Raw genomic sequence first — 71,665 nt, 5'->3', positions numbered from 1 at the left:
CAAATAATATAATTCATATGATCTTTCTAAAATATTCTTGGTCCTGATGAATTTGATCCTTGACCAAGTTGATTTAAGGAAATGAGTTATGTCTATGTTTCTTATTTATAAACCTAAGCAATGTGTGCTCTTTCTCGTCTTCTTTGGGTGTTGTAGCTACAAATTGTTCATGATTTGTGAAAAAATTGTAAATAAAAAAATTTATGTGAAGTTGAAGTGATGTTAAATTGAATGGTGTTACATTAATATTGAATTTTCAGCACTCTTCACAGTTATAGTGTTTCCAACTCACTATCAAGAGGCTAAACTCAAATATATAAGTCAAAATCTTCTGCTATCATTGCCTTATTTTTCACTTTCATCACTATCTAAAAGCATTACGCTTCCTCTTCTTTTTGTTGAAACTTGCTAACGGAGGAAGAAAATAGTGATCACCAAATTAAAGCCTGAATATGATCGAACAAGTGAATCGAAAGCTTTTGATGAAACAAAAACTGGTGTTAAAGGACTTGTTGATGCTGGAGTTAAAGAGGTTCCTTGGATATTCCACCACCTTCCAGACCAGTTTGAGAAGAACTCAGTTTCAGGTGGCATCCAGGTTAGTATTCTTGTTATAGACCTTGAGGGAGTGAAGAAAGATCCAGGTGCTCGTCAGAAGATTGTTAAGAAAGTTCGGAATGCATCAAGGTCATGGGAATTCTTCCAAGTTGTGAATCATGGAATTCCTCTGAATGTCCTGGAGGAGATGAAGGATGGTGTACGAAGGTTTTTTGAGCAAGATTTGGAGATGAAAAAGGAGTTCTACACTCGGGATTATACCAAAAGGGTGGCCTACAATTGCAATTTTGATCTGTACAGTTCACCAGCAGCCAACTGGAGAGATACACTTTTCAGCTTAATGGCTCCCGATACTCCCATGCCAGAAGAGTTACCGGACGTATCCAGGTATACATGTACCATGTTCTGTATAATTCACAAGAGATAGCACTGTTAACTGTTAAGGTGAAAATATGCCCAAAAACAAGATAAAGAAAGAGTAATTAAAGGAGTGCCAGAATGTGTGTAGAAAAAAGTGTCCACATCTGTCTTGCTGAGGTGTTGATTTGTAGCCACTGGTCGTGCTAGGCTTTCATTCCATTGGTCTGTCGCACTCTGATTTACACAGCCACAATTCTTAGTTAAATTAGAGCCACATTCCTAATTTACCAACTTTACCAACTTAAATTGGAAAATATTATGATATCTTGATGTTTAGTCGACAATCATGTGTTCTGATGATAAAATGCTGAACTCTTAGTTTCAATGACCAGAGTTTCACTGGTGACAACGTCAAATACCAAAAGAAAAAAAAATTTTGATGTTTAATCTGCAGCAGTTGTAGTTACTGCACATTACAATTAACCACCTCAAATCACCATGATTTACTACTCTGCAGTTAAACAAATGTAAGGACCAAGGGATGAATGTACCATGAAAAAAGAATAAGGGATGAGATTAGGAGGTAGAATTGCTTTCCTAACCATAAGTACTCATCTCATTTCTTTATTTTCAATCACAAATCTGTAACCGAAATGTACTTGCTGTCTGCCTGTGTGGTTCATTGATTCGATATCTAAATTGATGTATTCAAAATGACCACTTATGTGCTTAAGTTATTTGTATTGTAGAGATATAAAGATGGAGTACTCAAAGCAAGTAATGCATTTGGGTTATTTGTTGTTTGAGTTACTGTCTGAGGCTCTATGGTTGCAGCCTGATTATTTGAAAGACATGGATTGTGCTAAAGGGCTGGTTATGCTGTCACATTATTACGCCGCATGTCCACAGCCAGAACTCACTCTGGGTACAACCAAGCACGCTGACAATGACTTCCTCACGGTGCTTCTACAAGACCATATTGGTGGCCTCCAAGTTCTTCATGACAACCAATGGGTTGATATACCCCCAACTCCTGGAGCTCTGGTGATTAACATCGGAGATCTTCTACAGGTAAGCCTTTATTCTTTGTTGTTGTTAGTTATATTTAGATATGACAATTCATCATGTAAAACATTGACAATTCTTGTATTCATTTCGTGTATGTTTTACACAAAATTTTTTGTCACAATTGATGTTGATATAAAAAAATATAAAATGCATTTTTTATACTTTTTTAAATATATATAATTTTTATTAAAATTTTAATCATATCATCTTCAAATCGTATCTGTTTGACCGGCATAATAATATTACTAGGAATCCATACTTGGGCATCTTTTGCTGTTATTGTTTTCTAACTTTGTGATGCTCTGTGACAATTCTGTCAGAATTACCACGTTTTGCAGCTAATTTGTAATTACTTTACTGCTTTTAGCTTATATCAAACGATGCTTTTACAAGTGTGGAGCGTTGAGTACTGGCAAATTCTGTAGCACCAAGAATATCGGTGGCATGCTTTTTCAGCCCTTCTCTTCTGCCAGATTTAAGACCTTATGGACCAATTAATGAGTTGTTATTAGAAGAAAATCCTCCAAAATACAGGGAAACCACTGTGAGAGAATATGTTGGTTACTTCAATGCAAAAGGCCTTGATGGTACTTCTGCCCTGCTGCATTTCAAGCTCTAAACTTGGCCATGGAGATACATCAGCAGCAGGATATGATATTAATAGTATAATTTGGATTTTTTTTTTATGCAAAAGTTGGTCGTGATAACTTTGATTCTTGACCAATTAGAAGGAAGTAATGTTTATTTATAGAACTGATGAACCTTTATTGTTAAAATCTGTGCTCTTTCTAGTATTTTTTGAGTGTTAAAGCTATACTTCCTCATAAATTCAAGTCTATATAGATTGCAAGAAATGAAACATTTTAAGTTAGACGCTACTAATTTGCTAATAATACTAACTTAATTACACTTATTGAAGTAATCGAATTGAATTAAACTAAAAAAAGGTTGAAGAAATTTTATGGCAAAAGGCGGTTTAAGCTTTGCTTTCCTTTCCTGCATATGTTGAAAGTTGTCATTTTATTGTATCTCTCACTGTGTTTTTATTTTTGTTTTGTTATTAACCAAAACTTAGGATATTATTTTTTTTTCTTTACTTATAATAAAGTTAAAATGGAAACATTCATGGATTGAGCTGCCCATTAAGCTCGTGAACCAAGCCGAGGTAGAGCTAGGAATATGAATTTTTAAATTTCATTTTAATTTGATTTGATATGTATCATTATTTTATTACTAAAAATTAAATTTTATTTATATTTAAAAATATTAAAATATTAGCATATTTTGACTTAAATGGATAAATCAAATCGACTTTGGGTGAACCTTTAAAATCGATATTTGAATTTAGTTAATCTTATTTATGAACACCTCTAAGCTAAAATGAATAAATTAGTAAAAACAAAAAAAAGAAAAATAAGTAGGTAATTATGTACATACTTGGGGAGAAAGTGTAGGATATGGGGGATTTGATAATTACCCAAATAAATAAAAACACTACAAAGGACAAAGAGAGGGAGAAGAGTTTTCTTTGCTCGGGAAAGCAAGCACATACATTAATTTTAATTCAAAGTGAATATATATATGCATTACAAATATAAGGTTTCCTAAGTAATTTCCTACTCCAATAACTACAAAGTACAATTTATCTCCACTAAATTTCTTAACAACATGAACAACCCGTAAATCAATTAAAGTAACAAACATCATGATTTAAAACAAAAAAGTCATAATGAGATCTCACAAAATTCATGGATGCGATTTATTAGCAGCATGGCTGCAAATTCATCCCTCTTGGATGAGTTACATGCATATATTCTTTGCATGGATCCATGTATGATCAGATTGATAATTTAGGTAGACATAAGGATTTTTTTGGTTAATAATGACTACTTTGACTAGTCAAGGTAAGGAAAATGTGGTTGTGGACTTTGTGGAACGGTTTTTGCCTTCTTATCTACTGGTAATATAGAGAGTTCATTATGATTTAAAGCAGATTAGCAATTTCACACAGACAAGCACAACAAAAATTATGGGCACAAAAACTGGAGAAGTTTAGGGAGATTCTAACCCTGATTATGACCGCCAAAGTGAAGTGAAGGCTTTTGATGGTACAACAGCCGGAGTCAAGGGAATAGTAGATTCCGGGATGACCAAAATTCATCGTATGTTCATTGATCAGAACTTTATCCTCGAGAACAACTCGAGTTGTGTCATTTCTCATCCGTTCAGTGTCCCAATCATAAATCTCCAAGGTATCAGGGAGGACATAATTCTTCGTGCTGAGGTAATTGAGCAAGTTCAGATTGCTTGTGAGAAGTGGGGTTTCTTTCAGGTGGTTAGCCATGAAATTCCTGGAAGTGTTTTGGATGAGATGATTGATGGGATACGTAGATTTCATGAACAAGACACGGAGGTGAAGAAAGAGTTCTATACCCGTGACACAACTCACAGAAAGGTGTTGTATCTAAGCAACTATGATCTATACAAGTCAAAAGCTGCTAACTGGAGGGACAGTTTGGGTTGTTTGATGGCTTCTAATCCACCTGACCCTTCAGAATTGCCTGCAGTTTGCAGGTAAGTGTTAGTCATTTATCATATGAGAAAGGTTTCACTACATCTCTGTGCTAGTGTCAAGGTCCTAGAGAAGAATCATAAATCTCATATTGGTTGTGTAGTAGAGTTAGATTTTGGGATATAAGGGTTGACACATTTCTCTCTGAGACACTTTTTGTGGAATAAAATCGTAAGATCAGAGAGGTCAAAACAGATAATATCTTACAAAAATATGAACTGTGATAGGTGGGTTGAGTTTATACCCGAGTCTTAGAACTGTACGAGCTTGGAGGTTGAGTCTCAGCTTGTGACAAGTGATATCAGAACTAGCTTTAGGAGTACAAGCAATATACCACCGAGACCGATGGATCTCCATTGGAGTGGGGGAAGATATAACAATCCTAAAGAGGAGCCATGAATTTCACATCGGTTATATGATCTTGGGATATAAGGGTTTACACATTCCCCTCCTTGTGAGACAACTTTTGTGGGATAAAACCATGAGTCCAGAAAGCGGACAATACTTCACAAAAGTGTGAACCTTGATAAGTAAGTTGATTTGGGACATCAAATAAATGTATGCTCGGATCTTAAAACCACACGAGCCTAGAGGTTGAGTTTCGACTTGTGACACTAACTCTTGCTAGAATTTTCTTTTACAAATCACCTTGCAGAGACATAGTGATGGATTACTCAAAGCGAGTGATGGGATTGGGGTTTACACTGTTTGAACTGCTATTGAGGCTCTTGGGCTCAATCCTATCTGCCTCAAAGATCTGGATTGTGCTAATATACTACTTTTCATGGGCCATTATTATCCTAACTGCCTTGAACCGGAATTAACATTGGGAACCAGCAATAACAAAAATAGTTGCCTCATCACCATACTTCTGCAGGATCAAATGGGCGGCCTACAAATTCTTCATGAGAGTCAGTGGGTGGATGTTCCATGCATTCCTGGAGCTTTGGTAGTAAATATTGGAGATTTTCTACAGGCAGGTCTATCTCCAGAATCTTGAATATTGTATATGATGATGTGCCTTACCATTGTGAACATAATTAGAGTAAAGAATCTGATATTTGTTTAGTTTCTGTGTTAATTATTGGAATTGAGCCAATGCAGATGGAATGTATCAGAAAATATAAACAGATTTATTTCTTGTTTGAATGCAGCTTCTTTTTAATGACAAGTTCAAAAGCATTAATCACAAGGTCATGGCGAAAAATGAAGGCCCAAGAATATCGATGGCATGCTTTTTGACAATAGAAGATACTCTTGGAAAGGCATCAAGACTTTGTGGACCAATCAAGGATTTGATATCAGAAGAAAAACTCCCAATCTATAGAGATATCTTTGTTAAGGACTATCTGTCAAACTACTACCCAAAAAGGCTTAATGGTAACTCTTCATTATCACCTTTCAAACTGTAAAATTAATCTACTGAAGATAGTTGGGGGCCAAACTTGAGGCTTGCAGAATAAACAATGGTTTCTTTCTTTCTTTTAAACCTTTAGTCATCGTGGACTCGTTTTCATCAAATAAATTTCTAACTTCAACTGTGTTTTATCAATGATAAGGTGATCAATTCATGCATATGTATTTTGTGGACTGTTGTTCATGCTAAAGCTAAAGTCTGGACTTTTTGATACCTGACTCTTAGAATTTTTTTTTCCAGTATTTTAGTTTTTATGGGTTTTCAATACTATATTAATTTTTGGATTAATGTCACTGATAACATTTAAACTATAATGAAATGTTTAATGCATTATTTGAACTTTAATAATTTATAAAGTGATATATGAATTATAAATTTTTTAACTAACTAATGGTTTGGAACTGTGCTTTGATTGCCACGTCAAGATCCTTCTCAGTCATTATGCTGATAAAAGGAATCCTTTGTATCCTGAAAATATCACAATAGCTTCCATGGAATGAATAATGGATCCAGATCCTGAAAACAACAATACTTTTGAATAAGTACGAGTAGTCAAATGAAATAAACAAGCTAGATAAACCTCATACCTATTGCTAACATCATATAACGTAGTTGGGACATTGTAGAATAAGCTAAATCCCTCTTAATGTCTTTTTGAGCAAGCGCTAAAGTAGCACCTAATAATTTTGTTCTTATACCTATCATAGATATTAGATTTATTGCATAAATATAATACAGTTAGTCGATTATGATTCAATATTATGTAAGATTTATAAAAAAAAAAAAAAATTATGTGCAATCTACATTTGTAAGTGATGAATAATTTTTTATTATAATTGATTAATTATAGTATTGTAATAAGAGAATTTTAAGTGATATGCTTCTGTTCTAAAGCTCAGCATATTCAATTGATTCAATTTTTTTACATTTTTTTAAGAAAGAAAAAGGTATCTCTTAAAGAATTTCAAGTTTGAATTTTTAATTAATATAAATATTTTATTTGAATAAGATGCTTTAATTTTGTACTAAAGTTGTATTTAATATAATATTATAAGAGAGATTAAAAATAAAAAAATAATTGTGGAATCAATTCAAAACATGCAAAGTGGTAAAAAAAAACCACATGGCATTTTAAAATTAGAAAAATAATTCACATCAACAAAATTAATGTTATGTCATCAAATTAATATCCAAGTCAGTTGGCTTGACAGAAAAAATTAGACACCATTAATGATTGAACCAAAATTTCAAATCTCAAAAAGTATAAATAATGCCAATATTAAAATCATTATAAAAAGATTAAATCTACATTTTTATTCTAAGTGGATGACTAATAATATAATTTGACCAAATAAATAAAATGAGAGGAAAATGAGAAGAAAAATATATCAAATGAAGAGTCTCCATTGTCTAACAAGACAAAAGTTGATATTACAATTATTATGTACAAAGTCTGTTAATAATGTATTGAACTCTTAATTTTTTTTTTATAATCTTGAATATTAAAAAACGTTTAGGTTACAAACATGAGAAAATTTGCTACTAGGTCTTTAGTTTGTTATCATCTAAAACTATAATGTCATTTTATTCTGTGAAAAGACCAAGGATTGAGGGAAAAAAAATCATCTATTGTCGCAACTTGAGTGAAGCAACTTCTCGATGAAAAATTTTTTAAATTTTTTTTTCAGAGAAAAATATAATAATTACTTTTTGGCTTATTCTATTTGTAGATACCCATTTTGTCGGATATCTATTAATCTAAATATTATTATTATTATTATTATTATTATTATTACTACTATTACTACTACTACTACTTTTCTTTCTTTCTTTCTTTTTTGTCTTTTTTTTTGTCTTTTCTGCTAGCCACTGACAGCCACCCTAACAACCATCAACAACCACCTTAACAATCGGCCTAGTTTTAGGCAACCAAATTTCAACAAAAATCTTAGATTTTCTAAGATTTTGATCTTGTTTGACTTTATAAATAGAGCATCTAAAACCAACCCATAGAAAGGGGGATCAATGAAAACAACCTTGCTGAAAATTAATAAAAAAAAAAAACCTAGATCCAAAAACAAAAAGGTCCTGACAAATTAAAAAAATTTCGTAAAAAAAAATCAAAACCTAAAACAGACTAAAGAAACACAAACTAAAAAAAAATCACAATCCCTAGAACAGGAACCAATAGCTCCAAATAGAAAATAAAACCAAAAAAAAAATCTTTTTGGCTGAATCTTCTAGGCTTGATTTACATTGTTTTGAGCCATTTCTCCTAAAAATAAGCTCAGATATGTGTTGAGGGGCTTGAGGTGAAGATCTTATAGTTTTTTAAAAATTTTTTGACAACAGCAACATGGTGCACTAGTGCCAAATTCTAGGAACAAAAGAGGTTGATTAGGCTAGAGAAAGAAAGAGAGTTTGGGAAAGAAAGAAAGGTAGAGAGAGAGGGAGAAAAAAATGAAATTAAATAAAGGGTTTTTCTAGCTATTGCAGCCAAAAAAAATATTTTTTGCCAAATGACGTTGTTTAGGACCTAAAAGATTTGTGCTTGGATCGGGATCCAATATGGGATCCATGCACCTAAGTTGACTTGTTGCTAACTTTGACCGATTCACTTGAACCAGTGTTGGACCGTTGAATTGCTAAAGAACCACTAAATCGATTGACCGAACCATTTGACCACCTCTTTGACCAACGTTAACCAAAGGCATTTTAGGTATTTTCGTCATAACTTTTTATTTTTTTATTTTTTTCTCAATTTTTTAATATATTTTTATTATTTAATTTATGATTTTGTATTATTTTTATTTTATTTTTGTATAAACTTTTGATAGAAAAATAAAATAAATGGTATAAAGTATAAAATATTTTTATTGAAATTAATTTAAAATAATTCCTAAAAAATAAACTTAGGAAATTTTGAAATTTTTAATTTTCTCTTAAATAATTTATAAAAATAAAATGAAATAATAATAATAAAAATTTTAATGAACAAGAATAAAGAAAATATAAAAAAGACAAAAAAAACCAATAATAATAGATTATTAATAAAAAAATAAAATCGTAAGTGGTGATTTTTCATACAAAGAAAATTTTCTAAACTATTCCAAAAGTATTGGAAATATTTTTAGAATTTTTCATAAAAATAATAATAAGCATATTCACTATAAACAAATAGAAAAAATTTAATAAACGTATATAAAAAATAATAATAACAATAGTAATAAAATCGCATGATGTGATTTTTAAAAAAAGTATTTTTAAAAAAATTTTACCAAAAGTGTTGGTAAGATTATTGAAAATCTTTTCAATAAAAATTAATAAAATATAAAAAATACTTAGATTGTCAAGGTAAATAAAATTTTAAAAGAACAGAAGTCACAAGTAGTGACTTTATCAAAATTTCTTAAGCAAGTAATTTTCTCAAAATATGCTAAAAGTGTTAGAAATATTTTGGAAATTTAACCAATAAATTTTTTTCTTTAATAATAAAATAAAAAATATATTAATATTAAAAAATAAATTAAAATTTTTGTTGATGATGAAATCAAAAGGAATTTGCAAGTAATGACTTTCCTCCAAAATTTTACCGTAAGTGTTTGTATAGGAGAATTATGATCTATTTTATTTCAAATAAAATATTAAAATAAATCCGACAACAGAGCTCCTTTAAGGAAATAAGTGATTGATTTGAATACGTTTGAGGTGAAGAGATTTCTTAAGTTATACCGAAAGTGTCGGGAATAACTTAGAAAATTTTTAATAATAATAATAAGTAAAAGACTAGTTAAATGAGACCAATTTATGATCATATAAGATTAATTGGTACCATTTTCGGGCGGGCATTATGATAGTGTTATAACCTTCTCCATATGTAACTGTACTCCTGAACACAACCTCAAATTTGTAGACCAAAAATAGGATTAGTGGCCAATTGCACTTTATTAAAAAGATTGATGGCAACTCTTTGACTTTTCACATTTAGCGATTGAGTTCTCAGACTGTTATGTTATGACACTATTGATTTTTTTCTAGAAAATGCTACTCATAGCTACCACAGGCTATCTAAAGGAGACACATTAGGACTCTAGTCATTGATTTGTGCTTTAGTTGGATGATTGGTAAAAAAAACTCCTTCATTTTGTCATTGAACCCTTAGGCTTCCCAAAAATATTTAAAAAAAAAAACCTAAAATGTTACCTGTAAAAGTTGAATTCCAATTTCAAAGCATAAATAATTTATTTATCTCTTGAAGATTCCATAGATAATTAAATGGCAAAGAGGTTGATACAAAGATAATGCTAATAGTGCCACCAATCTTACCTAACTCAACTATTGGCTCAATTAATTGGTGTCGTTGGACATGGGACCAATTAAATATTAGAAAGAATACCTAAAAAAAAAGTTAATTGGAAAGAAGATGATCAGTAAAGATTCAAGAAATTATAGGATTTTTTTTTAATTCATAGTATCTTAAACCAAATGCAAAGATTTTTTGCTTTTATTTTCATTGAGGCTAATACTTTGAATTGTTAAAAACTGCTAACCATTATCTAGCCTTTTTGTATAGCATTAAGATATCAAATGAATTTAGGAATATCAAGTCTAGTTTTCAGCTCTAATACTAACATTGCAAGTGGGAAAGAAGTTGTTGATAAGATAAGGATTTTTAAAGTTGATAGCCTAGGTACATATTTGGGAATTCCATCTTTTTAGGGAAAGATTAAATATGGAGTATGGGCTACATTAAAGATAGTCAGTTGCAAAATTGAAAAACACAAGCCATATTTTTAGGTGGAAGAGAGGTTATGTTAGCAATTGAAGCAACTAAGTATGGCATTTTTGCTATTACAGCAACTTGGTTCGCGATTTTTTTATTTTGTCAAACTTTAGCTAGCATGATAGATAAATTTGTAGTGATTCAAATTGTTAGGCACACAAATTTACGAAATAGCTAAAAGTAGTTGAACCAATATTTTGTATTTTGAAGGTTATAGATGAATGAAATGTAACATGTGTTAAACAAAAGGCAATTTATTGTAATATCAAATTAGTTTCTTTATTTTTCCTTATGTTTTTCCTCTGCTATAGATCTTTCAATTGATATTAGAGTCTCTATATCTATAAGGTCTTAGAGAGCTTGTACGCTATGAAAATGAGTGAAAAACTAACAAACATTTACAGCCAGCTTTGTCAATTTCAAAAGGCCGCAAGTAATTGCTTCTTGCCTTCACCTTTTTTTTTATGAGAATTATTAGATATGAGCTATCAAAATAAAGTCTTATTTAAGTGCTTTTGATTTGTTAGAAGTGGTGAAAAATGAAAAGAAACCACCCTAACTTCTTACAAATTCAACAATAATTTAAATGGCAAGTTATAGTGAAAAAAAAAAAAGCAAAGAAGTATAAGACTAAGTGTTGTATTGAGTCATTAGTTTCTAATTACGTTTTCATCATAATCATTACTTGTAATATTGCAAAACAAGCTTCGAATATGCTCAAAGAAGAATTATAAGGCAATGAGAAAATAGATAAATGCAAGTGTTGAATTTTAAAAGGGAATTCGAAGTCTTAAAGATAGATGAATCAAAATTTTAAAAGAGTAAAATGATAGACTCATAAAGCTTGTGAACAAAATCATATTACTCAGGAAGAAATGCAAGAAGCATGGAGACAGAAGGAATAAAAATTTTGGAAATAATGGGAACAAAGGCAAGTTTCCACCTTATTCTTATTATAAAAAGACCATTCACTTGGAAAAATTTTATTGGTATAGACCTAACATACAATGTAGGTCTTGTATACAATTTAGTCACATTGAAAAGGTGTGTAAAACTAAAAATCAGAAGTAATTAAACTAACAAGCTAGAGTTATTGACAACTAATCAAAATAAAAAGAACAAGCTTTTATTGCATCTCTTTATCCAATAAAGAATTCCTCAAATGCATGGTTGATGCATTTACATAGTGGTTTATGACATCAATGCATTCCAAGTGTTAGATAAAACCTGTACATCAAAAGTGAGACTTAGAAATGGTGAGTTCATAGAAGTAAAAGGAAATGGCATAGTGACAATTAAGACATCAACATGTATTAAACTCTTTTTCACGTGTTATATGTGTCTAAAATTGATCAAAATCTTTTGAGTGTGGGATAACTAATTGAGAAGAACTACTCTTAAGTTGTCAAAGATAAAGCATGCATAATTCATAATCCTATTGGCTATAAGCTTTTTATTGTCAACATGAAAGGAAAGTGTTTTTCTTTAGATTGGCAAGACCAAAATTCATTAGTATATTCAATTTCATATGATGAATTAACTTTATAGCATAAAAGAATAGGGCATTTTAACTACAAGATAGTAAACTACATGTATAAAAATGATCTTATGTTAAATATGCCTATGATTGAAATACACGTTGGTGTGTGAAATTTATCAATTAAGAAAACTAAGCAAATTGCCATTCCCAATCAGCAAAGCATAGAGAGTAATAAACTAACTCTAGCTTACTTATATTGATATTTATGGTCTTATGAGAACTTTATTTTGGATAGGAGTAAGTACTTTATAACATTCATTGATGATTTTACTTGAATATGTAGGATTTACTTTGTGGAATAAAAGTTTGAAGTTGTAGCTATGTTTTGAAAGTTCAAAGCTTAGATTAAAAATAAAAATGGTTGCAAAATTAAGATCATAAGGTCAAACAATGGTATTAAGTACACTTTTGGCAAATTTAATGAGTTTTGTAAAGTTATAGATATTGAACATCAACTTACAATAATTTACACTCCACAACAGAATGGTGTGAGTGAGAGGACAAACAAAATTATTCTTGAAATGGCTACATGCATGTTATTTGAAAAGAAACTTCCCAAGAAGTTTTAGGTAAAGGCAACCAATACCTCTATATATTTACTTAACAGGTTACCTACAAAAGTCTTAAGAGGAAAAACTCATTTTGAAGCTGGGTATGACAACAAACCATTTGTTTAACACCTTAATGTCCTTGGAAGCATTTATTATATGCTTGTTCATGAAGTCAAAAGGGACAAGCTTGATCACAAAGTTGAAATTTATTTTTTTTGGGCTATAGCAACATAACTAATTGCTATAGAGCTTACAATCCTTTTATAGACGAGGTGATTGTAAGAAAGAATATAAGATTGAATGAGTAAGTTACTTAGAATTAGGAAAAGTTAGAGGAAGATTCAGTCATGTAAATTGTAGTAAACATGATAAGGTTTCAAGAACATAAAGTTTACTTGTAACATGATGAGAATATTGATCATGAGTTAGTTAGAGGTATCAGGCCACTTATTAATATTTTTAAAAGGTTAAACATGGTTTTCTTTGAACCAACAAGCTTTGAAAAAGTTAACAAATTGAAAGAATAGAAAGATGCAATGAAGAAAAAGATTTACATGATTGAGAACAATCAGATCTAGTTGCTAATAGGTAGACCAGCAATAAAAATATCAGTAGAGTTAAATAGATCTACAAAATCAATATAAATATAGATGACACCATTTATAAATTCTAGGCTAGACTAGTTCTAAAGGCTAATTTCAACCGTCAAGTGTTGAAATGGCCAGGTGCATGTTATTTGAAAAGAAACTTCCCAAAAAGTTTTAGGCAAAGGCAACCAATACCTTTATTTATTTACTTAATAGGTTACCTATAAAAGCCTTAAGAGGAAAAACTCATTTTGAAGCTTGGTATGACAACAAACCATATGTTCAACACCTTAAAGTCTTTGGAAGCATTTATTATATGCTTGTTCATGAAGTCAAAAGAGACAAGCTTGATCATAAAGTTAAAATTTGTATTTTTTTTTTTTTTTTTGCTAAAACAACATAACTAAATGCTATAGAGCTTACAATCCTCTTATAGACAAGGTGATTGTAAAAAGGAATATAAGATTGAATGAGTAAACTACTTGAAATTAAGAAAAGTTAGAGGAAGATTCACTCTTGCAAATTGTAGTAAACATAATAAGGTTTCAAGAACATGAAGGTTACTTGTGACATGATGAGAATATTGATCATGAGCTAGTTAAAGGTATCAGGCCACTTATTAATATTTTTAAAAGGTTAAACATGGTTATTTTTTATCTAACAAGCTTTGGAAAAGCTATCAAATTGAAAGAATAAAGAGATACGATGAAGGAAAAGATTTAAATGATTGAAAACAATTAGATCTAGTTGCTAATAGGTACACCAAACAATAAGAATATCATTGGAGTTAAATAAATCTATAAAACTAATATAAATATAGATGGCACCATTTATAAATTTTAGGCTAGACTAGTTTTAAAGGCTACTTTCAATAGCCAGGTGTTGAAATGACCACGTGCATGTTATTTGAAAAGAAACTTCCTAAGAAGTTTTGGGCAAAGGCAACCAATACCTCTATTTATTTACTTAACAAGTTACCTACAAAAGCCTTAAGAGAAAAAACTCATTTTAAAGCTTGGTATGACAGTAAACCATCTGTTCAGCACTTTAAAATCCTTGGAAGCATTTCTTATGTGCTTGTTCATGAAGTCAAAAAGGATAAGCTTGATCACAAAGTTAAATTTTGTATTTTTTTAGGCTATAGCAACATAACTAAATGTTATAGAGCTTACAATCCTCTTATAGACGAGGTGATTGTAAGAAGGAATATAAGATTATATGAGTAAGCTACTTGGAATTAGAAAAAGTTAGAGGAAGATTCAGTCATGCAAATTATAATAAACATGATAAGGTTTCAAGAACAGGAAGGTTACTTGTGACATAATGAGAATATTGATGATGAGCTAGTTAGAGGTATCAAACCATTTATTAATATTTTTAAAAGGTTAAACATGGTTATTTTTGAACCAACATGCTTTGAAAAAGCTATCAAATTGAAAGAATTGAGAGATGCAATGAAAGAGAAGATTTAAATGATTGAGAACAATCAGATCTAGTTACTAATGGATAGACCAAGCAATAAGAATATCATTAGAGTTAAATAGATCTACAAAACCAATATAAATATAGATGGCACCATTTATAAATTTCAAGCTAGACTAGCGCTAAAGGCTACTTTCAATAGTCAGGTGTTGATTTTTTAGAAATCTTTGCTCAAATTGTAAGGTTGGACATTATAAGGCAATTATTAGCCTTAGCAGCTTAGAAATTGAAATATATACAAACTTGATGTCAAATCTACATTTTGAATGGTTACCTTGAGGAAAAGAGTTTTATTGAGCAACTGAAAGGATTTGTTATTAAAGGAAATGAAAACAAAGTCTATATGCTTAAGAAAGCTTTGTATAGATTGAAATAGGTTCCAAAAGTTTCGAATTCTATAATTGATGAGCATTTATTGAAGTTGAGATTCAAAAAGTCTTAAAAAAGTAAAATTATACACTAAAATTTCTATCCAAAATGATTTGCTAGTTGCTCATTATATGTTGACAATATGTTGGTGATAGGAAACAATTATAACCTTATGCAATAGTTCAAAGACTAAATGATAAAAGTATTTGAAATGATAAACTTGGGAGAGATGTCATACTTTTTTAGCATAGAAATTAAGTAAAACCAACAAGGAATTTTTGTTTCACAATTAAATTATGCTAAGAAAGTGTTGAAGAAATGTGATATGAAGAATTGTAAACCAATTTGCACTTCTTTGGTTTAGAATGAAAAGCTTAACAAAGATAATAAGTCAAATAAGGCAGATGAAAGAAATTATAAAAGCATAATTGGTGTTTGATGTACTTAATAACAACAAAACCAAACATAATATTTGTTGTCAATCTTCTTTCAAGATTTATGCATTGTCTTAGCAAAAATCATGTTAGGGCATCCAAAAGAGTGCTAAGATATATTAGAGGTTCACTTGATTTTGGGATTAAGTTTCAAAATGCTAAAAATATAAAGTTGTTAGGTTATATTAGCAATGACTAGGTAAGGTCTTGTGATGATATGAAAAACATTTCAAGGTATTTATTCACCATTGGCTTAAGTGTTTTTGCATGAAACTTAAGAAAGCAAGAAACAACGACTCAATCAATAGCAGAAACTAAGTACATTGTTATAGTAGCCACTATGAATCAAGTAATTTGGCTAAAAAAATTGTGCTAGTAGATTTAAATCTGACTTATTATTATGCAGTAAGCTAAGATTTGATAATCAATCAGTAATAGCTAAGGCAAAAAATCTTATGTTTCAAGGAAAGACTAAGCACATCAAGATAAAGTTTCACTTTGTTAAAAGAGTTGAAGCTATAAATGAAGTGAAGCTGGTTCATTGCAAGTCATAAGTTCAAATTGCAGATATTATAACCAAGGCTTTACTAAAGGCAAAGTTTTAAACATTAAGGTAAAGTATTGGTGTTTTCAGCAGAAATGCTAGGAAAGATTGTTGGCAATTGAAGCAGCTTAGTATGGTATTTCTATTGCAGTAATTTGTTTTGCCATTTTGTTTTATTTTATTTTGTCAGATTTTAAGAAGCATGATAGATAAGTTTGTGGTGATCCAAATTGTTAGGTAGACAAAATTTGTGAAGTAGTTAAAAGTTGTTAAATCAATATTTTATATTTTGAAATTTATAAATAAATGAAATGTAGCCTGTGTTAAATAGAAGGCAAGTTGTTACAATACAAATTAGGTTTTTCATTTTTCCTTGTGTTTTTCCTCTGGTCTAGATCCTTCAAGTTCTTTATAAAGTAATAACATGAGCTATTCTTAACTATAGCATGTCTTATTATAAACTTTCATAGAAATTATGTGTTGATATGAATAAAATTATGGTAAGGTAATGGTGAAGACAGAAACAAGGATAAATTGGAAAAGTTTTGAAGTATTAACAATAAGAAAAGAAATGGATAGCTTAGGATTTAAAGGTATAAAGTTATTCAATATAGCCTTTTTAGCAAAACAATATTAGTGGTTATTATAAAAGCCTCATGCTTTGTGGTCTAGGTGTTGAAAAGTTCTTTCCACACTGTTTAGTATTGAAAACAAAAAAGGGCGTTCATGCATTATAAGGCTGGAGTAGTATGTTGAATGGAATGGACTTTTTTAAGGAAAGAATTACTTGGCAAGTTAAGGATAAAAAATCAATTCTAATATGATAGGATCATTAGACTCTAGAATGTAAAGAGGAATTATTAGTGCCAATTGCCACAGCTTATACTTATTTTTTAAAAAGAATGCAAAATAGATAAATAAGGAGGAAAAAAATTGGATAAAAAGCTTTAGAGAACTATATTTACAAAAAATTTCAGTTTGTCAACATGGTGGTAGTGATCGTATTATTTGGCTCACGAATAGGAAATGAATCTATACTATAAAATTAGATACAAAAATAAAAGAAAAAATGAAGCCAATGTGTTTAAATGATCCATCACCATCACCTTATTGCATTGATCACAAGTTGAAGGAGATTTAAGGGTTAAGTACTCAAAGTAAGATCAAGCATTTCATTTAGAGACTTTGTACTGATTCAATTGCAACCTACAACAATTTGTATAAGAAAAAAGTGGTTAATAATCCATTATATCCTATTTGTAGGTAGAGAAAAATCAGTGAAACATCTTTGCTTCCTATGTAAATGAATAAAAAGGTGTCTTGTTTGAAGCTTGCACTAGGTTAAGAATTAAGAGGGATAACATGGTGAGGTTTGATAAATGGTTGTTGGAAATCTTTTTCCAAAATGAAATACAAATTAAGAAAAATGTGTTAGTGGCCCTTACATGTTGGAATATTTAGAAAGAGAGATTTTAAGTAACTTTTGGGAAACAAAATCTATGTGTATTTGGAACCATTGCAAAGTTGAAAAGTGCAATAAAGGAGAATAAATATTTGAGCTTAAAGGATTTTGGAGTGAATGATATAGAAAATAAAAATGAACAAGTTAAATGTGAAGATCCAGAGTGGGGTGGTTTAAAATAAACTGTGACGGAGTATTTTGTAAAAATACTAAAAAAAGAGCAATTAGGGTAGTGGTGTGTGACAATTTTGGCAAACTTGCTAGAGGCAAGGAGAAAGAGGTAACATGGATAGTGTGTGACACCTTAATCTTGGGGTGTAAACCAATAGAGCTTTTGGCAAATCATCCATGACCATGTTCGGTTTTGATATTAAGCTTAATAAATGATCTTGAACAGTAATTTTACTTTAGTTTATTAAACGAATCAAACATGAATATAGGTCTATTTAGTTGTTTATATTCACAAATAAGCTCATTTTAGGATCATTTAAAATTTGTTCATTTATGGTTCGTTTAAAGTTCATTTATCTTTGTTTGTTGTTTAGTAATAAAAATAGCAATAACAAAACTATGCATTTATCTTTTGCCTACTCCTATTTTAGGTTTTGTTTATGTTCGTTTATATTCGTTTAAGGCATGTTTGTTTAAATTTATTTGGTTATTGTTTGTTTATTATTTATGAACATGTTCATATATATATATATATATATATTCATGAATATGTTCATTTAATGTTCATGATTAAGTTTGTTTAACTTAATCAAGTTGAACAAAACTAAATACGAACATTTTACCATTTAAACCGAATTTTAACAATTAGAGCAATTTTCTTATTGAACATGAACTGAATCCAAAAAGCTTTAAAAATAAATGAATAAACAATGAACATACGTTCATTCATATTCAGTTTGTTTACATACCTACTTTAAAATCCCATGTTAGGAGATTGTGAGAATCAATAGATATATAATTTAAGACTTAAATCCATATTTTTGAGGTTTCTCGGGTGCAAGTTTCTACAAATGATATCAAAGCGATTGCTAGTTAGACGAGGAGCTAAGTGCCACATAGTGAGAGGTATTTTTAGAATATCGAGGGAGCTAAGTGCTATAGGTGAGAGCCACCTCTAGAATTCTAACATCTAATGTAATCCTAGTTCTGTGTGTGCTTTAGATTGGGTTTAACAAGGACCTCAAGCTTTAATAGAAGAATTTGTGATACCTCAATCTCACATCAAGATGTTTTGAAAATCTACTATAATATATAAGTTGAAACTTAAAACTATACTTATGAGGTGTCTTTAGTGAGACAAATTTGTGAAACCTTTAGGTCAAAGTGGATAATACCTAACAAGTTGGATGAGGGTCTCCATAAATGATATCAAAGCGACCGCTAGTTGAAGTGAGCTAAGTCCTACGTAATAGGAGTCACCTCTAGAATTTCAACGTCTAGTGTGATCTTTGATTATGTAGTTCTATGTATTATGTGTTGGGCTTGACAGGGATGTTAATTTTTAATAAAGAGAGTTTGTGACACTCCAATCCCACATTGAGATATTATGAGGATCTGCTATGATATATAAATTGAGATTATAAACTATACTTATGAGATACTTTTTGTAGAACAAAATCATGATATCTTCAAGTCAAAGTTTAGTGTGGGTCTCTAACAAATTGTATCAGAACGGTTATTAGTTGAATGAGAATTAAGTATTATATGGTGAGAACCATATCTAGAATCCTAATGTCTGATGTGATTTTGGTTCTATATGTGTTTTGTGTTGAGCTTATAGGGGATGTCAAGCTTTAGTGGGAAATTTGTGATACTCTAATACTACATTGAGATGTTTTAAGAATTTAATATGTTATATAGATAGAGATTTAAATTCATACTTATTAGATACCTTTTATGAAATAAAAATATAAAATTTTTAAAATTAAAATGGATAATATCTCTTACGTTGTGAATGAATTTTCACATAATACTTTGGTAGCAAAAGCCTTAGAAATAAGGGAAGAAATAAATATTGCATATCCTCGGAAGTTGCAAATAATTATATTGGAAACTGATTCAAAAAGGGTTGTGGCTAATTTAGATAAGATCCCAAATTAAAAAAAAATCTGGACCAATTTTGGATGATGTGGATTTCCTGAAGAAAAAGTTTAAGTTAGAATTTCCAAGCGTGATGCGAACAGAGCTGCAGACAGGTTGGCTAAAGTTGCATAGAAATGGGATGGGTCTTGATTCCTGAATGTTGGGTTGAAAGACCCCATACGCATTGGTTTTCATCTTAAATAAAGATGTGCTTTCATGTCCACATTGACATAATAAAAGAATAAAAGGCATGAGGTGTATGGTTATACTCTCATATTGCCTGTTAGTTGGTCTTGTGACTATGCTCTGTATCTTTGTAAAAACTTTTTATAAGTATAAATATGTTTTATAGAGGAAGAATTTATTCATAAATTTATCAAAATTAATAATTAAAAAAATGTAAAAAAAATTACATTGATGTAAGTTGATTTCTTCTCTATTTTATATATTTGAATAAAAAATGGATTTTCATATAAATTACTAAAACAAATTTTCCTTATAAAAGATAATACTTTATAACTAATTAAAATTTAATTAACACTTTGATACTTTTTTGTTTTTTATTATTTTTTTCAAAAATAAAAAATAGAAATAAAAATAAATCCATGGAAAGGATGATGATAGTCGATTGATAAAATTCTTGGCCAAAAAAAGATGATAGATAAAACAAATAATAATAAATTAGTTAATAAATTAGTTAACAAATGAATAAATAATAATAATAATAATTGATAGATAAGTGATAAAATAACAATAAAATTTTAATAAGGGCATTTTGGTCAAGACGACGGTGATAGACGACAGTTTATCATATCAACAAAACTCTCATTTTTCCTTAATTTTCGATAAAATTGTCTTTTTATTAAGTTTGGTTTCTTATAAACTTATCCCCTCATAAAAGATAAAAAATGGAAGGCACAAACCCTAGTGAAATTCTTTCCAGAGCTGACCCTGGTTATGATCTACAAGTGAATTAAAAGCTTTTGATGATACAAAAGCTGGAGTTAAGGGATTACTTGATGGTGGGGTGACAAAAATCCCCGCTATATTCGTTTGTCAGCAACTTATCCTCGACAAGAGATCAGCCACAGCCAGTAGCGATTCACAGTTCAGTGTTCCAATCATAGACCTCGCAGACATGAACAAAGACTGAACTTTTCGTGCAGAGATAATTGAAAAAGTTCGAAATGCTTGTGGGAAGTGGGGTTTCTTTCAGGTTGTTGACCATGGAATTCCTGTGAGCGTTTTGGATGAGATGATTGATGTGGTACAAAGATTTCTCGAGCAAGACACCGAGAAAAAGAAAGAATTCTACACGCGTGATCTTACTGGAAAGGTTGTGTATCTAAATAATGTTGATTTGTATAAATCAAAGGCTGCAAATTGGAGGGACTCACTCTTTCTTTTCATGGCTGCTCATTGGCCTATCTCTGAAGAATTACCAGAAGTATGCAGGTTTGTGATCAGAAATCATTGGATTTTATTTTTCTTTTTACTTTTCCATTTTCAGTACTCAGTAGCCATTCATTGTTGCTTGAATTGAACTTACGGTAATTGGCTTGTAGAAATATAGTGATGGATTTCTCAAGGAGAGTGATGAAACTGGGACTAGCTTTGCTGGAGTTGATATCAGAGGCCCTTGGACTTAATCCTGACCACCTAAAAGGCATGGGATATGCTGAAGGATTCCTTTTAGGACATTACTATCCACCATGCCCTGAACCTGAATTAACCCTAGGGACCTGCAACCACACAGATCCTAACTTCTTGACCGTACTTCTACAGGATCAAATTGGTGCCCTGCAAGTTCTTCATGAGAACCAATGGTTTGATGTTTCTCCCACGCCTGGAGCATTAGTAGTAAACATTGGAGATCTTTTACAGGCAAGTTTTTCCTGTGGCTTTGATTATATTGCAAGTATTGTTCTAGTTGAATCATTGGAAATCTATACACCTTGGATTCCACTAGCAAAAGAGAAAAAAATTTGTGGAACCACTCCATAATTTGCCTTGATTTTGTCACAGGGTGTGACAGGGTACAGTTTTCATTTTTAGAGTAAAATCTATTCGACCTGAATTATATTTCTTGTTTTGGTGCAGCTCATGTCAAATGACAAGTTCAAAAGTATGAATCATAGAGTCTTGGCGAAATGTAATGGCCCAAGAATTTCAATGGCATGCTTTTTCAGAACACAGCCTCAGTTAGGGAACTTCCTATTGGGAATAATAACTCCAATTTCATAAAAGATTTGTTTAAGATTGGTCAGATATTGCTTGATGGACAAAAAGACTTAAAAGATAAGAACTCTAAGAGAAAAATAAATTCTTAATAGGCAAGTTTGACTTACAGAAGAAAATTTCTACAAGGATGGGGATTTTTAATAGTCAAGTTTTTATGGTTATAAATAAGTAAAATCTCTACAGGGTTAGGTATCAAAAAAAAATATAAGAGAGTTGTAGAGTTTTATGGGTAGACACCCCGTAAGACTATTGAAAATTTACGTCTTATGGGTGTTTATATTTATCAGTGGACTAGAGGAGACTGAGAGAGTCCACATAGGTATGATGTATAGGTGCATATGGGTTTGTGTTTCGTTGTGTTAAAATGGTGCACATGGGTATGTGTTTCTTTGGATTGAGAATACTCCATAGGACTAGAGGAGATTGAAATGGTCTATCAGTATTGATTGTTGAGTGGTTGATACATTTTGATGTATATTTGTAATTCTTTATAATTAGTGGATCTTATTTCTCATCTATGGATGTAGGTTAGTTGGATCGAACCACGTTAAATTGTTGTTTCTTGTGTGTTTGATTGATTATTTGATTCATTTTCGTTAGTGGATTGGATTGAAGCTTTTTATCCTAACAAGTAGTATCAAAACTATAGTGATTCCCAACAAATGGTATCAGAGCTGTAGTGATCCCTAATAATTGTTATCAGAGCTGAAGGTTTGAGCCATAGAAAGAGGCTAGCCTAAAGGAGCTTGACTTAAGGAAGAAGTTCGAGTTCATATTTTGAAGATTAATTTGCATGAAGCGTGAAGAAATATAAGAAAAGATAATTGTGAAACTTTCATTGTAGGTGGAACCAAGTATGTCTAGCATTAAAACAGATGATTTGATGGAATTTGAGTCAAGATGGAGATTGTTGGGAATAATGACTCAAATCCCATAAAAGATTTGTTTGGGATTGACTAAATATTGCTTGATGGATAAAAAGACTTGTAGGAGAAGAATTCTAAGAGAAAAAAGGATTCTTAATAAACAAGTTTGACTTGCAAAAGAAGAATTCTAAAATAAAGAGAATTCTTAATAGGCAAGTTTATATGGTTATAAATAGGTGAAGTCTCTATAGGCTTAGGTATTACAAAAATATGTAAAAGAGTTGTAAGGTTTTATGGATAAACACCTTATAAGATTACTGAAGATTTATATCTTATGGGTGTGTATGTTTGTTTGTGAGTGGACTAGAGGAGACTAAGAGGGTCCACATAGATATGATGTATAGATACATATGGGTATGTGTTTAATTGTGTTGAAATGGTATACATGGGTATGTGTTTGTTTGGGTTGAGAATACTCTATAGAACTAGAGGAGATTGAGAGGGTTTATAGGTGTTTATTGTTGAGTGGTTGATATATTTTGATGTATGTTTGTAATTCTCTACAACTAGTGAATCTTGTTTCTCATCCATAGATGTACATCAGCTGGTCAAACTACATTAAATTATTATTTCTTGTGTGTTTGATTGATTATTTGATTTTGCATTTGTTGGTGTGATTGGATTAAAGCTTTTTATCCTAACAAGTGGTATCAAAACTGTAGTAATTCCTAACACTTCCCTGATAGCACAACAGTTTATGAAGCAATCAAGGAATTGTTATTTGATGATAACCCGCCAATCTACAAGGAGATAACTACCAAAACTTTTTTGACATATAAGTACTCTAAAGGGATCGATAAGATGTCTTCACTTGCACATTTTAAATTGTGAAATCATCTAGTGATTATATAGGGATAATAGCACGAGTAGCACTTAGAATTTGCATTTTATATACCAATTTAGTCCATATGATCTAATAATTCACATGTGTTCCTTTTATGTTATCATTATCATCAGAAATTTAGTCCATCAAAATTTGTAATAGATGATGAAGATTGAACTAGCAGAAGTTAACTTCCGTGGTCCATGATGAAAATCTTTGATTTCAATGATTTTAATTAACTCAAATCTCCATTACCAAACTAAAAAAAATAAAATTAGATGGCTTATGGAAATGGGAATTATGAAAATCATATCATAAATGAGACAAAAAGATATGAATTCCACATTCCAGTAGATATTCCATATCCCTCTAGTTTTTTGTTTTGTTTTTCCTCTGTTCTCAACCATAAGATTCATGACTATTCAAGAAGTCTCTTTACCCTCGTTCACAAAGCATAAGAAAGATTGCACTGATGAAAAACATGGTCATTTGGTCTTGAATTGCATATCCCAATCCAGTTTGAAAACTGTCATTGCCATATAATTTCTTAAGCCAAGGCCACATCTTTTTGTAAAAAATTAATGTTACCAATGATTCTATACTATAATAAAATATTTGATGTGATATTTGAACTTTAAAAATTTTTAATATGGTAGTCGAATTATGAATATATTAATTAATATAATACCTAGGAGTTGTTTACGTATCACATGTATCATCTAATGCTAATCACATATGAGGTGATTAGCATATTAATTAATTAATTAATTCATAATTTAAATATCATGATAAAAATTTTTGGGATAATGTCCCATTTGGTTCTTGAACTATTATATTTTTAATATGGTACCTAAATAAAAAAAATTTCTAATCGAGTACTTAAACTATTTTTTTGTATGTTAATTTGCCCTAACTATTAACACCGTTAACCAAAGCGTTGATATGGCATAAATATCTAATAAGATGCTAATATATGTCAAAAAATTCAATTAGAGTCACATCATCAATGCCACATCAGCATTCAAAGAAAATTTTAAAAAATTCTAAAAAGTCTTTTATGTTATATCCCTCTCCAAATTCAAAAATCCAATTTTTCAATAAAAGAATTCAAAAACACAAATAAGAATTTTTCAATTAAACAAGAAATAGAAAAGTCCTAACACCAAAAAATCGAATAAACCCAACAAAACCTGTAATTTCAACAACACAAGAAGCGAAACCCAAACTCAGAAATCAAGTCAACCCAAAAGAAACTTCAGCACAAATGATTGAAAACATTCAAGCAAAAATCCAAAAGCCAAATCAACAACTCCAAATCGAAATCAATAAAAAGTAAAAATAGAGAGTCACGAATAGACACAGTGAAAACTCAAGCAACTCAATAGCTAGAACCCAAAAATCTCATCAACCCGAAAACACCCACAAACAATTTAGCATCCCCAAACCCAAATCCTGCACATAACACATAAAACCAAAAGCACAAAAAAAGAAAAAGAGATTAAGGTTTCCGCATTAGAATTTCAAGTTAAGATTATGGGATTTGAATTTTATTTTTAGGAAAGACTTTGTGTTAATGGTAGAACTAGTGGCAAAAAAGGCAATGAAAACTGTGGCTTTCAAATTTTGATTTTGGATTTTTTAAGGATTCTTTGAAAACCTATTTAAGAGAGAAAGGGGAAGAGTTTGAAAAGCCCCAGCTTTAACTCTAGATTTGGGACATTGGAGATTGATTTGTGAAAATCTGAGTCCAAATTCGGGACAAGGAAGCCAAAAGAAAGCTTGTGTTGAAATTTGGGAGTTTACAGAGGATAGTGACTAGGCAACAGCGGTGATGTTGACTAGTGATCATTTTCTAGAAAATGGAAAATTTTGGTGGCTATGTTCTTCAATTTTCAAATTTTGGGGTTTTATGTTTGAGAGAGAAAGAGAGGAACAAAGAAAAGCAAAAATGAAAAAAATTTTAAAATTTATAAAAATTAGTTTAGACTAGTTTATATATCACCACATAAGCATGACATGTAAGCAACAACTTAAGTTGACATGTCATTTTCTGTATAGATGACAATTTTTAATTGGCTAAAATAGCCAAACCAATAGCTCGATTAACGGAGTTAACTCTTAGACTGAATTGATATACAATTTGAGAGTTTAAGTACCTATTTAATAACTTTTTTAGTTTAGGTACCAAATCCAAAATATTACAATAATTTAAGGGCCAAATAGGATATTATCCTAAAATTTTTAAAATTCAAATACATCCTCAAATATTTCACTGTAAATCAAAACATTCATAACGTTAAATAAACCCTAATATATCACAATCTCACAACGGTTTTGGAGACCACCATTTTCTTTCTATTTGAAAAAAAAGATTAACCTTTTTATCAACAATGGTGAGTTGGATTGGCATGTATTTTGTGGTTATTGGAGCATGGGACCAAGCAGCTATCGTTGTTGTTATCCTTTTTGATGTGGTTGATTTCTAGCCACTCTTATGAGAAATAAATTTTCCTGTCGTCTAGTGCTCCTCTAGCCTTATTGTTTAACTCTGTTCAGTATTCCACATAATTTTCTACTGCTTCAGTTACATTCGGAAGAAAAAAAAAAAAAAAAAAAACGGAAAATGGTTGTAACTGGTGGCGCTGAAGTTTGTGATGATTCCAATTATGACAGAAAAAGAGAACTGAAAGCCTTTGATGACTCAAAAGCTGGTGTCAAAGGTCTTGTTGATGCTGGGGTTACTAAGGTTCCTCGGATGTTCATCCCACCACCTAATTTGAGAGATGCTTCAGATACCAAGAAAATCCAATGCAGTGTTCCTGTTATTGATCTAGAAGGCGTTGGTAGTGATCCAGTGCAGCGTAAGGAGATCATTGACAAAGTACGGCATGCCTCGGAGACATGGGGTTTCTTCCAGGTTGTCAATCATGGGATACCTTTAAGTATTCTGGAGGAGATGAAAGCTGGGGTTCGAAGATTTTTTGAGCTAGATGTTGAGGTAAAGAAAGAATTCTATGCACGTGATCGCCAACCAAGATATAGGTATACAAGCAACTTCGATTTGTACACTGCTCCATTTGCAAATTGGAGAGATACCTGTTTTTGCGTCATGGCTCCCGATCCTCCCAAGCCAGAAGAATTGCCTATCGTGTTGAGGTCTGTCAATGACTATTTGTACTTTATTTTGTTCCAAATACTACATAGCTGAAGTTTATTGTTTTGATTAATTATCGGATTGCAGAGATATTCAATTGGAATATACGAAGCATGTAATCAGATTAGGGAGTCCATTGTTTAAATTATTGTCTGAAGCTCTTGGACTAAAACCAAGTCACCTCGAGGAGATGGGATGTGCTGAGGGACTTTCAGTCTTATGCCATTACTATCCACTATGCCCGGAGCCAGAACTAACCTTAGGCACAAGCAAGCATTCGGACAATGACTTCCTAACAGTGCTTCTACAGGACCAAATAGGAGGTTTGCAAGTGCCTTATCAGAATCACTGGGTTGATGTTCCTTCTGTGTCTGGTGCCTTAGTGGTCAATATTGGAGATCTTCTACAGGCAAGTCTCTCACTTTCTAATATTGGATTCAGGTACTCATAGAATTGACATTCTTGTTTATTGTTTTCTTTCAGCTTATAACAAATGACGAGTTCAAAAGCGTAGAGCACAGAGTGTTGGCAAACCGTGAAGGCCCAAGAATATCAGTGGCATGCTTTTTCACCACGGGATTACTACCATCTTCCAGGCTGTTTGGACCCATTAAAGAGCTACTATCAGAACACAATCCTCCAATCTATAGAGAAACAACAGTTAAAAACTTTGTTTCCTACATTTATGAACGTGGGCTTGATGGAACTTCTCCCCTACATCTCTTTAGGCTGTGATATTGTCTATGTTTTCAATTATTGGAAAGAAAAAATGATAACTTGGACTAGTTGATTGGTTTATTAAGATTCCCATTAGCATATTCAGCACAAATTGAGCTCATGCAAATATTGTCAATTCGTGAGCTATTATCAACTTTCATCAAAGTGATAGAAAACTATTCATTTTCTTTTCATTTGCTGAATTATTGTATTAACATATAAAAAAAATTTCACTGTTTTTTTTTGGGTCATATTTTACCTCTTCAAGCTTGAACATGTCATTTAACATCCTTGTAAGAGAATGCCACAAATAGTATTTAGCTTTTTACTTCATTTTACTTCTATAAAAAGTAAAATTAATTATTTGGAAGTTGGAATCAGACGATGAACGAACTGAAGCAAAAGTAAATTACTTTGTGCACCTAAAATCTAAAGCCCATTTATCCAACATTGCAGCTTTGGTTTAGAAATAAAAACTGTTTTTTTACTTTGCGACAGAAAATACAATACGTAATTCCAAATTACAAAAAGGAAATTACCCGTGAGAACAAATTTCCGAATCGAATCGAACGTGGATGACAAAAATGACACAATCTCGTGAAATAATGTTGGGAGTTGGTGAGTAGGCTACTCGACGGTAGAAGTAGTAAATTTACTGCCATCCTTTATAAAAGTGATGGTATTGTTTCCCTCCTTTTCTTCTCGCTCTGGGACAAATTTTCGTAGTAAGATCCGCCCAACACTTTGTTTAGGGGGCAATTATAATGTCAACTAGAATTTAACAATGAACACCTATTATTATTGTGACTAACCAATCCCATGATGAGATCTTTTGCGGACATATGATCTAAATTCATACTTATAAAATATTTTTTATAAGATAAAATTATAAAATTTTTTAATCAAAGTGGATAATATTTTACAAATTAGGTAAAGACCTTTATAAATATTATCAGAGCGATCACTAATTAAATGAGAATTAAATATTATATTGTAAAAGCTACATCTAAAATCTCAATATTTGGTGTAATCTTAATTCTATATGTGTTTTGTGTTGTCTTTGTCATTGGCATCAAGTTTAAATGGGAGAGTTTGTGATATCTTAATAAAATTTGATATGATATATAAGTAAAAATTTAAATATATATATATATATATATTTTTTTGAAGTATTTTTGTGTGACAAATTGTAAATTCATTAAATCAAAACAAATAATACTCACATATTAAGTACAGATCTTTATTATTATTGAATCATAACATTGGTTTTTTACAAAAAAGAAGGTATTAAAGAAAGCTAATCCCACAATATTATTAAAAGTTGGATTTTGATGGTCTGCCTATAATTAATAAGACTTAATTATATTTTTAGTATTTAATTTAAAAAATATATAAATTGATACTTAAAGAAATAAAGTGTATATACTCTAAACTTTTAAATAATGAATTATTTTAATTTAAATTTTAATACTATTAACTTAATTTGACTATATGTATCTAATTAGTAGAATTTTATTATATGCATATAATTTATTAAATAAAAATGTTAAATATTTTTGTAAAAACTTTGTGGATATTATATGAATGTTATATGATAAATAATAATTTATCGATTCTAAACAATTCTTACTATTCTTGTAAAAATTATATATTTTTTAAAATTTATATTAAAAAAAGATATTGATAATATTGTGGTGACTACATAAGTATTTTTTAATTCCAAAACCATAAAAAATTTTAAAATAATTTTTTTACATAGTCAAAATTGTTTCTAAATTTTGTTTGCATTTATTTTTTTAAATAATTTTAAAAACACATTCTTTTTACATTAATTTAATATATTTAAAATATTTAATTTAAAATCAATTGACAATGTCATAACGTATAGATCCGGGGATCTATCGCTAGACATTGACTTTAGGAAGTTGCCACCAATCTTTTTTATTTATGTGCGATTGGTCACCTAAAGAATCTGTCCTTTCAGGGAACACCTAAGTTTAGTTTAAGGGTCCCTAAAAGAATAGGTTCAGGTCTACTAACTAGAACAGGGTTAGAGAGTTCGGTTATGTGTGAGGAAGGTTATAGCACCATCATAACATCCATCAAAAGATGGTACCAGCTTAAATTTGTGTTATCCAATGAGCCTTAAAATTTTATCAAGTAATTAATTATTGAAAATTATTCTCAATTGACTCTAATACTTTTAGCAGAAAATGAGAAAATTCTCTCACCTCAAGAATATGCAAGAAAAACTACTGTTTCACTTGCAGAGGCTCCATCGTCTGATTATTTAAAGAAAAAATCAAAATCAAAATCAAAATAAAAGGGAAGGAAAAGATGATTGTTCTTGTACAGGGAAAATTTTTCTCCAAAAATATTTTTTGGAAACTTTTATTTTCAAGGAAAATTGATACTTTCAACTTTTCCCCAAAAATATTTTTTTGAAACTTTCATTTTCAAAGAAAATTGATACTTTCAACTTTTCCTCAAAAACCTTTTTTTTTGAAATTTTATTTTTAAGGAAAATTAATACTTTTAACTTTTCCCCAAAAATATTTTTTTGAAACTTTGATTTTCAAAGAAAATTGATACTTTCAACTTTTTCTCAAAAACCCTTTTTTGAAATTTTATTTTTAAGGAAAATTGATACTTTCAGCTTTTCCCCAAAAATATTTTTTTATTTTTATTTAAAGAAAATAAAATAATAAAACAAAATAAAAGTGAAAATAAAAAAATAAAATAAAGAAAAGTAAAACAATAATAAAATAATAAAATAAAGGTAAAAAGAATACTAAATAAACCTAATCTAATAAATAAAAAAAAACAAATAAAAAAAAACTTGGAGTGGCTCGGAGTACGGTCTGGCTCGGCTCGGCTCAAAGAAGAGAAAATGGCTCGGAGAAGCGGCTTGAAACCTCGGCTCGGCTTGACTATCAGCTCGGAGGGGGGAGACACGCGCGGGTCAGGAAGCAGGTCGACGCTCGGGTCGAGTTGGATCTCGACAAAACGCGCGGATCCTCTAGGCCACTTAAGGCAAAAACGACGTCATTTTGGGAGGGTATATAAGGCACTTCCCTCTCTTTTTCGGTAGAAACCTTCTCCCCACTCTCTCTCTTCTTCTTTTTTCCTTTCGCTTCTCTCTAAAAAGCTGAAGAACTCCGGTTGAATGTTCATCGGATTCTGGATTTTTCGTCAGAATCTGGGTTTTTCGTCAGAAGTTCGTCGAAAAGTTGGTCAGTTTTTCGGATCTTTCGTCGAAAACTGGGCAGCTCATCGAAAACTTCAAAGTTGGTCGAAATCGTCACCAAAAAATTCAACTTTCGTCGAAAAAATCATTGGAATCTGAAAATTTTTCAGAAATTTCCAGAAAAATTTCGTCAAAAATCTCTAAAAAATTATTCCCGATTCCCATAGCTATTCTAACACTTCTCAACCTTCTTTTAGCCTTCAAAAACTCTTCTATACACCTCTTTTCTCTCAAATCAGTAGCTTTTGCTCACTATTTTTCTGTGTGTTTTGCTTCTGTATTCTGTATCTATTTATAGGGATTGATCAGAAGAGTTTCTAATCAATCCCTATTCCTTTTTGGACGAGGATTCAATCTTTGAATCCAATCTGGACTCTGATTGAATCCCCATTCTCAGTAGGATTTTTCAACAGAATTCAATCCCAGGCTTCCAAAATAAAAATCAGATAAAAAAATTAATAGATAATTAGAAAAAATAATAATAAGATAAATCAACAATAATATTATAAGATAAACAAAAAAATAAAAATAACAGATAAATATGAGATAAATAAAAATACATATAAAATAAAATGAAAAACAAAAAGAAAGAAAAAAATAAAAATAAAAATATATATATTAATAAATAGTAATAATAAATAAATAATAAATACATAGGATATAAAAGAAAATATATACATAAAATATAAAATAAAAATAACAAAAATATAAAACAAAATTGGGCTTACCCATTTGGATCAGGCCCAACTGATCCAGGCCTAGACCAAATTGGGTGTCTACAGCTGCCCCTTTTTGCACATTTTTTGTGAAACATAAATTGCGCAAAGGCATAGACACCCAATCAAGATAAAAGTCGACCTTTTTACTTTTTTTTTTTTTGTTTTTGATCACAGCTCCTCTAGGCAGAGGCTCAATGACTTTGAGAAACATAAATGGCTCCTCTAATCAGAGGCTCAACGACTTTGGAAAAATAAATTGCTCCTCTAAACAGAGGCATCACGACTTTGAAAAATAAATTGCTCCTCTAAACAGAGGCACCACGACTTTGGAAAGTAAATTGCTCAGAGGCACCACGACTTTGAAAAATAAATTGCTCCTTGACAATCATGTCCAAAAGAGTTGAAAGTTGTGTTTGAAAGAATTTCAGGAGATTATGCCCAAAGGTCTTATAAATCAACCCTGATATCAAAAGAACATCCTATTTCAAGGATTAGGAACTTACCTGACAAGTTTCTTTTCAAATTTGTAAAATATCTTCATATCTGTCTTCTCTATGTGGGATGTTGGAACACTCTGCTTTTTGAATTTATACACTATACTTTCCTGAAAGTAGTGTATGCTATGCAATGCATATCAATTTCAATGCATGCTATGCAAATGTTAGCCAATTAATTCCTATTCAATGTATGGTACTCAAGTCTCTCAAGCTTTTTTTTTTTTTTGGGCATCAAGCCTTTTGATTCTTCAAAGATCCAATTACACTGCTCTTCTAAGATCGAACCAGTGTAGCTCTTAATTGTCTCTTCCACTCATATTCTTTCTGTAAAAAATCTCTTCCCAAATTCAATGTCCTAATCAGGAGCTGAACATCTCGATTCTGCCTTTTTCACTTTTGACTTATTTAATGTAATGTAAAAATCTTTCATATTGTTATTCATTCATCTATCATTATTTCAAGCTCAAAAAGTAAGAATGCATTTGCACATTTCTTCAATGGTGGGGTATTAAGAAGAAAAGAATCTGAATGTTGAGAAACAGTCATAAGAAAAAGACACAAAGAATGAAATAGAATGTCTCTTATTAGCAAAATGTTGGCAAACTTTGGCCAAGAAAGAATTACAAGGATAGGTGTGGGGACAAAGCCCAAAATAAACAATCAAATAATCATGATAACACATCTCAACATTTTTCTGAAAACTCAACCCTCTGATGTATTTAACAACTTGAAACTCTTTCAAATTTGCTAGCCTCTATATCAGCGAACTTTTAAATTCAATGCTGTATTCTCCTTATCTAAGCTACCTTTCAAGTTTTCAACTTAGACAAACCCCTATGACTCAAACCGCCCTTTTAGGGTTTTCGTCTTGAGTCTTCTTTTTTCACTTTTTCTTTTTTCATTTTTTCATTTTTTCTATTTTTTCATCATTTTTTCATTTTTTTTTCATTTTTCATTTTTTTAAGCATAGTATTTCTTCACAGCATCAGAATTTATAAGATGGGGTAAATCATTTCCATACATCTTAGTCAGTATCAGTGTTCCACCCGAAAAAACCCGTCTCACCACATACGGTCCTTCTCAATTCGGAGTCTATTTTCCTCTACTATCGTGTTGGATTGGGAGAATTCTTTTCAAGACCAACTCTCCTTCTCGAAACCAACGGGGCTGAATTTTCTTATCATGAGCCCTCATCATTCTTCTTTGATACAGCTGACCATGGCACAATGCAGTCAATCTCTTTTCTTCTATGAAATTTAACTGCTCATAATGTTCTCGAATCCATTCGGCTTATTCTAACTCAACTTCTTTTAAAACCCTCAAAGAGGGGATCTCTACTTCCACTGGTAGTACAGCTTTCATCCCATAAACCAAAGAAAATAGGGTTGCCCCAGTAGAGGTGCGAACTGACCTTCGATATGCATGTAATGCAAATGGTAACTTCTCATGCCAATCTTTGTAAGTCTCAGTCATTTTTTCCAAAATCTTTTTTATGTTCTTATTGGTTGCCTCAACTGCCCTATTCATCTTCGATCGATATGGTGCCGAGTTATGATGCCTGATCTTGTATTGAGCACATACTTCTTGTATCATCTTGCTATTTAGATTCTTGGTATTATCTGAAATAATTCTCTTCGAAAGTCTATATCTACAGATGATCTATTTTTTTATGAACTTACAAATCACAGAACGTGTCACATTTACATATGATGCTGCCTCTACCCATTTTGTGAAGTAATCTATCATCACAAAAATGAATATGTGCCCATTAGAAGCCTTTGGGATGATTGGATCAATGACATCCATGCCTCACATTGAGAATGGCCATGGTGGTGCCATAACATGTAAAACAGATGGCGGAGCATGGATCTTATCAGCATATATCTGGCATTTATGGTATTTACGAGCATAATCAATGCAATCACTCTTCATCGTCAACCAGTAATATCCTGCTCTCATGATCTGTCTTGCCATCATATGTCCACTAGTATGTGCCTCACATATTCCATCATGCACCTCTTCAATGATTTTCTTCACTTTAGTCTCATTTATACACCTCAATAATACTTGATCCTTGCTTCTTTTGTACAGGACATCTCCATCCAGGAAAAAGCTCATAGCCAATCTTTGGATGACCCTTTTATCATTTTTTGTTGCTTGAACTGGGTACTGCTGATCCTTAACATACTGTAGGATGTCATAATACCAGGGCTTTCCATCTTCTTCTCCCTCTACATTAGAGCAATAAACTGGTATATCTTTAACATCTAGCTTGATGGGTTGCCGGCACACCGGTGTCCATTCTTCCATTGGAGGTCCAAGTGAGAAGAAGTGTTGAAGTTGGCCAGGTTCATACTTGATGTAAGAATATTCTGATAATTTTCAGCTTCTTCTCCTTTATTTCTACAGTGGGATTATAATTTCTTCATTACTAAATTAGTGGGAAACGTTCTAATCTTTTCCAGGATGATAAATGAGAGGTGTTGTTGACAATGCAGTGTGCCAAACTATCAAACAAGCTTGGCCAAGATGCAAGCTGTAGGAGGGGAGATTGGGGTTCCCGTTGAGGTAAATCATTTCTGGTTTTCAAATGAATAATATGCGTTTTGCTCTACATTTCTCTTCTCTTCTTCATGATCATATATATATATATATATATATTTGAAGGGTTTTTCAGACATGTCATGCTAAGCATCAATCTCATGTTTCTGCTCTAGCTATACGGACCAGAGGCAATAATGACTGGAATTTGCGACCGAGCAATTGAAGGCATCTAATTGTTATCAGATCAAAGAAAATTTTGGAGAAGGATATTAATAAAGAGGAAAAATGAAAGAGGAGAAAGATATTTGTCCGGTTTCGTGTTTTATAGCAATTTTAAAGGGCACCCCATATAAAATGGGTACAAAGAAAACAAGTGAATTAAAATTTTAATAAAAATTGTATATAAAATAAATAATAAAAAATTATTTTATATTTAACATTTTAACAAAAATTATAATACTTTAATCAGATTGTTTATATGACTGGTCCTATTGTTTTTATCTACTCAAATTCTGAAACGAAATGAGTAATTCTCGTTTTTTATTTGTTTTAATATTTTTTATATTTACACATATTTAATATAAATTAAATATAAATTAAATGCACAAATTATTAAAATTTGTTTTATAGAATTAATAACATTCTTAGCACTCATTGTTTTTTCCTTTTGAAAGAATTCTGCTTTAGAAAAAAGATGCAAAATAAAAAAGAACAGAATTCAAACATGGGATACCAGGGATTCTTACGATATTTTATACTGGCATGGAGGGATTATTATAATCGGACTACAGTCTATCGCTGACTCATGAACTTTTGGTTAGAAAGTAAAATATCCTCATCCTGCCACGTATTGCATGTGGTTACATGATTCCAACATCAAGACAAGACAAGACAAGATAACCTCAAAAATGGCCTCAACTGCGTCTTGTACAATTCCTCTTTTTTGTTAATTTAATCTCTGTTGGAAGCTACTCCAACACATAAAATGGCTGCAAGCTTTATTGTAGATTCCTGCACGGAAGGTCCAACTACTTATGACAGATTTCAAGAACTCAAAGCCTTTGACGAATCTAAATCAGGAGTCAAAGGCCTTGTAGACGCTGGAATAACCAAAATTCCTCGGATTTTCCGCCGGCCAAAGGTGGACCAGGATTCAGTCAAACCAATTCAAATCCAGTTTGCTATTCCGATCATTGACCTTCAAAACATTGAAAACCGGTCTGATGAGGTGATCGCGGGAGTCCAGAAGGCGGCGGCGGAGGTTGGGTTCTTCCAGGTGGTCAATCATGGGGTGCCCCAAAGAGTGTTGGATGAGATGTTGGCGGCGGCGCGTGGCTTTCACGAGCTTCCAGTGGAGGTGAAGAAAGGGTATTACACTCGGGTGAGAACCAAAAAAGTGAAATATGGGAGTAACTTTGATTTATATGAATCAAATTATGCTAATTGGAGGGACACTTTGTTTTGTGTTATGGGACCAGAACCTCTTGACCCACAAGAATTGCCTCTAGTTTGCAGGTACATTCAAAGTATTTCCATTTCTCTTGATATCTGGAAATTGCTGACGAAATGATTCAATTCTCTAAATTTGATTTGCATTTTTGATGAAAAGACATGGATGTAAGAAGATGGAGAGCCTGAGGGGCCATCCCCAGAATTTTAGAAGTTACTTGATGCTATATGAATTAATTTTTTAAAAATATTTTTCAAAATAAATAAATGGTCCCCTCAAGATAATATAGTTATTTCTAATTATTACGTTTAACTTTCTAACTTATTAAATCTTTTTAAAATTTTAAAGACATTATTTAGTTTTCAAGTTTACATGTGTATATACATATGCATGCGTGCATCTGCATCTGCATTAACATATATACATATATTTGACTTGGCTCCTTAACCTAGGTATCTTGGATCCGCCGCTGTATTGAAGTACAATAAGCTTTTTAAGGAGACCATGGGAGCTGAAAATTTTTAATTTAATTTCTAGCACTATTGTTCTTGCTTCATATACTTATAAATCTGACAATTTGAGTATCTGGTATGTTTGTTTGTGTCTAACATATGTAAAATACATAATTATCGCATTACAAGTGTTTGACACACCTAAACACAAAAATATTTTTTAGTTTTTTTCAAACTCATTTTTTTACCAAAACTTTAATCCATATCATTTTTGTATCATTTTACTACATCAGTCTCCAAAATTATCAGGTTTAAATACTTGGCAGATCTCTCAAGCATAGCATGTGAGTAATGTTGTACAAATTCTTCAATAAATGCTTACTAAATGTTTTTTTTTTTTTTATCTCAAAATAATAAGTAGGAAATCTTGGATATCCTTTGTCCTTTGGAAACAGAATTTGTCTTCAAGAAATGAGCATTTAATTTTATGCAGAGATATAACAATGGAGTACTCAAAACAGATTCATAAATTAGGGACTACTTTATTTGAGTTGCTATCCGAGGCAGTTGGACTAAAGCCTGACCACCTGTTAGGGTTGGATTGTCCAAAGGGGCATTGTCTTCTGAGTCACTACTACCCTGCATGCCCAGAGCCTGAACTGACTATGGGAACTACTAAGCATTCTGATCCTGATTTTCTCACCATCCTACTTCAAGACCAAATTGGTGGACTCCAAGTTTTCCATCAAAATCAGTGGATTGATGTTCCTTTTGTACCCGGGGCTTTAGTTGTTAACATTGGAGATCTCTTACAGGTAAGCTGTTGTTACATATATTAAAATGCATTGTATTTGTGCCTCTCATCCATCTATCCATGCATCATCCCTCGGTATTGTTTTCATCTTGTCAGAATTGGGTTCTTGCACTTTTCATAGCCAGAAAAACATGCTAAAGTATAGTTGGACTGAACTTGTGTTAGCCCTTTCATTTGAATTGTTCAAAGGATTATTATGTCCATTGTTGAAAATGTTGCATTTTGAGTTCTTGCTCCGATAAACAGATAATAGTCTAGGTTGGGAGTTGAGACAGCCTCCCTGGTATATCAATTTGGAAGGGAAAGAGAAGAAAAAAAATTAAAATGAAAAAGAAAAAAGAGAGTGCAGTGCTATATCGGACTATCTCTTTCCTTTAAAACACATAATGCTAAGAACTAGAAATTTTCTGATTCCTGACTTGACAATGGAACAGATTTATTAACATAAAACTCATCAGAGAAGTTTCATGCCGTATCTCTTGATCATCTTCCAAGTTCATACCAGAACTCATCATGCAAGTTTGAGTACAAGCATTAAAATGGCTAACACAGGAGCATGCTACTTCATTCTGTTCTTTGTAATCATTAATTGCTTCCACCATCTTCAATGTTGTTTAACAAACATGTTTGATTTCTATGTTGTTGCAGCTTATATCTAATGACAAATTCAAAAGCGTGGAGCACCGGGTTTTGGCAAATCATATAGGCTCTAGAGTATCTGTAGCTTGCTTTTTCACCCCTCATCTATACCCTTCAACAAGGAACTATGGACCAATTAAGGAATTGTTATCAGAAGAAACCCCTGCTATATACCGTGAAACCACAGTGCAAGACTTCATTAGCTACTATGATTCAAAAGGACTTGATGAGAACTCTGCACTTACACACTTCAAGTTGCAAGGATAGCTACTGATAGTTGGCTTTGTTTAATTAATCACTCTTGTTTGATCTTCAGTTTTCATCACAACATCCAAGGATATGAATATACTGTTAAGTTTTTCATAGATTGTTATGCTAGTAGCATCACAAAATAAATGAAAAATCAACTGCGATACACTACGAGATGAAATATCTTACCTGTGTTTACTCAATGCCATGGATGCTTACTTATGATAGAAGATCAGCTCTCAAATCCCTAGTATTGCAAGAATCACTAGTTGTCAATCAGTTTCCTTTTTCCCTTTTTTTTTAAAGAAATTCTTTTTTTATTTAAGCCAAGTAGGGGGGAATCCTACTGCAGAAACATAAAAACAGGCAATATGGCCTGCTAGTTTAAAGCACTTAGAAACTGTCACGTCTCGAGATTAAGACATAACACGATCATATTATCTTGAAGAAAATCTCAAAGTAATTAAAAGCCTTCTTTCTTAAACATTCTAAAATTTTTCAATAAAACAATCTACTAAGTAAAATTTATATATTTAATCCAACTGATGATACATCTTTATATATTCAAATACAAACCATATAAAATATAAAACTATCTCTTAAGATCTCATTAGCCAACATAGCCTTCGACGACTAAGTAATCTTTTACATTTCATCTTCTAGCTTCACACAAGACTAATCAAACTTATCACTTAATCATCTGTAAAGAAAAAAATAAAAAGGGAATGAGCAAACCATGGCTTAGTAAGTATAGGCTCACACACCTTATCAGATCAAGCATCATTTTCTTACACATCATATAAATCATTCAAAACATTCATCAAATCATAATATCAAAACATTTTAATGTCATCGTTTTGTCAAATATTTCATAAATTGATAAATCAATGTCAAAATATGTCATTTCATAAATCATTGTAAAATATGCTATCATTCAAATATCATAATCAAACCAAATCATGGATCAATCATTAAAAATCATCGTAAATTATCATTATCATTCAAATCGTTAGCTACGGTTACTGCAATAACCCGTGACATTGACCGTATCGACAATTTCATTCTTATGATTATTGCTAACTATTATAACTCATTAGCCAAGGCTTACGCTAACTACTATTACCCGTTAGTTAGGGTCGTACGATCATGTCTTTACTAACTACTATTACCCGTTAGCCAAGGTCGTAGAACTAGTTCTGGTGTCGATGATTTCACTTTCCAGGAATATAAAAACATAGCTATCATAAAATCATTCTTTAAACATAAATCATTTTCTCATTTCATTCATAAGTATGATCCATCATTTTCTATAGAGAAACACAAAATAATCATATGCTTGATCCTATTTTTATACATCAAAAATAATGAAATAAAATATTCATTCATTTAGAAACATACATATATATGGATTCGAAAACAAGCAAAGTGTGTGAGATTATGCTTACCTCCATTTGATTCCACCACTTAGTTTTTCCCCAAAAATAATTAATAGCTTATCCAAGATCATTTCAACAGATCAGAATTTAATCAATCCTTTTTGAGACCATTTATACAAAAATCAACTAAGTTACACAAAGGGTTAACTTAATTAATTAATACTGCAGCCTGACCTCTTTTCATTAAAACAGTCATATCTCAATATATCCAAATCAAAATTATAATCTCTTTAATGCGTTAGAAACTAGATTTGATAAGCTTTCTAACCATATATGACACACCTCATAATTCCTTGTAGATTAATTATAACAATTTTTGAAATCCACGTCATATACTACTACCAAACAGCCTGTATACCTTCTAATAAAAATTATATATTTATTCACAGGAAACTTCAAATTCAATTTCGATTATTTCATTGGAAAGTAGACTCAATAAGCTTTCCAAACATATATGGCTTAATCTGTAAATCCTTATATACAAATTAAGAAGAATTTCGAAATTCAACCTTGATGTTGTTGTCTTACAGCCTGCATATCCCTAAGTTAAAATTAGACAACTCTTTATAAAAAACTCAGATTTGACCTTTGTTTGTTTCATTAGAAACTAGATTCAACATGCTTTCCAATGATATATAATAATCAAAGCAATAATCTATCCATTAATACAAAATTCTATTTTAATTCATTATTACAGATCACAACATCTCATCCAAAAATAGAATTTCTCCTTCAATCTTTAAAAACTCAAATTCTTACTTTCAGCTTTCAAACTCCATTCAATAATCATCAATAAATCTTAAGAACATGGAAAAAACAAAGCCCAATAATTTACCCAAATAAATCATGAAGATTAATGAAAGATTTCATGATTTTTCTTAGTTTTTGCTCTCAAAACTTCAACTTCAAATAATAGTAATTAACTTAATATTTCTTTTCAAATAAAAAGAGGATATGTACTCATCTTTAAGAGATTAACTTGATTGTAGCCTCTGATTATGAATCTCCAACTTGATTTTTTATATTCTCTAACCCTAAGGAAGATGAGGAAGAAGAACTCTATTTCTTTTTTGTTTCACGATAATTAAATTTTCTTTCATCTAATACTTCAGCTTTTTTTTTATTAAATAATATTTTAATAAACTGATAGTTTTAGTATTAATCTAGTCCAATTATTATTTGGCTTGGGGTATTACAGAAACAGAAACTAATCTCAGCTTTTGTCCATGGCAACTCGAGATTTTCGCCTTTTAAGTGGTTGTTTGTGTCACACGGGCTGATATAATTCTACTACATATGCAACAACTGCAATTTGTGGGCATTAAAAAATCTTTTTAAGTCATCGTAATTCCTATTCATTTGTCTTTTTTATTCATTTCTTAGTCAAACTTATCCTCAAGAAAAGTCGTATTTCAATTCTCAGATTTTGAAGAACTCCCTTCATCTTGAAAGAAAGAAAGAGCATATCAGGTACCCGAGAAAATGGCATCCGAAACCTCAGTGGATTATAACAGAACTAAAGAGTTGAAGGAATTTGATGACAGAAAAGCTGGTGTTAAAGGACTTGATGCTGGAGGCATAGTTAGCATCCCCAACGTTAGAATCATTCCAGGACGTTGCCAGACATGTTGCAAGCATGATTTCGAGTAAACAAACGTTAGCATATATGCATGTTCTACCTCCAAGATAGTTGTTAAAATGGAGTTTTGAAGCAGGAATAAGAATAAAGTCGAAGATATTTAAAGATTCCCTTTCATTTTAGGTGAGCTGAAAATTTATGGATAAGACTGTCGAAAAAACAATATTCATGCAACGTTACGTAAAAGCAATTGTTCGAGGGAAAAGATTCATGCTTTCACTAATTGAAGCTCATATTGATAGGAAACTCGTTTAGTTTTAATCAAGAACATGATACTAACAACAACGTGCAATAGGAATGGAAATAAGAACATATCTGCTATTACTTTTTCAAGTATAATAGGAATGGAAATAAGAACATATCTGCCATAAAATTTTCAAGTATACATATACTTTATTTGCTCCTTAAAGAGGGGAGAACTGAGCAGGGGGGACTATGGCTCAAAAAGCCGGCTCGTATTCGGACATTTACAGAAAGTTCAAGCCACATCTCCTCATGGTACTCGCTCAGGTTGGCTACACTTTCCTCTATATTATCACAGAAGCTTGCTTTAATCATGGGATGAATCCTCACGTCCACATAACGTATCGACACATTGTAGCTGGCATTGTGATGTTCCCTTTTGCCTATTTCCTTGAAAGGTACATAAATATTCATTTTCATGCAAATATGACTTCTGCACCAATCCTTTATGAAAATATTGACAATCATGCTTTATGTTGATACGCGTAATTTATTTTCTTTCCTTGCTGCAGAAAAACAAGGCCAAAGCTGACATTTGCCCTTTTTCTGGAAATATTTGTTCTCTCCATCCTGGGGTAAGGATGTCTTTGAAAGTTTTATTCACATTTCAATGAAAACTAAAACAAAGTTATATTCACATTTCAGTAAAAACTAAGACAGCGGTCTGCCTTGGCCCTGGAACAGGAAACTCCCCTCACCCCAAACATTTTTGTACAAAACAAAAAAAAAAAAAAAACCAAAACAAACTAATTCTAGGTTTCTTCTAATTAGCACAGGGTGAGTTTGACTCTCAACATGTACTTTGCAAGCATGAGATACACCTCTACAACTTTCGTTGCAGCAGTCGTCAACAGTATAGCTTCTTTGACATTCATAATTGCGGTTGTGCTCAGGTTTGCATACTTCTTGATCCATAAATCACCAAAGCATCCATGACTATAACCATCAGTTCATATCTTGGATCAACTTCATGCAGATTGGAGGTTGTTAATCTTCGGAATCCTCGAGGAATAGCCAAAGTTCTTGGGACCATTGTGTCCTTGGTTGGTGTAACAATAATGACATTGTACAAAGGTCCTGACATAAAAAATCTATGGCATCCTCTTGTCTATGTTCAAGGAAAATCCTCCATTCATGATGAGAATTGGTTGAAGGGTTCAATTCTTACTGTTGCAAGCTGCGTAACTTGGTCCATAAGGTACATCATGCAGGTAAAAAATTATGCCTAGACCAAATTTAAGCTTCATGCAACACTATAACCAACAGAGATAAAAAAAGATTGAAGTAAAACACAATGAAATTATAAATAACCATTTGGTACAAGTACAACAATGAAAAATCCAGAATAACTAAAAGTGAAATGAAAGCTACTGACTAATTTCTACACCAGGCAGACATGAAGAAGTATGCTTTTGATCACCAAAAATTTGTAGGCATTTACGTTGAAACGATATCCAGCACCACTGTCACTAACTACCTGGATGAGCTTTGTTGGGGCAGCCCAATCAGCGGCCTTCACAGTTATTGTGGAGCATAAACCAGCGGCTTGGACAATAGGATTCAATATCGACTTCTGGGCTACTGTATATGCTGTAAGCAGGGGCTTATTATACACTTAAAGAGCGTAGTGAAAGAAAATTTTAATTTTCTTGTAAATCTCTAATTCCAAATCATCCATGGCAGGGGGTGGTGTGCTCCGGTATAATAATCTTCTTTCAACTGTGGTGCACGGAAGAGAAAGGGCCAGTGTTTGTGACTATGTTCAATCCCCTTTCAACAGTAATGGTGGCAGTTCTTTCATACTTTGTCCTGGGTGAAAAGCTTTACACGGGCAGGTCAGTTCTACTTCAATTTACTCATGATCTCACTGTAGCCTATCATGAACAAAAAATTTGGCCATATGCATTTCACTTAAACAAGAAGATTGACATATAAATTGTCGGTTCTGAAAAGTTCACCTGTGTTTTCCAGCATTTTAGGGGGAGTAATTGGCATTGTTGGCCTGTATTTGCTGCTGTGGGGCAAAGATCGTGATCAGGAAGCTCCAATTGGAAGAGAAAAGCAATCTTACTTGGCCAATGACCAGAAAATGACTCTTAAAGCACATAAAACCCTTTCAGCTGAAAGGGAAGAATCACAATGCGAACCTTGAAGAGCATACAGACGCGTAGTCTGCTGATAGAGTATTGAATTTTTGGTTTCAGCAATGAGGATGTAATCATGATAAATCCAGAAAATTAAGAAAAGAGAGAAGATCAGTGGAAGTTAATACCAGCCTGCTTCGTCCAAAGTTCACCTTCACGCATTAAATTCCTAATCACTTCCTTCTTCCTTCACTTTTTGTTCTTTTTTTCCAGTTAAAATACAAAAGTATCATGTAAATCATCTATAGTAATTTGCAAGGCATATCTTTATAATTTCTTCATCTCAAAGCATGAAGCTTGGCAGTGATGAGCATGCTGTTAACTTCGTATAACAGAGCCAAAACTTCAAAAACAGGTCACACAAAAGAATTAACTTCCGCGGAACCACAAACGAATGCAAGTTGATTCCATTTTAACAAATAGCATAACTGGATTCCTAGAAAGCTCCAACCGAGAAAATTCTGTGCGGATAAGAAATTCCAGCTTGAACAATAGCCACGTGTTAGATTCCAGCAATATAGAGTTCTCAAGTAAATTTAAAGTTCATTTAAAATATATTTAAAAATTGTTAACTAGATTTATAAATGTGTCAAATTTTTTAAATTTATTAATAAAATTATAAATAAACTTGACCATTTATAAATAAAATAATACTGATAACTATTTGTATCTTTTGAAAGTATTCAGCTGTTAAGCGTCCCAATCACTTTAACAATGGAACACTAACTGCTAGCGTCGGGCTTAGATTTTGAGAATGAAAATGTGAGAACTGCACACCTCGATAAATTGATTTTATAGAAAAGTGATAACGATGACGTGACATATACATCTCAGCAATCGGTTTTATAGGAAGAGGATAATGGACACTAGCACTAGGCTACTATAATCAATTCAAGAGGAAAGACTCCCCCAGCCGCCACTGAATTTTCAATTGGGAGTAGCCAATAATGGCATTTTCTTATACCATCAATAAATAAAGTGAGAAAAACAGGAGGGTATGTATTAAATATTGGGCTAAGGTGTAAACTTCAAAAGTAAGAAAAACCTCAGAGCTTGGTCCAACCCAACCAGACTATCAACAGTTGAGAACAACTCATCCATCAAAAACCTGAATTATGCGATTCTCCAAAAGGAGAATCATATCAACCTTTCAGAAAAATACAAAACATAACTAAAGGCAGACAGGGATTTCTGAAAACTTTATTGAACAAGAAGTTTATAGACTTTCATTGCAGTGAACTTTTATTTTTCGGTTCAGGGTCATCAATTATTTGAAAAAGTTGACAATCAGCTTAGACCATTTGTCAGAGAAGTGAGAAATTTTCAAATTACATGAGCTTCATTTTTAAGCTTGTCGATCAGTTCATCAACAGATGATAGAATTACTCCGGCTTTTCTCTTGGGCGGTTCTGTGACTTGAACAATCTCTAAATCAGATTTGATTTCCACATTCAACTCTTCTGAAGTATACTTCTTTATGGGCTTTGATTTTGCCTTCATTATGTTGGGAAGTGTCGCATATCTTGGCTGGTTCAGTCTTAAATCAGTGCTGCACATGACAGATAAAGTCAACATTACCAGGAATTCTATTTCAGAAAATGCATATTCACAAAAACTTGAAATGAGAATGCAGAAGACCAGTTATTAATATCAAAGTATTCTAACTATTATCTCTTGTATAGATTATCCGATGCAGTTGTTTATGCATTGAAAACATATATAATTTGGTTTCTCCATACTTGTGCTGTGCTGATAAAGTACCAGAGAAAAAGTATATTCCAGATAGAGCAATGAAACGTGTCAACCTATGATGGGCATTTTGAGGGTTGGTTTTTTGCAGGTTACTTAGAAGTTGTTTTAAGAACATATAGCACTAGTAAATTTTTCATGAATGAAGTTAATCCCACCCTTGTAGGGCTCCCAATCAAGTAATTTCCCCTTAAGGCCTTTTCTGATCAGTAGCTTTTGTCAAGCGTTTTGCTTGAGAATCTCCTTTTACCACATACAAAGATTCCCATTTTTTTTCTTATTAAGGCTAGCTCATTGTGCACGGTGTAAGAGATGGTAAAAAAGATTACCACAATTGGACCTAAAATGTTAGGAGACTGAACTTAAAAACTTAGGGGAAGAAGACAATCTCAAACCAACCTCCCTAACCCACTATCAACACCACTGAATACTGTAAAATAAAACCTACTATACAGCTTTCAAACATCTTAATGAGGTCATATGCCTGCCACTTGAAAAAGCTCATGAATCCTCCCAGTCCTTTCTGCTAGGTGCCAACATCACAACATGTATCTAATATCAATTTGTGTTTCACAACAGTATAATAGTTAGCACTTAACATGCTTATTTTAAATAATTAACAAATTTTGGTATGACTTTGCATCACATGCAGCCTCTAGATGGCATATCTTCAATAGTTCATTGTCATCAGAACAGCTTTAATGTGCCAGAACCAAATAATAGACTTCTGATTAGAGTTTACTTATAATGAACACCAAAAATTGACTGGATTAGGTACTTACGTGATCACAGCAGGTAAGTCTAAACAGATTGTTTCAAGACCACCGTCCACCTCTCTATCTACTGTTGCCACCTGTTTCTCCTTGTCCAGCACAACCTACTAAAAAGCAGCAGTCAGGATCACAAAAACATTTGAGATACTACCATAAATATTAGTAACAAAAAGAAACGTAAAGAATGAAAACCACAGCAATGAGAGAGTTGTACGGATATCAGCCAAATTTAATTATAAGTTTATTAAAAGTAAATGCTAATACAATTCTACAGCAGTTTCACCTGACATTCTAATACTACTAACATCCAAACAGTCTCTAAACTTCCTCTTATGACCTTTGGTCAGTTCTACCTTCTAATTAAACAAAAGATGATTTTGCATCAAAGAACAAGCAATACTAGTTATGCTAAAGCTTTATATGAACTATGATGACATATGTTATCAACCAAAAGAAAAAGATAAAAAAGCAATGTAGCAATAGAACTATAGAAGAGTAGTTCCTGAATAAGTTTTCTGCTGAACTAACCTTTGAAGCAAAGGTTCCTTGTGGCCATCCAAGCAGCCCAGCTATCATTTGCCCTGTTTGATTGCAATCATCATCAATTGCCTACACAAAATCAGGATAATAAGAAATGAAAATTACCAAATAAATTCCTCCAACCAAGGAGGTAGTAAAAGAAGAACAATGAAACAAGTTCCACTTAAAAACAACCAAATGGAAGACGACAATATGTCCAAAATCCAGTAAATTTAGCAGCACTATACTCATTGAAGGCTCAAACATAAAGAAAAACTTCACCGTGAAACTCTCGTCCCTAAAATAGACACCTAACATGTCTATTGCCAAGAAAAGGTAGGAAATGAAAAATAGCTAAATGTGATCATAAGAGAGAATTGCATATTCTTTTCCCAAGAAAACTCCACTCATATAAGACCATTTTGAATACTTTAAGTTAATTGAGCTTATGGCCAGACTTATCAGAAGGCAAAGGAACAATACTTAAAAAACAGGAAACATCATTCCTATTCAGTTTACTCCATGTTCTCAGTAATCATTTGAAATAGGAAAAGAACAACCGTATAAAATCATTCAACCTTTGAATCTGCAATAACATTCTAAAATCTCTAACTTTCATTAAAGACTAAGCAAAAATCTGCATTTCCATAATCAATCTCACTTTTTTTCTGCTCAATTCAAAATACAAAATGGACAACTACACTTTTATATAAAACCATTGAACCAAACACCGAGAAGATCAAAACTTTCCAAAAATATAAAACAATTCTAAGCAACAAAAATATCACTTTTAACCCCCCCCCCCCCCCCCCAACGCCCAATTCAAACTACCCACAAAACCAAACATTTCAGAACAAAAACATCCTTCAAAAACCTCAAAACAATTAAAAACAATGAAAACTAAGAGTAAAACAAACCTGCTTTCCAAGAATGAGCAACCCAGGATTCTCAACCTCAACAAGCCTCTTCAAAACCTTAGCAACAGTGAGAGGAACCAATTCACGAGCAGCTTCCACGTGGATCCCTCTATCAGCACCCATAGCTAGACCCGTCCGCAGAGTATCTACACAGTTCGCGGGTCCCATAGTAACCGCCACGACCTCCTTAGCCAACCCAGCTTCCTTAATTTTCAAAGCCTCTTCCAAAGCTATCTCGCAAAACGGATTCATCGACATCTTCACATTCTGGGTCTCAACCCCACTCTACCAAAAAAAAAAGCAAACCATTTTTGAGGAAATTGTAATGAATTGATCAAAGATTAAAAGTTTGGGTTCCATTAATTTTACCTTGTCGGGTTTGACTCTGATCCTAACAGCGTAGTCCACGACTCGCTTTACGGCTACCATTATCTTCATCGCCGGCGGTTCTTTATCTAACCGTCGTTTTGGTCTTTGATGTTGGAGCTTTGGTAATTGAAGTTGAGACGTAGAGAACTAATAAAATATTTTAGCAGAAGAAAATGAAAGGTAAGCAAATCTTAGATGGAAATCTCGAACGTGCCCCAGCCCCAGTGATTCGATCTCACTTACGTTGAGAAATTTTTTCCTTGAACCAATTTTCATTTTGGTTAAATTATCCAAATAATTTTTTTTATAATTTATACAAAACTCATAAAAATACAAAAATATTATGATTTAAAATTTTAATAAAAATTATATATATATATATATATAGTTACAGAATTATTATATTATAATAACGACAAGTGGTTTTATATTCTTGGGCCTAACAGAGACATTGACCCAATGTGCTTCTCTGACAAAAATCGGTCCAAAATGAGAAAGGAAAGAAAGCACAAGCATCATAAATCTACAATATCGTTTTTTATTTGCTACTATTAGAAATTTTTTTTATAGCACATAAAATCACTTTCATTTCATTTTTTGAAAATAAATCTTTATAATAGCCTGATTTTCATTCTAAATTCTGAAAACCATAACTAAAACAACAAGAAATTGAAAATTATAGTCTTTCTGTTTGATTTTTTTTATCAAATAAATTCAATTTTAACTACTATTTTTAAAATAATTTTTAAAAAATGTTTATTTTTAAAATATAATATTAAATTAAAATAAAATTCAAATTTTACAAATTTACAAATTTTATTTTTAATTTTATAATTTTATTAAAAACAATAATTAAAATTGAGTTGATTTGATAAAAAATCAAACATGAACCAAGGCATCGAAGAGAGAATATATATATATACATAAATTTTAATAAAGGGCAGCAATAGGCCAAAGTTCTGTGCCTCTACTGTCATTTTTTGGGTTAGCTTTGTGATTCTTTGTGAGGGTATGGGCCTAGGTTGAATGATAATTTATTCCCTTTCTCTGCTCTGTCTCTCTTTTTTTCTTTGCAACAGGCTGATCCTGCTGTCAACTCTGATCATATGGTTATACTACAACAAACATCTTATCAAAAAATTTTCCCCTCTCCCATTCTAAATTTCCTACAAGAAAATCATTTGCAATCTCATCAGACATTGATCTCAATCTTTGCCCATGCTTTCAAGCACATGAGTGAAAACAAAAGTTCGGGTGGCATGTTTTGCCATTTGAAGAGCCACTAAAGGGAAAAACCAGTAGCATAGAATTTCTGTTTTAGTTAAAGGTAGTTCAAGTGTCTGTCAGTGACGAGACCAGAAATCAGAAACATGAGTGTATGGCTGTGTACTTCAGCTCTCCAAGAAACAGAGAAGGGATATTAGTGACAATAATGTTATTTGTATATATACTGGTATTTAACTACATTTATCTCAATGCAACAGGGAGGGGTCTTTATTTCTTTTTCTGTGCTTTTTTTCTGATACATTGAAGAAGCTGCATCCTTATTGCATCCATGTTTCTAACTCTTTTCCAAATATGATTTTCTTTGCATTTATTTTTCAAGAGTTTGTCACTGAAATGTGGAAACATGCATTGAGCTGAAGTTAAAATTTTACCAGGTCGAAATAAGTGTTGGTGTGAATTACACCCTTGGCGAGGTGGAAGACCTTGAAGGTTTGTACATCAGACCATTGTTATTTGATGCATGCACTCACAGTTTTGCAGTAGGCCCATTGAGGTTTTCCATAAGGTCCATGGTTGACCCTGGCTAGAACTGTTGACAGGGGGTAGGGTGAAAGAAAATAGACTTGATGGTGACGCCAAACCTAACAGGAAAAGGGAATGGAAATCATCAAAACAAAAACTTTACAACTTCTAATTAAGATCCATGTAAAATTGGAACAAAAAAACTTTTTTTCATAGCCATCATTCAAACATATCTTCTTACCACTAATCTTGATTTCGTAATTATAATATCTAATCTCACTATTATATTAATTAATTTTACTATCACACGAATTAATATCAGTGAAATCAATTTTATTGTTCATACAAATAAACCACTTATGGTATTGATTTTTATGTATTTGGTAAAAATTTTTAGAATGATTTGAGATACCGAAAGTTTTGATAATAGTTCTATAATAAAAATTGATCAAATGCTAAAGAGGTGATTTTTACAGGCTGGAATTTTAGTGTACTTGAGAAGAATTAGGATCATTACCAACGGAGACCAAACCATATATTCCTTCTTCAACAACCATAACATTATTGGCAATAGAAGTTGGTAGCCATCGGATTCTCTCAATTGAAGAGGATCCCTTCTTTGCCAGCTGAATCAATTGAAGGTGACCCCCTCCGCCCTTCTACCACTTCTTTTATAGTATCTCTCTCTTATGTCAAAGCAAAAATGAGACAAATACTGGATCCAATCAAGGAAAGAATTAAAACTTAACAAGAACTTTATAAAAAGTAATTGGTTGTTGAAGCAAGGAATAATGATGCTCATAATCATGGCTGTAGTCATTTGAGAACACAATGGACCAGCCCCCTACCCCAAGTCATTATAATTTAAAAACCCCAGGAAGAAATTCAAATAAAATAATGATTTTTTCAATTTCAATTTGAACATTTCTATGTCAAATTTAATTGCCTCTCTTAACACATGAAAAATCTCCATGTTAAAAAAGACAAGAAGAGAACCCCAAAACTCTGGTTTTATGGCTCCAAATAAACGGGTAAAACTGCACTTTTGGACCCTCTTCCATGACCAAAAGAAAAGAAAGATCTTCTCACTCTGCTACTGCAACCTTCAATAGGGCTAATCTCATTGGCTTGCCTGTTCTGTCTTATAGCTTCTTGAACTGCTAAATAGAGCTGCCGATCTGCTGATGAATCCATTGAGATAGACCTCCTTATTGGCTGAATTGCAAACTGGTCATCTTTGCCTCTAATGTCGATGCATTCATCTCCCATGCTAGTCCCTTTATGAAATTTTCTTGGTTCTTTCTGCACAATTCTTTGCTCCAACTTCCTTGGTGAAGGACTAATTGACCGCATCGATAACTCCCCCGAGTTCAATCTTTCTTGTGCACCAAGCAATATTTGATCGGTGGAACTATGATTACCTAATTCAATCACCACAAAATCGTCATCACCACTAAACATATTTTCAGTATATGGATTTGGTTCTTGTGGAGTTGAGCTTGGAGCAATGATTTGGTCAACTGGGAACCGATTAGTATTTGAAATACTTGTTCTGCAAAGTGGACAATTGGCATTGTTCTGAAGCCAAACATCAATGCAATCAATGTGAAAAACATGGCTACAGTTTGGTATTATTTTTAGCTTCTCATCTTCCTGGAACTCATTCAAGCAAACTGCACACTCACAAATGCTTCTCTCTCCAAAATCTCTGTTGTTTCCACCTTTCTTGAATTGAAATATTGGGATTGATCTTATAACAGATTCTTCAAGTCCTCTATGTTCCATTGCTGGAGAATAAGCCATTAAAGGGTCTTCGGGTCGTCTTCGAGACAAAGAAATTCGCATTAGAAGATCAATCCTGTGCCAATTGAGGCAGCACTTGATGACAAAGATATAGTAGCTGACTAGCAAGAAAGCTGTAGCTAAAATTCCTATGACAGAAATAGCTATGATGGGAAAACTTGTATCAGATGAATGCAAATGAGGCCCCAAGATTGAGTTTCCCGGACTTGCGATTGGAGAAAGAGCTTGTGAGAGTCGGATCCTGTTCGTGTAGCTTTTACTTACAAGATCCATGAAAAACAACTTGTCAAAATGCAAAGAAAGGGGTATGCTTGGATCTTGAAAACAATCAGACATGCAAAGTTTTATACTGAAAAAAACACTATTTCAGAAACTAGAAATGATATTGGAAACAATAATTTCTTGTTATGTACTCGAAATCCATTGAAACACCAACAGAAAAATAAAACCAGAAAGAGTCAATCAAAGAGCTAAACAAGAGGGAAAACAATCATCGAATCAACGAAGATAGATTTGAAAAGATACAGCTGGAGTCAAGAAAGAAGCAAAGAACACGGAGAAGAGAGGAAGAAGAGAGAAAACCCAGGTGGACTATAAATGAGGGAGCTGTTGAAAGGGGACAAGAAAAGGCAAAATATATTGAATTAAATGAAAGCGTGTAAAGTCTGAAAACAATAGGTAAATTTCTCTCAGGTTTCCACGAGAAGTTTGGCTAGAAAAAAAAAATTTATTTCAGACTTTCAGTGTCTCGATTATTGTACATTTCCCTTGAAATTTTCTTATTTTTATTAAGTATATTAACAGCAGGTATGGGGGATTAGGAAATTTTGGGGGAGACTACAACGAATGGATTGACTCACCAAAATGAATGATGGAGGTTTGACACAAACGTAGAAATCAAGTTGGTGGGGGGACCAAGAATAAGGCATCAATTTTTCATTGATTCAAGGCTGATTACCTTTGATGATTTGAAGTTTGAACATAAAAAGTCTTTAATGGCTTTTGTCTTGCTACAGTCGAGTGACCCGGAAAAAAAAAAAAAACACCAATGTAAAACATCAATATGAACTTTGACTTATAGCAAACATCTGCTAGAAGCATCTGCTTGAAGCCTCAGTTTCAATAGTTCTTTTATCATCTTGAGTTTAGCATGTTAAGAAAAAAAAAAAAAAAGGGCGTCATGGTCCTTGTGAGGCAGAAATGATAAAATAACTTGTAGAAGCAATTCGAGTATTTATATTATCTCAATTTTGTATTAAATACGTAAAAATAATAAAATTATCATATCAAAATTTATAGTGATATATTGAAATATATTTTTTAGTTTTTCTTAAATTCATATATAAATTTTATTAAAATTTTAATTTTTTTTTTCATATCATATCATCATGTTATTTTTAAAATTATCAGATATAATTGCGAGACTAAGAAAGACTAAAATCAAATTACTTAAAAACAGTTGGTTGGAAAAATGTTAAAAATTTGTTGCATGATTGATTAATCTTTTTCGATTTTAAATGCTGCAAGCAAATCATGCTTTTAATTGATCACTTTTCTTACCAAATTGTTAAAAAGAAAAAGAAAGGAATAAATAAACAAAAATTTTTTGGTGTAGATTGAGATGTGTGCCTGTCAATATGAAACTACCAAACTGTTATAGCAATAATTTCAACATTTGTTTATCCATCATACTAGTTTGATGAACATAAAAGCAGAATCTACCTTCTGAAATTATATCAACTCAAAACCTAATCTAAAGTACAAACAATTAATAGGAAATCAATGGGCATATATCAATTGGATGTATAAATTTAGTGGGTAATGATTTTAAAAACCTCGAGTTTTCAAGCACTCATCCTTGTTTGTCAATCATTATTAAAGCAAAATTAAAAGTCTAAAGGTCACATGCAACCCACCAAATAACCTTTTTTCCTTGCCAAAAATCAAGCAAAAATCCTCCTATTTTACTAAAAATTTGTTGATTACACCTAATAGGATCAAGGGCAATTTTAGATTTTTCTTAAATTTATTTTTTTCAAATATTGGTTAACACAAAAAAAAAAAAAAAAAAAACCTCTTATCAATACTAGCCGGACTAATCTCCATAAATTTTCATATGCAACCTTGCATTTAAACCATCAAAACTTTTGCATGTTTCCCCGCTGGCTCAATTTGAAAATCTTGAAGAACAGCAAAGCAAAAGCAACCAAGCTCCACGTTTTGGGAATAGTATTTTCCTTTGTTTTCTCAGTGGTGTCCTTGAACAAAGGCCATGGTCTTTGACAGGCAAGTCAAATCTGTAAAACAATTATCCAGACTCAAGGAAAGGTCCACAAATAAAAAAAACAGAACCGACACTCTCCATATTTCCATGTTTGACAAGCTATAGAAAGACAATCCTCTTTGCTAAGAAAAACAGTCTTAACTTTCTATTTAAAAAAAAAAAGGTTGGAATGCCAATTTCTTCAGTCAAAGGTTGTGTGCCCCTATGCAAAGAAACTTCTTCTACTAGTACAAAATTTCTGATCAGTGAATAACTTTTTGCTCAGATCACCATCTCAGAAATTTGTACTAGTTGCTAGTGAACGTTACTTGGATTGATCTAATAAGGTTTAAAATCTTCTTTAATTTGCTTAAGAAAAGACTGTTTTGCCTTATTAAAGGGTGGATGTGAAACTAGCTAGCTAGCAAAAAAAAAAAAAAAAAAAAAAAAAACCCATATCAATGTCACATAAATTAATTTCTTTCTTGTAAACTAAAAGTTTTTTTGGTTTTTTTTATATATTTTAAATTTATTAAAAATTAATAAATTTGATTATTTAAATTAATAATTTAATATTCTATTAATAATCGTACCACTATTAGTTCAATACGTGAGATGCTAAATAATTTTTTTTAAATAAAATGGATTAATGGCATTCAAATTTCAAATATCTAATTGAGTTTAGTACCGATGATTAAGAGGTGAGGGATTTTAACTAATAATTCTAAAAAAGCTTTTTTTTTTTTTAAGATTCTTTCTTTGAAAATTGGTAGTCGGTTAGGATTCCTTCTAATATATTTTTAAAAAATTTTAATTTTTTTAGACCAATAATTTTATATATTTATATCATGTAAAATATTAAAATATATATTCATATTATATTTTATACGAAAATTATGTATTATAATTTATATTAATATGAAAACATTAAATGTATTTTTTATTTTATTAAACTCATATAACGTTATTATTAAAATTTTAAATTATATTATTTATATTATATTTATGTTAAATTATCATATCATATTTTAAATTATCAAATTTAAATTTTTAATTAAAAGTCACCATAATAAATTTAATTAACTAGCTAGTGAAACAAAGGTTATTTTTGCCTTGTATAAATAATTTTCCCCTCATACTCTTCTAATTCATATAAAATTTTAGAAAAAGATAAATGTACTAATAAGAAAAATTTAGAAGAAAAGAAAAATCAAAATCCTTGTCTTGTTTATATTATCCCTCTTCCATTTTCTTAATGTCATTGTCGGGTTGGGCCCTACATCTTTGGCCTTTTCTTTTACTATTAGGAAAAAAAAAAAAGCACAAGCAAGGCTAGATTTCTTAATCATGGAAAACCAACATTACGATTCACATTACTTTTACATATTCATCACAAGTTTTCCTCTAGGATAATGTTATTTACTTTTTTTTTTTTGGTAAAATTTCTTCATTCTTCTATTGTTGCAGACAAGCAAAATTGTGGGTTGCTTTGTCCATTTTCTCAAGCAACGTTTTTATGGTTCACCATTTCCACCACAAATATATAATCTTTGGCAATTAATTAAGCTTATTCTTTCTTTTAATTCTTTTTATAAAAAAAAAAAATCACAACTTAAGAATAAAATAATAAGTTATATAAATTAAGATTTAAAATTTAAATTTATTGAATATTGTCTGTTAAAAATAACTTATAAAATTTAATTAGTTTTTCTTTGAATTTACTTGCATCAGTACTACGTCAGGGTTACCTCAGCTTTTTCTTAAACATGAGACTTTTTTTTTCTATTTTGTTTTTAGAAGCATTTCAAGCCACTATTTCTAACGCTGGTCCCCAAGTTTTCCACAAGGTATTAGTCATACGGCCTCTCTAATTAATATGAAAATGATAGTTCAAATAAAATTGTTGAAACCAAGTCAATTTTTCTGCTTTGAAAATTCATTAATTAGAAAATGAAGGAAAAGAAAACCTCTTTTATCTTGAAATTAACTTGTTTTTAGGACCCATAAATTGTTGAAAGAGAGGGATTGCCCCATTTTGCACGAAAAAAAATTAATTAATTAATTAGGCCAATCCAACGGCTGCGATTGGCTGATCAAATCCAAAATGAACCACATGCAAAAGCATATAATAATAGCTATATACAAAAATAAATGCATTAGATAAAGTTTATAAAGCGAAAAAAAAATTTTGGCACATGGGATGGGGGCTGGGGAAGGAGGCAACACCACAACAGTTGTTGATGAGAGGCAGTTTTCCATGAATTTGCGAGAAAACAAAATTTTTTTATAGTTTTTATTTTAAAAAAATAAAACTTCCATTTAATGTAGTTCACACTTAATGGATTTCACTTGGAATGGATGACGTGGATCAAACAACAAATAAGAAACTGCCACGTGTACAATAAATAGCAAAATTTGATGCATCATATCACGTGGGGAGCTCTCGTTGGATGACAAAGTCACGTGAGGTTATAAGCAGTTGGAAACAAATAAAAAAAAAAAAAACATTACGTTTTAAACATTGACTGCAGAGGGACTGTTCACGTGCTGTCACGTGCTTCGAAGCTTTCTTATCACAATTGAGTCAAGGCAGTCAAAAGTTGACAATTTTTGGATCCTCTGATTTTATTTTAAAAAATTTGTAACAAACTGTTTTCATTAAAAATCTAATGAAAACTGTGACCCATTCGATTAAGATAAAAACATTGTCGGTCTAGTCGTACTAAACAAAGACTTCCATTGTTGAATTTGTGTTTTTATGAATTATTATTTAATTTGGGTCAAATTGTTTTTGTTGTTAAAGGTCTGTCAAAATTTAAAATTTAATTCATATATTATAATCTATATAAATTTAATTTTTATATTATTTTAATTTAATACTTTTAGTTAAATTACTAATTTTGTAAAATTTTTATTATTAAAATATTAATATAACTGTTGACTTAATGATGTCAATATTAATTTTGTTAACATAATAATTTATATAAATAAAATTAATTATTAAATTATATAAATAATTTATATATTCATACAAAATTCGAATCTTAATCCATCTAATACAACTTGTAAAAATTTTATCTCCATATAAGTTGAATCATATTATTTATTACTTCTTTAATATAAAAGATAATACAAAGATGAGAATTTTATAAATTTCGAAATTAAAATTAATTTGAAATTGAAATCGTGTCAGTTGCTAGAGCTTGGCCGGTGGAGTGGGCAAGCAGACAAATAAAATCCAAGCAAGGTAAGGCTTGTTCTTACTTCCAACCCTTGCTTGATGCACATTGCAGTGGGCCTACAATTTGGGCTAAACCAAACACATGTTCTTACTTTTGAATATAGAATTTCAGAATTTCCATTTTGTCTTCCGCAATATATATATATATATATATATATATATATATATATATATATATATAGACACACGAGGGATCCATTTATGCAGTGTAAAACTAAAAAAAATTTTACTAATTTTTTAATTATTGATTTCTTGAATAAAATTAAATCATTTTTTTCTCATTTTTTACTTATCTCTCTCTTATCTATTAGAATTAATAATTTAAAATATATAGAATTTTTTTAATTTTGCACCATGTCAATCCCTTCTCATATATATATATATATGTATATATAAAACCCAACCTCAATTATTATTAACATTATTAATATTTTGATAAAACTTTTTTTTTAATAAAGAGGGACAGAGATAAGAGAGAAACCTAGAACAAGAGAGGGGAATTGGAATCACCCGGGGGGGGGGGGGTGGTGTTGAGAACGTTTGTGGGTTCAGAATCAGTGATTTTCTGAGATTGAACAGTGGAAAAGAAAGCTAATCACTGTCTTCGTGGACAATATCCCTTTATCTAGAAGAGAGGGTGATTGTGAAAATTAATCATGCAGTGTGGCAGGATATTTGATTTTTATATTCCATTAAACAGGAAAAAGGGAAGACGTAGCAAGTTAGGGTTCTTTCGCTTCGAAGATTTACGAGAGGCTTAATCTGTAATTAGGGCATTGGGTGGCATAGTATGGGATGGGTGGAGGCTAAACGTAGGTCTTTCTAAGTATGCAAAATGCATATCAATATCAACCAAGGATGCTCAAAGCCATAAGAGGTACATAAGAGTAACTGATTATCAGCAACAGGTGGTTAATGGATCTAGAAAACCAACATATGCTGAAGTAGTGAAGAGAAACTCAATGGATGATAAAACCAAGGCCAGTGTAAGGACAGAAAGTATTGATGGCTCTGAGAAGTAACTGAAGCAAAATGTAGATGATGATAACTCCCTACGATTTCAGATAGCCCTGGATGAAGATGAATTGGAGTTGGAATAGTTAGGGACATGTGCGATGATGGAAGTAAAACACCCTCAGTCAATACATATGCTCCAGCAACACATCTTCAGTCAAGGTGTGCTACATTTTTCCGTTACTGCTATGGGAGGCATTATGGTTCTTCTAAGATTTGAATCAAAGGAGGAAATTTAGGTATACTAGATGAGGACAGAATGCGGCTAAGTGAATGGTTTTTTTGGGTGAAACCATGGAGTCCGGAATTGATAAGCGGGGACAAATTCGTATGGTTAAAACTGGAAGACATTCGAATTCATGGATGGTGCTATGATCTTTTCAAAAAAATGGAAATTTATGGGGAAGCTTCATCTCCATTGATGATAATACGATGAATAAAAGATGATTAGATACTGCTAGGGTCTTATCATTCATTAGCAAATCTTGTCCTTTTCCTCACTCAATATTGTTGTTGATCAATGGGAAATCGAATCCTGTCAGAGTTTCCATTGAGGAAGGTCCTGAATTACTCCGGAACTTAGGTGTGAAAAAGATGATACAAAATAAACCCTTAGTCATCCTCCACTTGCTCAAGTTCCAATGAAGTTTCATCCATGAGGAAAGAAAATCGTAGCATCATCCCACAGAGGCGGGTTCTAGAAGGATTCAATATACCAAAGAAGAAGAGGAACAGCCAGCACTAAATCAAGGAGGCGTGAACTATCAAAAAAATAACGACTCGTTGGAACTAGAAGATACAACTGGAGAAGCTGTTTTTTTTGCTATCGAATTCAAATGAGCTTCTGACTATGCATTGAAGAAAATAAGGGCCAGATGAATATGGTAAATGATGAGATGTCAGCAAATAGGCCCGGGCTTGAAGAAATAGTCTGGGTCACCAAAGTCTTTGACAACAAGCCTAATATGGAAGAAAGACTGGTCTTGTTTGAAGACACAAGTTCCAGTAGATTGAGCCCATCGGAACCATGCTTGGTGCCCCACTCCACTTCAGCCCATAGTGAACAAGGAGATAAACAAAACAGTCCAAAGAGGATGAAGTTGGTTGCCAGGCCTTCCTCTGTTGAAATGGTCGAAAAAACTATAAAGGAAGAACGCTATAATGAACATCTCAGTGAACCTGAGTATGAGAACCACCCAAAAAAGAAAATCTCTGTTGAAGTTTTGGAAACAATTTCTACTCTGCCAAGAAAAAAAAAAGGAAGAATGAGTAGGAGAATGGTTTCGGTTTCTGAGCTGAAAGTGAGCAAGAAGGAATCGATGAAATCGAGCAACAGAAAGAAAGGGATCAAGAACTATTCCCAGAAGCCAAATTTGGGGTTGAATGAATTGAATTCTCGTTTCCTTTAAGAAGGTAGCTTGTCAGATGAAGACATTAGAAGCAGAAACAGAGCTCTCAGAAAGGAAGCTAAGAAAACGTTGGAAGTTGGTAAACCCCTTAGGCTAACGCCAGAAGCAACTGATGATGAAATTATAGAGAAATTGCTAATTATTGAGATGGACAAGAAAGAATGGGCTGGAAATTGTTAGTTCCCTAATCCTATTCGCACTTGGGGTAACTTGTTTCTAGATGAAGATTACTTCGATCAACATCAAAATTATTGGGAAACTGGAGAAAAGAAGGGCCCTAAAGAAGTTAATTAACAGGGAGAAACCATATATGGTTTTCATACAAGAAAGTAAACTCACAGGAGTGACTGCCAGAGTTGTCCGCTGGCTTTGGGAGAAAAACCATGTCAAATTCATCCATAGCAATGCTTGTGGTTTTGCTGGGGGTCTGTTATGCATGTGGTCCTCGAAAAAGAATTTCAGCTAGGATTCGCAACAGCAGAGGAAAGGTTCTTCTGGTTAAAAGTTAACTTCCTAAAGTGGCCTAGTACTATTAATTTGATCAATTTATATGCCCCAAGTGATGTAAGCGACAGGAAGCTCTTTTTGCAAGAGTTGGCTTTGTTGAGAAATAACAGTGAGGAATTTTGGTGTTATGCTGGAGACTTTAATGTAGTGATGCATGGAGATGAAAGAGGTTGGATCTTAGATTCAACTAGATCAATGCAGGACTTTATAAACTTTGTACAAATGACAGAGCTAGTGAATCTCTCTTTGGTTGAAAGAAAATTCACCTAGTACAGAAGAAACAATTCAATGACTATGAGTAGGCTCGGCAGGTTCCTTATCTCATCAAATTGGCTGAATGCCTACCCCAACATCAACCAATAGAGCTTAGATACTTCACTATCGGATCATGTTGCTATCTGTCTGGGCATAAAGGAGTCCAATTCGGGTCCCAAACCTTTCAAGCTCTTTAATCATTGACTTGATAACAGTGAGTTCACTGGACTGGTTGATGAAAAATGGAGAAGCTACAATGTTCAAGGTTACGCTGGCTATCATCTCCATCAAAAATTGAAAAGGCTGAAACAAGACATTTGGAGGTGGAATGGTTAAATGAATGAAGGTATGGCAGGGTCTATGGATAGAGAGATTTCTTAATAGGGAGATTGCCCAGCTTGAGAAAAACAATGAAGCTGAACCCTCAAAGAATGCCATTGGGTCGTTAATCAATGATAAAAGAAAGGAATTGTGGCGCCTCCAGTCTATTGAAAAAAAAAAAAAACTTAAAGAAGTCGAGATTGAAATGGATTCAAAATGGTGACAAGAACACTAAATTTTTCCATTGTATAGCGAATAGTTGATGGAGAAATAACTTCTTGGGGCATTTATCTTTTAAAGGCAAGCTACTAACCAACCCTAAAGAAATGAAGCAAGTTGTTGAAGAGCACTTCAGGGAACATTACAAAAAAATGTCTGGGCCAACCATGTCATTTACCAGCTAGGAAATGAAAACCATTACTACCTCACAGGCTCAACTTCTTGAAGTCCCTTTCTCTGAAGATGACGTACTGGCAGCTATAATGGAGTGTGATGGTGATAAAGCTCCTAGACCCGATAGCTTTAACCTCAATTTTGTTAAAAGGAAGTGAAGTTTGCTAAAAGAGGACATCATGGAGTTCATAGGTGATTTCCATAAAACTGGGAAGATCAGAAAAGGGATCAATTGCTCCTTCATAGTGCTAGTTGCAAAAAACCAATGCTCGAAAACTCTCAATGACTTTAGACCCATCTCCCTTGTTGGCTGCTTATACAAGATTCTTGCTAAGACCCTTGCCAGTAGATTAAAGCAGGTATTGGTTTCTATCATACATAATACTCAATTTGCCTTTGTGAAAGGTAGACAAATTATGGATAGCATATTAATTATTAATGAGGTTATTGATTGCATAAGAAAATCTCCAAAAGGAGGATTGATATTTAAATTAGATCTTGAGAAAGCATTCGATAGTGTCAATTGGGGATTCCTTATTTCTATCATGAGTCTTATAGGATTCGAGAAGAAGTGGATGGAGAGGATATGGTGTTGCATCTTGACAACTTCTGTATCATTCCTCATAAATGGTTCTCCCTCCAACCCAATCATGTTACAGAGGGGTTTTCGGCAGGGCGATCCTATCTCCATTCCTGTTCATTATCGTAGTACAGGGACTGAATATGCTACTTGGTAAGGCAGTTTCCATAGGACTATTTGGTGGTGTCAACATTAGACAGAACAACTTGCAAATCTCCTATCTCCAATTCACAGATGACACTATAATCTTTTGTGAAGCAGTAGTTAAGCAACTGATAATGATTAAACGAACTCTTCAGAGCTTTCAGCTGTGCTTTGGTCTAAAAGTCAACTTCAATAAAAGCGTCTTGTATGGAATAAAGGTGGATTCCCAAGCTCTAGATCAATGGGCCATGAGAGTTCATTGCAAAGTTGAAACCTTACCAGTGAAATATCTTGGCCTTACCTTAGGTGCTAACCCAAGGAGGATCTCTACGTGGCAGTCGATTATTAACAAGTTCAAAAACAAACTCAGTCACTGGAAGAGCAAGCTATTGTCCATCGGGGGAAGAATAGCATTAATAAAGTTGACTCTGTATAATCCCCTTGTGTACTACATGTCAATTTTCAAAGCCCCAAGTGGAGTGCTTTCTGAACTGGAGAAAATTATGCCAGTTTTTATGAGGTGACACAGAAGACAAGCGCAAGCTTCGATTTGTTGATTGGAGTACTATCTGCAGGAGCAAGAAATATGGAGGTTTGGGAATGACAAGCTCGCATTAATCCAACCAAGCTTTGCTTCTGAAATGGTCTTGAAGATTTGGTTGTGAAACCAATTCTCTCTGGAGGAAAGTGATTTGTGACAAATATAACATCCACGATATTGATCTTTGGCCTGCCCTTTATTCGCCATGTTCCCTCTCTCGAATCTAGAATGATATCCAAAACACATGGCATTCAGGAGATTATTCTAACTTTATAAAATCCAGTTTGTTCTTCTGTGCAAGTAATGGTGCTAGAATTCGATTTTGAAACGATAATTGGATCGAAGGGATTGTCTTGAAAAATGAGTTTGGAAGAATATATGCCTTAGCAGACAAAAAAGAGGGTCTCATTAAAGATTTTAGCGAATGGAAAAGGCTGAAATGGAATTGGAAAATTGCCTTGCGTCGAAGCTTGTTTGATTGGGAGAATGAAATATGGAAGCAGCTCATGATACTGCTAAATTCAGTAACACTATGCCCAACAGCTCGTGACAGGATTGATGGCTGCACAGCACCAACAGGCTATATAGTTCAAATCTTTCAAAGAAGTACTCGATTCCTTATCAGACTCAGCATCAACTCTTGAAAAATACATCTGGAAAGGGATTGCTCCACCAAAAGTTGAGATTTTCTATTGGAAAGCATTATAAGGTGGCATCCCAGTCATTGACATACTCCACAAAAGAGGCTACCTCAGGAAAATGGTGAACAAATGCCCATTTTGTGAGGAGCCAGAATCCATTGATCACCTTTTCCTGCACTGTTCCTATTCATGGCATATCTAGTGTAAATGCTACTCTCAATGGAGCATTAGTTGGTCCATTCCAAGTTCGTTAAAGTCACTTTTCATGTTCTGACCAACTCTCATTGCCAGCAGCAACCAGAAACTAATCTAGGATACCCTTTTTTGTTAGAAATAATGACTCAGATCCCATAAGAGATTTTTTTTTTTTTGAATTGATTAGATATTGCTTGATGGACAAAAAGACTTGCAAAAGAAGAATTTTAAGAGAAAGAAAATTCTTAATAGGCAAGTTTGTATGGTTATAAATAGGTGAAGTCTCTATAAGTTTAGGTATGAGAAAAAGATGTAAGAGAGTTGTAAGGTTTTTGTGAGATAGACACCTTATAGGAGTACTAGGGCTTTATGTCTTATTGGTGTGTATGTTTATTTGTGAGTGGACTAGAGAAGATTGAAAGGGTCTACATAGATATGATGTATAGGTGCATATGGGTATGTGTTTAATTGTGTTGAAAGGGTGACATGGGTATATGTTTGTTTGGGTTGAGAATACTCCATAGGACTAGAGGAGATTGAGAAGGCCTATGGGTATTTATTTTTGAATGAGGTTGATGATTTGATGTATGTTTGTAATTCTCTACAACTAATGGATCTTGTTTCTCATTCATAGACGTAGGTCAGTTGGACCGAACCACGTTAAATTATTATCTCTTGTGTGTTTGATTCATTGTTTGATTAGGTTTTCGTTGGTATGATTAGATTGGGGCCTTTTGGCCTAACAAGTGGTATAAGAGTTGTGGTGATTTCCTAACAAGTGGGAAGTGCTGAAGGTTCAAGACGTGGGATGAGCTGAAGGTTCGAGACATAGGAGAAGCTGAAGGTTCGAGACAAGCCTAAAGGAGCTCAATTCAATAAAGAAGTTCGAGTTTGTGTCTTGAAGATTGATTTGCATGAAGCGTGAAGACATACAAAAGAAGATGATTGTGAGACTTTTATTGCAAGTGGAGCTAAGCATGTCTAGCATGAAGATAGATAATTTGATGAAATTTGAGTCAAAGTGAAGATTATTAGGAATAATGACCAAATCCCATAAGAGATATTTTTTTGGGTTTAGCCAGATATTGCTTGATGAATAAGAAGACTTGCAAAATAAGAATTCTAAGAAGAAAGAGATTCTTAATAGACAAGTTTGTATGGTTATAAATAGGTAAAGTCTCTATAAGTTTATATATGAGAAAAAGATATAAGAGCGTTATATGGTTTTTGTGGGATAGATACCCTATAAGAGTACTGGGGCTTTACGTCTTATGGGTATGTATGTTTGTTTGTGAGTGGATTAGAGGAGACTGAAAGAGTCTACATAGATATGATGTATAGGTGCATATAGGTATATGTTCGGTTGTGTTGAAAGGGTGACATGAGTATGTATTTATTTGGATTGAGAATACTCTATAGGACTAGAAGAGATTAAAAGGGTTTATGGGTTTGATTTTTGAGTGAGGTTGATGATTTGATGTATGTTTGTAATTCTCTACAACTAGTGGATCTTGTTTCTCATTCGTGGACATAAGTTAGTTGGACTAAACCACGTTAAATTATTGTTTCTTGTGTGTTTGATTCATTATTTCATTAGACTTCCGTTGGTGTGATTAGATTGGAGCCTTTTGGCCTTGTAGACACCGGTTTTGTCCGGGTCTACTATTAAAATTAATAATAATAATAATAATAATAATAATAATAACAATAAATATATTTTAAATAATTATTAATTATTGAAAAAAAGAAAGAGAAAACAGGAAAAAGAAAAAAAAAAACAAAAAGTAAGGTGGTTGGTGTATGGTGTTGCTGTCGCCCCCGACCAGCCACCTTACAGCCCACTCTCATACTCGACCAACTCCTTGTCTAGCCACCAGACCAGACAGCCATCCTACAGCCACCCTGCCACCACCTGTTCCGTTTTGAACTCCTTAAAAACCCTCAATTTCTTCCCCTTGATCGGTTCTCTCGGACACACGAAGGGCTTGCCCTTCATCACTACCCAGGCCCCCTTTCAACAAGCTTAGTCCCAAACTAGCACCCAAGTCCAAGCCTCCCACAAAACTTCCTACCCATCAGAAAATTAAAAAAAAAAAACCTAAGCCAGACCACAAAAAAACAACAAACAGAAAAACAGAAACAAAAAAAGAGACAAACACAGTCCTCCCTGCAGGGAGGAACCCGCGCCAAAGCTACCTGCAAAAGTAAAAAAATCACGTCAGTCTTGTTTCAACAAAAAAAAAAGGGAAACAAAAACTTTGAGCCCCGATCTACGTTGATCGGGGCTGTTTATGGTAAAACGGATGTCAGATCTAGGAAAAGTGCATTGAAGAGCACTTCTATGAGTATTATTGAAATTTTTCGACCACCAACGACCATTGGCAACCTCGCCGGTGGTGACCCAGGGGACGGCCGACGCGACGGTCCTGCGACCGGAAGGCGAGAGCCCGGAGCTCTCCCCCAAAGCTCTCTCTTTTTCTCTCCATTTTTTTTCTAAAACAGAAAATAATGAACAAAAAAAATCTTTAGTTATATATAGGAAAACAAAACTCAAAACGACGTCGTTTAGGGAAAGATCCAAAATGACGTCGTTTTAACAAAGGAGGATCCGCGCATGGACCCGGATCCGACCAGAGATCCGAGCAAACCGACCCACTAACCCGCTTCAACCAACCTTGAACCGATCTAGATGAATCGCCAGTGAACCGGTCTGAACTGATCTAAATCACTAGACTGCCCGAACCGCTGACTAAATCACAGAACTGGTCAAACCTGTCCAAACCAGTGTTGATTGGATCGTTGACCGGTCCGGTTTAGGTAAAAAAATTTTTTTTTTTTGAATTTTCTAAATTTTTTTTATATTATTATTTTTGTTATTTTGAGTTTTTTTTTCATTTATTCTTGCATGATAAATTTCTAAATTTGTTAAAATAAATGTCTCATTGTTTTAATAATAAAAATGAAAACGATTAAAAATATATTAAAAATGTTCAAAAAATAATAATAATTATTATTATTATTTTTCATGTCTAGATGTTGGAGGGAATAAAAAATATTTTTCTAAGAAAAATAATTTCGCCTAAATGTTAGAAAATTATTATTAATAAATTTTCAAAATATATATATAAGAAATTTTTAATTAATTTTTAAAAATCACTAAAATCGAACTTGTTTCGAAAATCCGCCTAGAGGTTGAAAATTTTTAGAGATGTTTGTATTTTCTTAAAAACGAAACCTTAAACACTATTTTTTAATTTTCAAAATCTTAGGTTTCTAAACCCCCTTAAAATCCAAAATCTCCTAAAATCAAAAATCTTAAAATCCGAAACCTCTAAAAATCTAAAATCCCTAAAATCTGAAACCCCTAAAATCCAAACCCCAAAAATCAAAATCCCTAAAATCCAAACCCTTAAATTAAAACCCTAAACATAAAACCCAAACCCTAAAATCTCCAAACTCTAAAATCAAAACCCTAAACCTTTCATATCCTAAAATTCAAGCCTTAAAACCCTCTAAACCTTAAAACCAAACCTTTAAAACCTCTACTCAAGCCCTTACTCAAAATCTTCTGAAAATCTTGAAGACACATGTGAAAATCTCATTTGAAGTAATTTGTTCCCAAATGTCGCCTAAATGATGGGGTATTTAGGAAACTTTACTTCGTTAAGTCTTTTCACATGATTTCATAATTCACATTGATAATAAGATTAATTAATAAAAGGTATAACTGTAAATTAAGATCTTAAATATAAACAGCCGCACCTAAGCTCTGCCTAGATGTTGGAGAGTCGGGATGGTCTCATTATGCTTAAGAATCCAACCTTTAAATTGCATCTCATTTTGCATAACATTCATTGGCATACATATGTTAGCATGTTATTATCAGTATTTATTTGCACTATTCTGTCTTTAATTTTTATTTACTACTTGATGATAAAAATATTTTATAATAAAAAAAGAATAATACTTTTAAAAGTTTTTTTTTGTTAAATTACAAAATAAAATAAAAATAACATTCTGAAAAAATAATTCTTGGTACTCTGCCTAGATGTTGGAGAGTCACCAATACTTTTTTATAAGGAGTGTTATTTCATTTTAAGGATTATTGTGTTAAATCTTAAGCGAAAAAAGTTATTTTAAATCTGCCTAGATGTTGCAGAATTTTAAGATAATTCTTTAACTTAAAGATTTTCTCAATATTTCTAAATAAAAATTTTAGCAAAATTTTATTTTTTCAAATGAAGAAAATTAGTTGTTAAATTTCAAATTAAAACCATTTTTATCCAACATCGAAAATAACGCGTAATTAAATGGTATCAATTTATAGGCATTATGGGGGTGCTAATCCTTCCCCACAAGTAACCGACTCCTGGACCCAACTTGATTTTTCGTAGACCAAAATTTATCTTTTTGATAAACTTTAAACCTGTTTTTATAGTTTTATTAAAAAGATAAACTTTTGGGTGACCAATCACACCCTAACAAAGATTGGTGGTGAGTCCCTTTTATTTTTCTCAATTTTAAAACTCAATTACATCAGGCGATCTCAAAACCATTATGACAGCTTGACGACTCCACTGAGGATTTGTTTGAGAGTCAGGCCAAATTTTTAATTATGCGTTATTGACAATGGTTGGATTTAATTGATTTTATTTTATATTTAATTTAATTTCTTTTATTTTATTTTTTTGAAAACATTCATGTTAATAAATAAAATAAATTATGTGTTAGTTATTACTTCATTTTGATTTTGTTTTTGGTTATGATTTATTCATGTTATTTTGATTAATACATTACCTTGCACACATTTTACATATTCACTCGCATGCATGAGCTCTATACCCGGGCTCCATCTTTTTTAGAAAAAAGTGAAGTAGCTACACTCTCGTGAAGTGATAACCTCCGTATTTGCTAGCAAAATACTTTCACTCAGATTGAACCCTTTCTGTTAATAACCCATAATGGGCGAGGATCGGAGAACTTTACTAGTCTATAATAGGTGATAATGTGATGAATAGTCTGGGAACCTTTAGACATATAAATCCTAACCCAGCATATCATGAGCCATAGGAAGCTTGCCTAGGATAGAGCCATGCCACCATTTTAGAAGATTACCAAAAATTAGGATATTATACGTTATATTATTTTGTTGTATGGTTATTATATTATTTCTCTTACTTGTTTGTTTTGAATTCTTAAGTCATTTTATTTTATTTTATTTTATTTTTATTATATATATATTCTTTGATTGTGTGCATTATATTTGAATATATGGTATTTATTTTAGGTCAATCATTGAAAAAAAAAAGAAAAAAGAAAAAAAGGCAAAAGAACATTTTCAAAGATTAAGGATTTTTCTTAAATTCTTTATTTATTGGCCGAATAAAGACTAATTTTCAAGCCTTATTTATTTCATTTTTCCTTTTCAAAACAAAAAATTTTGTATTTTACTTCATCTTTCGCATTTCATACATCATACATGTATCTCATCCCATGCGCATTATAATAAGATAATACGTGCATTTTATCCCATCCATATCGATAGGTAGCATACGCATTTTACTTTATTCACATGCATCCCATGCACTTCTTGATAAATAGTGCATGCATTCTATCTCGTTACGTATCTTAAGGTAGTGTTTACCTTATTAAGCCAGCACAACACATGTATTGCATTTCACACATACATATCTCATACATACTGTAGGTCCGTGCATTTCATACTTTGTGTGTCATTGTTTTTGTGATATTCATTCGATAAGGGTAGTAATCTAGAATTTTTTGTCTAAGTTCTAGAATAAAATGTCTATCTTGGTAGAAATTAGAATGGCAAAAATGAGAGATCAATTGGAAGTAATGATTAATGCTTTGGAGTTGAATCAAGAGGAATTATAGCTTGAGCTTCGAGAGATAAAATGACAAATGGCTCAATTGATAGAAATGGTTAAAGGTAGTGGTGGAGTTGAGTTTGTTCCTCCTCAAGGATCGTTGTCATTTTCAATTCCATCAAGTCAAGATCAATCGGCTCCTGTTAGTTCTAGCACTCTTCTAGAGCATATTAAGGCATTGGATGATTTGAACAGTGATCGAAGTTTGGGTGAACTAAAGAAAAGAATAGGTGAACTAGCCATGCAAATGACTGAGCTTAAGAGTTTGATTTCCAATGAGGAGTCACCTAACTTCAAACAACCATCACCAACTATCCTAAGTCTAACCCGTACTTAAATCTTTCTTATGACTACTTCCAACCTCTTTTTCAAGCACCTAGAATTAAGCCCCCAAGTGTCATACAACCTTTAAAAATTTTACACTTGAATTCAAGTCTCCCACCTCACATTTCATAATCACTTATTTAGCATGCTATCCAATCACCACTTTATCAGCCCAATCTTTAACCCAGAGTTTCTCAATTTACCTTGAGACCAATTATACCAGCACATTTTCAGCGAAGCAAACCAACCATAGGACAGAAAAACTCGAGTAACACTAAAGGAAAAGATTCTATTGATCCAATACCCATGCCCTACACAGAGTTATGCCCGTTGCTCATAAGGAACTACCTCATTGCCCCCATCCCTATTGAACCTTGCAAACCACCTTCTTCCAAATGGTATGACCAAAATTTCCAATATGAATATCATTTTAGTGTTATGGGCCATTCTCTGAAAGACTGCACAGCTTTGAAACATAGGGTGCAGGGATTGATGAAAGTCAGATATTTGAGTTTTGATGCCAAGATGAAGCCAATTATTCATGAGAACCCTTCTTTGATCCATGTCGAAATGGTAGGCAGTGCTGCAGGCAACAGTAAAGTTAGTCAGGATGATAAATAAAAAGCTTTTTAAGCAAAAAGTTATCCTTCCTAGTAATCATAGTCAATTATTTTTTAGGTAAGACAAAGAGAAATGGGAGCAGGTCTGGCACTTTTTGGTTCCAGCCCTAGAATGGTTTATGATGTGTAAACTTGATACTTTTAGAATGAATGAAAACTTCTTTTGGCCTGAATTTTTATGAATTGATGCTTCTGTCCACCTTTAATAATTGGAGCCAGTGAAAAAAAGTGACAATTGTGAACATACTTTCATCAAACTTTTGAAGAGAAAATAATGTTTTTAGATAACCTAGCCAGAATATATGATGAAACTCGAGTTTTCCAATTCTTAATAATAATAAAATTTGGCTTGCACATCATGCATCATCTGTTTGAATTCATTATTTTTCATGCTAGTTAAAGATAAAAGATGATGATTGTGAATATGCTTTTGTTAAACCTTTAAAGCCAAAAGATTTTTTATAATAAAACTCATGTTGTGCATTTCTAACTTCTGATAATTAATAAAGGGTTCAAAGATAGCTATCCTAAGAAACGAGGTCAGTTCAGTCTGTACACTTATAGCACTTGAGTCTGTACCAGAGTCATGAAAAATGAAGATGCAGATCAAATAGACAGAGTAGAAAAGGCTCAAAGAGAGATCAACGAAACAGTCACAAGAATGCTACAGAACATGAATATACAACTAGTAAAATTAAAATAGATGATAGTGGAATTAACAAAAGGAAAAAAAGTTGTTGAGACACACAGGACAAGGGAGGAAACAGCTGTTGAGACACCATTGTATCCATCTGGGTTCACATATGTTCAAAATCCTCATGTGTCACAAGCACCTCCAACAACTCATCAACCTTATATTGGCCATTTTGTCAAGTTACCATCAGTTCAGACAAATGTCATTTCTGGGCATACTCCTCACAACTTCAATACTGTGCCTAATGTGGATGATCATAAAAAATTAAAAAATGTACCAGATCCATCAGAAGATATAGTGATAAAAGATAAGTATGATCTGTTAGAAGGGAGATTGAAAGCAATTGAAAGCCATGATGTGTACAAGAATGTTGGCGCCAGTGAACTTAGTTTAGTACCTGATCTTGTTATTCCATCAAAATTCAAAGCCCCAAGTTTCAAGAAGTACGATGAAGCGAAATGCCTTTTAATACACATCACCATGTACTGTCGAAAGATGATAGGTTACACTTATGATGATAAATTGTTGATCCATTACTTTCAAGATAGTCTCACTGGATCTGCAGCAAGATGGTATGCTCAGTTAGACCGAAGTAAGATTTACTCTTTGAATGAATTGGCTAGGGCCTTCCTAGCACAATACAAGCATGTTGAAGATATGGTGTCAGATAGCTTGTCATTGCAGAACATGAAAAAAAGATAAACTGAAACATTCAAAGAATATGCACATAGATGGAGAGACATAGCAACTCAAGTACAACCACCCTTATTAGAGAAAGAAATTACTGTTCTATTTGTCAATTCTTTGGACACTCCCTATTATGAAATAATGATTGGGAATATCTTCAAAACATTTTTGGACATGGTAATTTTTGGTGAAATTATAGAAAATACAATTAAGAGTGGCAAGATTAAATTAAAAGATGTGATAGATATTGAAGAGGAAAGTACATTAAAACAGAATAAAAGAAAGGTGCAAGCAGTCATAATGGAGGGGCATCT

General features: G+C 32.4%; 4 protein-coding genes and 4 pseudogenes across 9 annotated transcripts in view; 6 read left to right on the top strand and 2 right to left on the bottom strand.

Annotated features, from left to right (window-relative positions):
- Positions 1-2,737, top strand: part of LOC149510841 (1-aminocyclopropane-1-carboxylate oxidase homolog 1-like) — a 3,309-nt pseudogene extending 572 nt beyond the window's left edge. The window contains exons 4-7 of the transcript XR_016334643.1: positions 418-945; positions 1,668-1,989; positions 2,354-2,649; positions 2,715-2,737. The product of XR_016334643.1 is annotated as a 1-aminocyclopropane-1-carboxylate oxidase homolog 1-like (transcript). The remainder of the gene's footprint in view (positions 1-417; positions 946-1,667; positions 1,990-2,353; positions 2,650-2,714) is intronic.
- Positions 2,738-4,015: 1,278 nt separating this feature from the next.
- LOC111280107 (deacetoxyvindoline 4-hydroxylase-like) lies at positions 4,016-6,010 on the top strand (annotated as a pseudogene).
- Positions 6,011-20,080: 14,070 nt separating this feature from the next.
- Positions 20,081-24,665, top strand: LOC111279343 (1-aminocyclopropane-1-carboxylate oxidase homolog 1-like; annotated as a pseudogene). The gene is made up of 5 exons (XR_016334642.1): positions 20,081-20,103; positions 20,791-21,276; positions 21,387-21,705; positions 21,922-22,022; positions 23,651-24,665. The product of XR_016334642.1 is annotated as a 1-aminocyclopropane-1-carboxylate oxidase homolog 1-like (transcript).
- LOC111280025 (1-aminocyclopropane-1-carboxylate oxidase homolog 3-like) lies at positions 21,568-27,933 on the top strand. 2 transcript variants are annotated; one of them, XM_089756413.1, is made up of 4 exons: positions 21,568-21,705; positions 26,485-26,967; positions 27,053-27,374; positions 27,449-27,933. In XM_089756413.1, the coding sequence occupies exons 2-4, from the start codon at positions 26,567-26,569 to the stop codon at positions 27,698-27,700; spliced, it is 975 nt and encodes a 324-aa protein (XP_089612539.1). In that variant the 5' UTR covers positions 21,568-21,705; positions 26,485-26,566; the 3' UTR covers positions 27,701-27,933. The 2 variants fall into 2 exon arrangements, with proteins under 2 accessions (XP_089612539.1, XP_022722909.2); XM_022867174.2 differs by lacking the exon at positions 21,568-21,705 and having other exon boundaries at positions 25,305-26,967.
- Positions 27,934-35,538: 7,605 nt separating this feature from the next.
- LOC111280082 (1-aminocyclopropane-1-carboxylate oxidase homolog 1-like) lies at positions 35,539-38,496 on the top strand. 2 transcript variants are annotated; one of them, XM_089756603.1, is made up of 3 exons: positions 35,539-36,204; positions 37,013-37,406; positions 38,054-38,496. In XM_089756603.1, the coding sequence occupies exons 1-3, from the start codon at positions 35,675-35,677 to the stop codon at positions 38,309-38,311; spliced, it is 1,182 nt and encodes a 393-aa protein (XP_089612729.1). In that variant the 5' UTR covers positions 35,539-35,674; the 3' UTR covers positions 38,312-38,496. The 2 variants fall into 2 exon arrangements, with proteins under 2 accessions (XP_089612729.1, XP_022722973.2); XM_022867238.2 differs by having other exon boundaries at positions 35,561-36,204; positions 37,085-37,406.
- A 2,715-nt stretch (positions 38,497-41,211) lies between these two features.
- On the top strand, positions 41,212-44,028 carry LOC111280057 (WAT1-related protein At4g08300-like). The gene is made up of 10 exons (XM_089756317.1): positions 41,212-41,310; positions 41,611-41,701; positions 41,750-41,878; positions 41,970-42,009; positions 42,124-42,186; positions 42,388-42,504; positions 42,588-42,822; positions 43,045-43,203; positions 43,295-43,446; positions 43,583-44,028. The coding sequence occupies exons 1-10, from the start codon at positions 41,212-41,214 to the stop codon at positions 43,761-43,763; spliced, it is 1,266 nt and encodes a 421-aa protein (XP_089612443.1). The 3' UTR covers positions 43,764-44,028.
- Positions 44,029-44,927: 899 nt separating this feature from the next.
- On the bottom strand, positions 44,928-50,488 carry LOC111280123 (electron transfer flavoprotein subunit beta, mitochondrial). The gene is made up of 7 exons (XM_022867291.2): positions 50,349-50,488; positions 49,741-49,950; positions 48,083-48,229; positions 47,714-47,998; positions 46,806-46,886; positions 46,287-46,381; positions 44,928-45,304 (listed from the first exon to the last, which is right to left on the bottom strand). Exons 3-7 carry the CDS (start codon positions 48,149-48,151, stop codon positions 45,079-45,081), a joined length of 756 nt encoding a protein of 251 aa, XP_022723026.1. The 5' UTR covers positions 48,152-48,229; positions 49,741-49,950; positions 50,349-50,488; the 3' UTR covers positions 44,928-45,078.
- Positions 50,489-50,568: 80 nt separating this feature from the next.
- LOC111280152 (RING-H2 finger protein ATL16 pseudogene) lies at positions 50,569-52,312 on the bottom strand (annotated as a pseudogene). The gene has a single exon (XR_016334611.1). The product of XR_016334611.1 is annotated as an RING-H2 finger protein ATL16 pseudogene (transcript).
- Positions 52,313-71,665: the final 19,353 nt, after the last annotated feature.

The sequence above is a fragment of the Durio zibethinus genome, chromosome 27 (assembly GCF_047325235.1).
Source record: "Durio zibethinus cultivar Kanyao isolate XHJ-2024 chromosome 27, ASM4732523v1, whole genome shotgun sequence".
NCBI lineage: Eukaryota > Viridiplantae > Streptophyta > Magnoliopsida > Malvales > Malvaceae > Durio > Durio zibethinus.
The sequence above is the reverse complement of the archived record's forward strand: the minus strand, read 5'-3'. Positions and strand labels throughout refer to the sequence as shown.

Bases quoted from the DNA above. Each gene is read 5' to 3' on its own strand.
- LOC111280123 (XM_022867291.2), bottom strand. From the start codon at position 48,151: ATGAAGATAATGGTAGCCGTAAAGCGAGTCGTGGACTACGCTGTTAGG. The intron at 47,999-48,082 runs GTAAAATTAATG...TTTTTTTGGTAG, and splicing joins TCAGAGTCAAACCCGACAAG to AGTGGGGTTGAGACCCAGAA. The intron at 46,887-47,713 runs GTTTGTTTTACT...GATTTTGTGTAG, and splicing joins TGCTCATTCTTGGAAAGCAG to GCAATTGATGATGATTGCAA.
- LOC111280025 (XM_022867174.2), top strand. From the start codon at position 26,435: ATGGTTGTAACTGGTGGCGCTGAAGTTTGTGATGATTCCAATTATGAC. The intron at 26,968-27,052 runs GTCTGTCAATGA...ATCGGATTGCAG, and splicing joins GAATTGCCTATCGTGTTGAG to AGATATTCAATTGGAATATA. The intron at 27,375-27,448 runs GCAAGTCTCTCA...GTTTTCTTTCAG, and splicing joins ATATTGGAGATCTTCTACAG to CTTATAACAAATGACGAGTT.
- LOC111280057 (XM_089756317.1), top strand. From the start codon at position 41,212: ATGGCATCCGAAACCTCAGTGGATTATAACAGAACTAAAGAGTTGAAG. The intron at 41,702-41,749 runs GTATAATAGGAA...AAAATTTTCAAG, and splicing joins ATCTGCTATTACTTTTTCAA to TATACATATACTTTATTTGC. The intron at 41,879-41,969 runs GTTGGCTACACT...GACACATTGTAG, and splicing joins TCCTCATGGTACTCGCTCAG to CTGGCATTGTGATGTTCCCT.
- LOC111280082 (XM_089756603.1), top strand. From the start codon at position 35,675: ATGGCTGCAAGCTTTATTGTAGATTCCTGCACGGAAGGTCCAACTACT. The intron at 36,205-37,012 runs GTACATTCAAAG...AATAATAAGTAG, and splicing joins GAATTGCCTCTAGTTTGCAG to GAAATCTTGGATATCCTTTG. The intron at 37,407-38,053 runs GTAAGCTGTTGT...ATGTTGTTGCAG, and splicing joins ACATTGGAGATCTCTTACAG to CTTATATCTAATGACAAATT.